The sequence below is a fragment of the Bacillus rossius genome, chromosome 16, assembly GCF_032445375.1.
Source record: "Bacillus rossius redtenbacheri isolate Brsri chromosome 16, Brsri_v3, whole genome shotgun sequence".
Lineage (NCBI taxonomy): Eukaryota > Metazoa > Arthropoda > Insecta > Phasmatodea > Bacillidae > Bacillus > Bacillus rossius.
In genome coordinates this window covers 949,265-1,021,353 of record NC_086343.1, presented here as the reverse complement: position 1 = coordinate 1,021,353, position 72,089 = coordinate 949,265, and the positions used below count along the sequence as shown (strand labels likewise).

The 72,089-nt window shown below is 39.1% G+C and overlaps 2 protein-coding genes across 2 annotated transcripts in view; both read right to left on the bottom strand.

Annotated features, from left to right (window-relative positions):
• LOC134540493 (maltase 2-like) overlaps nt 1–6,650 on the bottom strand; it is a 10,373-nt gene extending 3,723 nt beyond the window's left edge. The window contains exons 1-7 of the mRNA XM_063383304.1: nt 6,393–6,650; nt 5,283–5,462; nt 4,835–4,995; nt 4,206–4,331; nt 3,653–3,849; nt 3,151–3,349; nt 1,620–1,875 (exon numbers count right to left, since the gene is read on the bottom strand). Coding sequence (XP_063239374.1) covers nt 1,620–1,875; nt 3,151–3,349; nt 3,653–3,849; nt 4,206–4,331; nt 4,835–4,995; nt 5,283–5,462; nt 6,393–6,570 — 1,297 coding nt within the window. The 5' untranslated portion in view covers nt 6,571–6,650. The remainder of the gene's footprint in view (nt 1–1,619; nt 1,876–3,150; nt 3,350–3,652; nt 3,850–4,205; nt 4,332–4,834; nt 4,996–5,282; nt 5,463–6,392) is intronic.
• A 15,904-nt stretch (nt 6,651–22,554) lies between these two features.
• On the bottom strand, nt 22,555–47,681 carry LOC134540273 (capping protein-inhibiting regulator of actin dynamics-like). Its single transcript, XM_063382931.1, has 9 exons — nt 47,650–47,681; nt 37,384–37,499; nt 36,131–36,272; nt 33,441–33,587; nt 31,069–31,297; nt 25,624–25,821; nt 24,590–24,928; nt 23,964–24,174; nt 22,555–22,703 (listed from the first exon to the last, which is right to left on the bottom strand). Exons 1-9 carry the CDS (start codon nt 47,679–47,681, stop codon nt 22,555–22,557), a joined length of 1,563 nt encoding a protein of 520 aa, XP_063239001.1.
• Nucleotides 47,682–72,089: the final 24,408 nt, after the last annotated feature.

The following is a 72,089-nucleotide window of genomic DNA, read 5'->3' as shown; positions in this document are numbered from 1 at the left end:
AGTCACTATGTAAGACCCCACATTATTAAACCTACGTGGCTTATTCGTCTGCCGGCTAACCCTGCGTCAGGACTTGATGAGCTGCTCATTGATGGTTTGTCATCAGCTCAATGTTTGCTGGGGAATTGCAGAAAACTCTGATCCAATTCGCGGATGCATTAAAACGTAATTTTGGTGTTTAGTCTGTTGCCAGATCCTTTCGTGAAGTTTTCCTGTCTCTTGATCCTGTCAGTTTACACTATATCTATCTAGAATGTTGGACCTAAAGCCCTGTCCAGGTGTCTCTCTTGTGTACAATTGGATTTGATGATTTGATAATTTGTGACGACACATGACTCTTGACTCAATGCAATGAGAAACAGTTCTACAGGAGCGACTTGATAGAATAGTCAGCCAACGAACTGCTGTCCACTTCTCGAAGTAGTATATAAACGACTGTAAAGTCTAGCCTTCTGATAAAATATAACGCTTAATTGTAGGTTTTTTTTAAGTATCTGGAAATACAAGTAGATAAAACTGTTTTATTTTTCGTTTATTTCAAAACCAGGTATGTATAGCTACGAATTATGTTGTGCAGAAAATTTAAAATGTGCATAAGAATTAATCTAAATATTAATTTGATATATTTAGCTCCCTCAGCTGCTTCATAGTTCGGTTTATAGTTTCAAACATCTTTTTAAAAATCCGTCTCGTGATCTAGGAATCAACATACCTGATTACTAACCCCGGTGTCCTGTATTAATGTCCTATGGCATGAATGTGTTTGTAGAATTAATTAATTATTTTTTTATCTGTCTTGGCTTAAGGAACGAAAGTTAATTCATTAAAAAAATTAATAAACTGTGTATTTAAAATTGGTCGGCCGGGAAGTAGCATCAAGCCAGGTACATAACTGCGTGACATGGGGCTTTAACGAGGCTGCAGTGATCCTTCAGAGTAGCAGGACACCTATAGCAAGGTAAAAAAATTCAGTTTAAAAATGATAAAACCAAAAAACCAGTTTTTGTTTAAACCCATTATTCTTTAGGTTTAAACCACAAGAAACATTACTGAACAAACTTTATTGTTATTAGAGTGGAATTAAGCCTTTGATTAAAAATTTATATATTATATTTTAAATTGGTTTAAACCATGGTTCAAACTGTGAGGCGGTGTATTTTAAATTTCCTGGAACACAGGATTGTGGATGTGGATTCAGATATTCGGGGACCATCTTGGATTCCGCCATCTTGGATAATGTCATAGCCATCATCTTTTGTAATCCGTAATTTTGTTTTTCTTGAAATTTCTGTCATCTTGAATGATATCACCGTTGCAATTTTCTTTACGGTCGCCATAATGAACGTGTGTGACATCATTATTGCAGTTTTCGTTACGGTCGCCATTTTGGATGTGTGTGGTGTCACACAATCCAAGATGGCTGTCGTAACTAAAAGTGCAATGGCGACATCATCAAATATGGTGTATAATTCTAGAAAAAAATATGGTGCTTATGATGTCATCCAAGAGGCTGTAATTGAAGATGGCCGCTGAATACCTGAATCTCATCTGTAATCCGGTGTCCGGGGACATACAAAATAACCTACTGCGATGGTTTGGAATCGGCCGAGCCTGCCTACCGGCATTAGTGGAGTTGTCCCACTGCAGCGGGGACCGCTCCGGATCCTGGGACTTGGCGCGGTATCCCTCGGGACCGGCCAGGCAGCCGGCCGCGTCCAGGCCGTTGGAGTAGTTCATGTCCGGGTTGTTGGTCATGCCGATCTCCTCGCCCATGTAGCTGACGGCTGTGCCCGGCAGGAGCAGCACCATCATGTTCATGGCGTCGACCCGACCGGGCGCGCGCGACGCTATGCGCGGGGAGTCGTGGTTGCCCGACTGGAACACACCGCCTTTCCTCGGTGCACATCCTCCATGTCGCCATGCTTGCGCGAGAGCCTGAGCTCAGTTAATGCAACGTTTACCACACCTTTAGGTGCGGCAGAGGAGACCAGACTTGAGTAATTGATTTGGGACTAATGTTGTTACATACAACACCAGCTACCACTACAGCATAACTAGTTAATTAAAATTTCAGATCCAATGAGGTGGTAGAGAAGTCAGAAAGCAATGAAAATGGCATATGATTGTGTATACACTATGTAGCAAGTTTCAAAATCCAACCTAAACTTCGTGCTGTAATTATAACTATAAAGTTAGTCCAAAAATATCATACCAAAACCTATATTTATGATGGACGAGTCCAAAACATTCTTTTTGGCACAAGACTACAACTCCTTAATGCAATTTTTTCTATAATCAAACACGAAAACTAATAGGGATGGTAAGACAGGCTAAAATGAATGGTGGCTAATGATATATAACTATGTTAAAGTACATTGAATTTATTAAAGTTGAATAATCATGTTCATGAGGCTAGAAGTAGAAGCCAAATATATATATTTTTAATAAAGAATGTCTCTACTATTCAGTATGTTACAAAAATCAGTTCTGGAACCTGTAGGTGTTAAACTGTCACAATATATTTTGTCTCTTTCACTCTTTTTACTACGTTGCAAGTTATATTCTTACCTTCACTTCATTTAGGCTCACTGTACTGCCGTGGTAAAACTCTTTGAATCTTCTGCCAGGTACATCAGATATTGGTTCGAGAAATTTGTGATATCATTGTTGTGTCAGGTAAGCACATCATCAACATCATGTGGAGTGTAAATGAGTCGTGTATTTCCAAAACCGGTCATCTCCACAAAAAGGAAAATGGTTTTGTTCTAGAAAATCACATTCCATGGTAACCCACAGTGAATAAGGAACAGTTAATTACAAAAGCGGCCATATTCATTTAATAAACCGTCTTGAATGCCACATCATGGAATTGAGTAAACAGTTTTCCTCGATTTCTCGCAAAACTGTTCTGAGGGAGATGGCCAGTTTTGGAAATACACGACTCAAATTCAAGTTGTGGTGTAATCTATAAAGTGGCAGAAATTTTGATCTGATGTCATGTATGCATCCACCATCCCTAAACGATGATGTAGAATGGGACCCTACAATGGAGCAGAGACAGTACATCACGTAAGTTGAGTAGCAGGTCATGGGTACACCTGCATGACATCTGATTCCCGGAGGTGCAGGGGAAGATGACTCATGACTCACCAGCCAGTTGTACCACATGCCCTCGGGCACGGCTTCCATCTCCGTGTTGACGATCCAGTTGAGGACGGAGGCGTTGGCGTTGTGTCCGGCGTTCTGCTTCAGCAGCCAGTTGAAGGGGAAGTGACCGCCTGGCTTTTCCTTGGTGCCGTAGAACTTGACTATGTCCTTCAGGTGGCCCATTGTCTCCAATATCAACACCCTGCAACCCAAGACAACTGCAGTTGGTTTCTTTTTCCTTTTTATTTGAGCAGCTGACTTGAAGGAAAATGTCGGGCTGTCTTCTTCTTGGTGGGGTAGAACTTCATGGTGGCGGGCAGATGGCAAGTAAGATAATTGATCAGTAAAGTCAATTTTACTCTTCCTTGGATGAAGTGTGGTGGTGCATGTGCAAGACAGATACAGCTTGGTCGGTAAGCGAGTGGTGTTACAGACATTTCTGTATTTTAAAGATAATTCCAGACAGCGGGTAATATCTGTAAGCAGAATATTGCAATGCGCACACCTGGTGTGATTGTCCTTGGTCTTGTACTGGTCCAGGAAAGCCCTGTACTCGGCGACCAGCTCGTAGGTCTCGGGTTGGTTGTGTATGGGGTCGAAGGTCGAGGTGATGTTCCTGAACTGCGCGTCTTCCACCAGGCGACTGGCGGAGTCCACCCTGAAGCCGTCCACTCCCTGGTCCAGCCAGAAGCGCAGCACGTCCTTCGACAGACATGGCACTTCGAGTCGGGGAAGGTCCAAGTCAGAATAACGTGAAATTTAAATGGAGAGAATCTGACCCTATATGGCTCTATCACTAAATCTTTTACGAAGGCCCGTTACAACAAGGTGGACCGCCGTGGTCAGGAAGACCAAGACGTATCCCGAAACAACACCACATCGGAGTTCAAGCTGCGGAGACCCACACATCTACTACTCGTAACGGATGATTACATAACAACTTTTTGACACATGTAGAGGCTATTGTTTTAAGGAGGCAGTTACGAATGAGTATTGGGGCACGGTTGTGGAAAGGGAAATGGCGACAGGGAGTCGTGGTGGTGGATGTCGTCGCCTACCATCATCTCGGCCTTGAGCCGCTCGCTGCGCCAGTTGAGTGCCGGCACGGACTCGATGGTCGTGCGCCAGGAGTACATCTGCCGCTTCTCCGACCAGAACCACGACTGGTTGCCGTACAGCGGCGGCTGCAACAGTCCACCAGCTCAGCCTGCTTCGTACACTGCACTGCAGACAAGACCCTCTGGGGTAAAACCATCTCTCTATTGCTTCGCCAAGAATCCACCCACATCAAACAGTAGATAAAAACCGGTTAGTTGTGTAAAAAAATGCTTGGGAGTTAAATGTTGTACCGAATGTTGATACTTCCATAACCAATCCCTCAGTCAAAGGATTTATGGGATTTAGGTGTTAGAAAGGGTAGAATAATTATGCAGTCGTGTAGGTTTTCTTAACCCAAATATATGTATAAAATTAAAATGACGTATAACCAACATGAAAATTAATGTTATGTTATGAAATGTTTTTCTACTTGGAGAAGGAATAGAATACATTCGGGTACAAAACAATATATAATGGGTAAATGAGTTTTCTTTGAAGAGCAGATAGAAACTTTAAGCAGATAAACTACTATCATTGATAATGTGTTATCGGTTGCAGAGAGACACCGCCACGCCTATGCACCACTCACCCAGTTGTTGGGGATGTATCTGATGCCGGTCTCGTTGTCGTAGTGGCCCGGGTGCCATATGAAGTAGTCGGTGTACGGTTCGATGCCCGACTCAGACTTGTTGAACCATTCTATTTCGATACTTGAATGGTCGCCCACGTAGTCCATGATGAATTTCAGGTCTGAAAAATAGTAAGAAAAAAAGTAAAGTAAGAAAGTAAATAGTAAGAATTATTGACAGGTTGGCAGACCTGACATGTGACTTCTCATAAAAGTTAATAGTATCGTGGCATGACTGATTGTGGAAAAAAGCGGTGAGGTGCTACAAAGGAGAAATGTCGAAATGCTTAAACTGGAGAAAAGGGAGTAACTCAAAAATTATACTCGTCACCGCAACATCTTATTTGAAAAATGTCACGAAATGGTCAGGTTTGTTATTATGATGCATTTATGACGATAAAATACCAACCGAGCTCCTTCATTCTTTTCAGAAGTATCTTGAAATCTTCAAAAGTTCCGAAGATCGGGTCGATGGCGGTGTAGTTGGAGACGTCGTAGCCAAAGTTTTTCATCGGAGTCTTGTTGATGGGGTTGAACCATATCGCAGTGGCTCCGAGCTCTTTTATGTAGTCTAGCTTCTCGAGAACACCTGTGACACGAGCACACCTGCGATACTATATGTTGATATCTTTCAGTCACTGAATAGTATATACGTAGCTAAATTTACAAAAAGGTTTAGAGCCGAAACCAAACGTTAAAATTAAAATACTAACTACGTTTTTGAAATATATGTTACCAACTGAGAGAGTTATGCAAGATTATGGGAAAATATGGTTTAGTTAACCCGGATTTACTATTTGTAGTATGGCCATGTACTCGTCGGTGCTGATAACATGATTATTGTTGGGTGTTCGGATCCAAACCCTTGACCCTTTCCACATGTTGTAACATCTTAACGATAAATATTACCGAGGCCTAAATACAAGCTAAACTAGTTGACTTAGTTGTAGACGGACGAGTCGAAGTCAGTAGTTCTTGTTAAAAAAATAAAAACAAAAAAATATTTTGAATAAAAAAATTGTCAACCTTTTGCTGAAAATTTTAGCTGATTAAGAGGTTTATTTAATATTTAAGTAATGTTTTGTATACTGGTGTAACTTCTGTAGGTATATATATACGTTTTTCTTTGAATATTAATTTTAGAATTTTTAACATATATATTTATTTCTATAGCAATGTTATAGTTTATCTAGTTTTTAAATTAATTAATATTTTTAACTTAATTTTTTTTATAAAACCTAATATAATTTTGCTATGTTATTGTTTATTAACTTGTTTGTAAGTTTTCACAATTTTTGAAAGTTTAAATTGGTAATACCGCACGTATATTAATGCGACTAGATGCACTCACACACAAGCGCTAAATTTATCTGTTTAATTTAGCGAATCGTTGACAAAGTTGTAAAAAAACAGTAAGTAAATAAAATTAAAAATGTTATAGACTGAAAGCGACATGCTGGTCGCGAGACACGAGATGCGTGGTGGTGGGTTGAGGGGGGAGGTGAGGGGAGAGCCTGACCTCTGAGGTCGCCGTAGCCGTCGCCGTCGCTGTCCTTGAAGGACAAGGGGTAGAGCTGGTAGACGAGCGCGGTCTGCCACCAGTCGAGCGGCGTGGAGGCGGCCAGGGGCAGGCGGGGGGTCGCCGATGTCGTCCCTGCAGTCGCGCACAGCGCCGCCAGCAGCAGTAGCCCCGCCATGGCTCGACGAGTCCTGAGCCTCGCTGTCACTCTGCCACCGCAGCGGCCGCTCCGCCAGATACGCTATCTCCGCCGCAAGTACCCGCGTCACCCACTTCACCTGCCTCGCTGTTGCCACGCCGCGTGGGAGGCATGGTTCCGTGACGCTTCCACTCGGATCCCACAGAGGGGGCCGGCTCTGCAGGTGGTCTGGGGGTCCACGGAGCTGGGGCCGGAGTTGGGATGGGTCTCTTCAACCTCTCGACCTAGCCGTGCGCCCGCCAGTAACACGCCACGAATGGAAAGGGCGAATCCATTTCCCGGTTCTCGGAACCCATGTTGAGCACTGGCAACAGTGTCTGGCATGTAAAAGACCCATCTTTCTCCTAACCATTACCACACCCTAACGGGATCGTGCCTGGGGGAGTATTGATGAATTTATGAGGTGTGAACCTAACTTACATGTTGCCACGCCAGCTCCAGCTCGCGCCATTCAGCTCTCATGCTGTCATGTTTGATGTGGAAACGTCTGAGCTCTCGGTATGTGGCATTCGGGTGGTATTAACTTCGTGAGAACGGAACGGAAGTCTATGAACGGAAATGTTTAAACAAGATGGCGGACCCACGTGTAGCAACATAAACACTTTAGTAAATATTAGAGGGAATGTCAAACTCACTGGTGTGCCAAAAGTAACTTTATGATAGTGAAACTACTCAGGAATACAGTTGAGTACTAAAATACTCACATTGAAAATTAATTTCAAGTTTTAAAATACGTAAGGAAAACTGGCGTTAACAATGATTGTATTACATATTCTTCTTGCAGTATGTCTGCGCGCTCTATAGCATAGTGGTAGAGCATGCGCTTGTTGACTTCGAGTTACGTGGTTTATATTTCGTCTGTGGAAATTTTTTTTAAATAACAATGTAATGATGTTATGTAATAATAATGTTGAATCAGCTTGGTTAAGGTATGTTTGTAGGAAGTATGCATAAGCAGACCTGGATAGACATGAGCGATGTCGGGTAGCTCAGTGGCGAGGGGACCCAGAAGGCAGGGGATCAGCACACCTCGCAGAGGTGCTAGCCTCGGCAGCTGTAGAGTGTCCAAGTGTGTTAAGAGCCGTGTCTCGCCGAGTGGCGCTAGTTCCCAGAGCGGCCGTGAGGCGCGCTGCTTGTGTGCGCGACTGGTTGGGGGGAGGGTAGGGGTTGATATTGGCGGTTGCCATCTGCTGCTCTCCAGATAGCTCCCGATATTGCCCCCCCCCCCCCACCTCCTCCAGGACACCTGCAGCGTGGTCTCCCTCCTCCCCCCTGCCAGGCCCTGCACCTGTCAGCCGGCATGCAGGGGAGACATCCCCTTTTGGATGTTGGGAATTTTAAACTTTCATGAAAGGTTGGTGGATAGGATATTTTATAAAGGCCCAGAACAAATATAAAAAAGGGGGGTTGTCTGTACAGTCGGTTTACGGACGATAATTTTACGTGATAACGTCATAAGAAAACATTGATGAAAAAATTGCATACTTTGTAATTTTCAAATATTATTTACAGTTTTTGCAAATTTAATTTAAATAATTTGTTTAAATATAATCACGAGCAATTGGTTAAAAAATCCCGCCTTAACCTGTTTGATATTATAGAGGATTTTCTCGCACGGTGGTTGGCCGGTTCTTGCACGCTCGGCCCAGGCGGAACGTGACAATTTTTCGTGCGTGCAGCCGGCGTTCATCGATTTACAAGACGTTATCACGTCAATATTTTATGAGATTGACAGAACAATAATGTCGTTAACATAACTACAGATCTAATCAACCTTTATCGCCATCAACTTAAACATTCACTTTTCATTTGTTTCCATTATTTAAAATACTACACTATGTTTTATACCAAAGATAACACTCACATAACATAGCTTGTGTGTGTTACTCGTAGTCTTTGTGCCAAAATGTGGTAATTTTTACCGTATATAAGTTAATATTATATATAAAACCACAATTTGTTTAGAATTTTTTTTAAACAGTAGATGAGTAAAAATGCAATCAATTGTTATGTAAGTTAAAGTAATATTTATATTCTAAATTTATATAAAAACTAGCTGAAGTACCCGGCGTTGCCCGGGCTAAACACATCATTATATAAGGAACATCACTGCCGAGTTTCAAATCTGTAGGACATACACTTGAAAATCGGGAATTTTTGTTTTTTAAAGTCCCGTTGATTGCACAATCTCGGTGCATCAAGGCTACGAATCAGCAAAACAGGGACGCCAATCTTCATCTTCATTTTGTGTGAAGGCAGGTAACCCCTAGGCAAGACGTGACGGACGCACCAAACGATAGCGCGTTACATATATCGACAAAGTTCTGAACTGAACTGTTATCAGCGCCTTCAGTTCGCTAGCAGCCGCGAGAAGTTCACGAAGCGGATGTGTTTTGCCAAGGAGGAGGATAGTAAGTTGTCAGACCTTACTATATGACCGTGTGGCGGACACAGAGAAATGTGTGTGTGTGTGTCTGTGTGTGTCTGTGACCTACCCAACATGCCTGTGAGCACGACCACCGGCATCGCCGGCCAGATCCATGTTTGCTTGCTAATTGCTCAGCTCTCCAATCAACATCTCCGAGTTGAAGTATTTGCGTGCAATTCCCAGGTATTAACACACAGACAATTAAACTAAACTTGTAAGGTGATGTTACCATTTTATAAAAATTCAGTTACAACCAAAATCTGAACATTATCAACATTCTGCCGATAACCTTTAGCAAATCAATATATCGGAACATACTTTGAGTCAAAACATAAATGTAGGGAAAAATCGTTAGGAAACGCCAAAAAATCAAAATAATGACACAGTAATGAACTAAATGAAAATGGCTGGTGTGAGAGAGAAGTGAGTGTTATTGTTAGAAACCTTATTATTTAACAACACATTTGTGATTGGAGCGCAGTTTGTAAGACCCCGAACAAAAATCAGAACCTCTCTCGCTACAACAGGGCCGAAAATATGCGACCACTTAAACTTCCCATAACAGTGTGGGCTATTCTACCTCATCCAGTTGTAGCTCACTACATTTAGATTTTTTACCTTCTTTCTGCCTTGTATTTGATCATTTTATTATTACATTACATACTATGCACAGCCATTATTTCATATCGTGTAACATTTGAAGATTATCGTACAGTAAACCTATCAGTGGGTTATAATATCTTTCAGGCTGCAGGCCAAATAGTTAGGAACTTCAGATAACTGTGTACATGTATGAGCAACCACTTGGACGTAATGAACTTCATTCCATTATATTCGGCACGGAACCCGTCCCGTAATGTCTTGTTAGGTACTGTGTTTACTGATATTATTTATTCACCTGATATACCTATATAAAATGTAAAGAAGAAATTCCGATCAACATTACGGACTTCTCTATAGTGAAACAGATTCCGCTCGTGGCAAAGTCTAATTAAAAACTTTGAGAATACGATCAACATGGCGAAGGTCTTGCAGAGCTACGCTGCATGATAATGTTGGAACAAGATACGTCCTTGCTTCAGTCTGTCTTTTTTTAAGTGTTACGATGTTGTTTTTGGCGCCTCGCTCTGACGCGATGGTAACACGATACTGTTTCAGGTTGTAATGAAAGGACACTCAAACGAACAGAATATATTTTTGAAAACTTGTGATCTAAATATATTTTGTAGTACTTCGAGGTAATGCAAAGTCTGCTGTCAGTTTAAACACGTATATTTGTTTATTAATGTTGTGTTAAGAATGTGTGAGGTTTCCAGCAAACATTTTAGAAAAAAATAAATATTAAATTTTCAGTTTTACATAACATTACATAACATTTGATAGAACAATAAAATCCCGGAAAACACCTATATGAGTGCTGAATATTTAAGCAACTAAGTGAAAAAGTTATAATTCATAGCAAAAAAAACCACTGCAATTAACCAATAGAGAATAATAATTTTTCAATATCATTAGCTCGTTTCATCGACAAATATCGTTTTGAGTTTGTTCCTCAATCAATTCCTCAAGCGTTTGTATGATGATACATATGAATATATACGCACCAATTTATCATTTGTTCTAAATTTTTGTAGTAATTGTGATTAATGCAAAATTACGTTGATATTCTAGCTGTATGCCGAATACGAATTATTTTCACACTTCTCGTTCGGATTCACTATAGTATAATGTATTTAAGGTAATGTGCATGTATTGTATGAATTTTCTTGGCTTAGAGTTGTAGCCGCGTCGCAGGCGAAGATTTCATCGACCTCGCAGTCGTCACTATCATAGTTCCAGTCACCTACTGAGGTTCTTGGAAATTATTCTGTCTATAATCGCTCTCGCTTGAGAGGGGAGTGTTATGCTGCCTGATTGGCTGCAGCTGCGGACCAATCAGAGCCCCGCTTCTCTTCTGGTTTGGCTGTTTGATTTGTCCAATCGGAGCTGAGACTCTCTGAAAGGTCAGGGGTGATGGCCAATCAGTGACACCAGTACAACCAGAAGAGAAGAGACCGCTGATTCGCCTGGCTTGAAGTCTTGGTGAGACCTGTGCCCTCGACAGCCACGACCCAGCTCTAGCTCGACATGACACAAAATTATCTATTTTTTTTTAACGTAAGTTAAATATTTGCAATTTAATAATAATATTCACGCTATAGTATGGTTTTTATTTGTTTCCAAATATTTATCGACTTGATGAGAAAGTCAACTGATGTATTATTTTTTTTCAGTAAGTGAAATATTTGCAATATAATAATGATACGTTTTTCTTATAATCTGCTACAGTTAAACACCATCAAACGTATGCAAACAATTATCTTGTAAACGGGAAGTCAGAGTTTGAACTGGAAAGTTCGCCGAAGTCACACGACGCTGGGAAAAGCTATCCGGAGCTGACGTGGTATATATTTTTTTTTTAGTCGAGTCCCCGGAGCTGCGAGCTGCGGCACTCGAGATGTTCGTCGCCATCTTCTCTCCTGTTCTTCCGGGGGGAGGGGGGTAGGGTCGTCTCGGCTGCTGCGAGGCTGCGAGGGGCTGAATGCCGCGAGAGGCGACAGCCATTTCACCTCAGATGGAGGCCTCGCCGATAAGATAAGGCGGGTTGTTTAGGGGCTCGCGGTGAGGGGAGGGGGAGAAGGGCTGAATGGGCGCTCCTATCGCGGCGACCTGCGCGTCTCCGCGGCGCTCCTTTGTGCGACGCCTCTTCACCTGCGTCGCGACGCCCGGCGCTATCGCCCCCCCCCCCCGGACCCCGCCATTAGCAGGTCGTCAGCTCGGCTCCCAGGCCCGGCACTCCGGAGCAGACCGGGTCGACCACAACAACCGTCCACACGCATCGCGCATCCGTCGACAGCTCATTGCAACTCGTTTCAAATATTTTTTTTTTTACTTTGATATCGACGTTCGATATTTCGGCACGGAAACTGGCGGATTAAATAGATTTTAATGTATTTTGTAACTAAAACATAAAACCTATATTTATCTTAGTTGCGGATTAAATTTGTGTTCAATAACAAAGATAACGAGCTCGTCAGGGGCGTATCTGTGTCGCTGCATCGCCTCTGGACTGGCGCGCAGTCTTCTCGTCGTGCATAGGGCGACTGTCACACCTGAGTAGTAAACATAACGTCATATTACGGATAAATGAAGATAAAGTTGTGATGCAAGTACCCTGAGTCCTTTTAGAAATCTATACCAGGCGTTTCATGCCTAACCGTTTTTCTGAAAACACACGTTTGAGCAATTACCACTCTTCTAAAAAATACAGTTTAAAAACAAAACGCAGAAACAGAACTACTCATACGCCCTCGGCGCAATCTTAAGTGCTTTTAGTTAATTCTTGCAAATAATAATCTGCTCCCTACTTCCGGGAAGTTTGGTACAAATACAATGTCGTTTGAAATGTTTGCAGTTATTTTTTAAACGGTGTATATTTCGAAACATTGCTCTTTTATCTTATTTTATCGCTTATTTTATCTTTTATTTTATCTTCAAAGTATTAGCCGTTGGTAAATGCCGCGCCACATTCTTTATGAAAAACAATCCCGCACGCCAGTCAGCATTGCGTGACTTCCCTGCCTAGAAGTGTCGTGCACTGGAGTACATTTAGTAAAGCAATATTTTTTACAAATCTAGAAGCGTTTTTTTAAATTAAAAAGTGCAAGATAATTTTACTTTTAAATTTTGAAAACAAATATGAAGTTATATTGGTTTAAAACTTACATTTCCTCATTTTATATATACGAAACATACAAAACAAGGCTTTTATATAGACAAAAAATGTCCTCAACATTGTACAATTCATAAGAAACAGTATAATACCCCTTTGAAACAAAGTTTGAGCGGCAAAATTCTTGTTGTTGTTTATAAGTATAATTCTAGTTCACACTGTAAAGGCCTTAAATTGGAAATCATTATTTAATTTTATAAATGAGGTATTCAATTTAAAGGTCACCACGTGAAAATGTTTAATTTTGATATTTTCAATTAAAACTTTATTTTAAAAGTATATTTGGACCAAATTAATTTAATTTACGAAGCAAGGAAATCATCTGTTGTGATATAATTTTAAATTGACAGTAAGTAGATAATACTATCAATAAATATTAAATTTTTTATAGAATGTTTTTAAGACATTTATTGTAGTAGCGGTTCTGCCTCTGGCCTCATAGGGGCCAGCAGGCAGCCCGCATCGCGTCACCGCTGTGCGGGTGGTATGACGTGGCCCTGACAGGCGCTAGCCTCAGGTCGGCCACTGCACACTTGGAGACAGGTCCTTCCAGCTAAGTGTGCTGTGACGCAGCAACAGTCGGCATACGTGCACAATAAGTGTCACCAGGCAATTCAACTGCACATAGCCAAGCGATTGCGTGTTGCTGCACCACTCGAAACCAACACCCACATGAGTGCGAGAATTGCAACACAAGCAGTGTCGAAACGTGCTTGGTTGAAATTTGGTTGTCTTATAATTTTTTTTTCACCTGCGAATGATTATTGAAAACTGGCAAAACATATATATTGTGTGATGAAGAATAATATTTTGCAATAATAATGCCTGAATAGAATCGGAGAGTTTGTTAGAAATATACTGAATAAATATAAATATAGTTTCCATATAATTACTACCGAGAGTTGGTTGGTTTAGAAAATACTTTTAAGTTGACTAAGCAGTAACTTTAATTGGCGATTCCCGGGAGGGGTTATTCTGAAGTTCGGCATGGCTCATTAATTTATGAGTACCGAGTTGACAACTTTAGGTGTGAAATCTTACCTGACCTAAACCTTTCAAAATAACTACCTGATGTATATATAAAAACCATAATTACGAACAATACCCGCTACCCGCTTCGACATGACGCCACGTGTCCGCCCCCCCCCCCCCAAATTTTTTTATATCTCCCTTCCTTTCTTCTTCTCCTTCTTCGTGTTCTTCTTGTTCCCTATTCGACAGGCGCGTGGGGGAGAGGACAAAAAAGCTCTGTGCCAGATTTCCATTCCTCGTCATAATATATCGCGGGAGCTCATATCTCCGGGATATGATTCACGGCCCCCCCCCCCCCCCCGTTTCCTTATGTCTTTATTCCCCCCCCCCCCTCTCTCTCCCGCCCGTTGTGAGCTACCTGCCGAGCAAATGGCGGCTCGGGCAGAGATGAGATTCTTCCCCCCCCCCCCAACCCAGCCTTGCCCTGCCCTGCCGTGCCCTAACGGCGGGCGGGCTTCAGGGGACGAGGAACTCATAGTCGTCTGTCACCCAGCATCCGCGCTGGACCTCGCCTTTTGCTGTCCCGCTGACATGAGCCGTCCTCCCATGGACACTCATAGACACTCATGATGACACGTGTATTCTCCAGGTGGCCAATGTTCAAGCCAGAAACATTTGGTGTTACCTCTTACAGCAAGAACCCCCTTTGGAACACTCCAACGACAAATACTTAGGTGTAGTGAGATTAAAAAAATAATTTTACGATTTTTTTCTGTTTCATTAAATTAATGTTTTTGCTATTGAAATTTCTGTAGCATGATCTCAACGTGAGTAGTAGTGGTTTACCCTTATATAGTTGTGCATTCTTGTGCGAATTTATTGAGTTTTTTTAATACTCCATGCATTAATGAACTGTATCACAAAAAAATATTATATATGCCTTAAATTCTCGAACAAATTATATCCATGCAACTTTTGAGGACTATTATTAATGTTTGGTGATAAAAAAAAGGAGGGGGTGTGGTATGGGAGACACACATAACTATAATTATATTTTGTATACAATGCGACGATGCAGTGATTTTATGCGACATATTTTTTCTTCCGTCAGTTATTTTTTTGCAAGTAACTACACATGAAAAATATATTACTTGTAGTTTATATATTTAGAACTACCTAACAATCTGTGACCTTGTTTTGTTCAAATATTGCGTATAACCAAAGATAAATTTTATAAATATATATTTCATCGCAAAGTGGCGTATCTGGCGTATAATTTCTGAGATCTTAAAAAAGCTGTAGAATACTAATTGCACCATTCAACGGTATTCTATTGTTTGAAATAAAAATTTGTTATATTAATTAATTGCAACTGCTTCTTACTTCATAAATGTACATTGAATAATAATTTATCAAATTCGTCAAACGCATACTTTCAAGATTATATTCGTTGATATTTTAATAGTTCTGGAATGGAAATTTTTGAAGTACCAGTGTAACCAGCACATTAAAAAAATTGTATTTGTAACTGAAGTATTTTTTTTGTAACAGTACAGATGTTTGTAAATTTTCAGAATTTATTTCTGTAAATCTGTGTATTCTGCACAGTTACAAGAATAGTAACAATAGTATTACAATTTTTTTTTGTATTCATATAGAACTTCTTCAAGCGCTCATACCATGGTCAGTGCTGCCGATAGATGACACTTAATTAATGTAAATAAGACCCAGACAATGTATTATAATTTATTGTGCTTGTCGACAGCCAAAACTAGCGTGTGACGATATTACCTGTTTCTGGACTTAGTGCGTGTTGTTACCAAGTGATGATATATTCTCCGGATTATGTAATTACAGTTATATTTATGTGTATGTACCTAACGACCAAATATATAAAGTGCTGTGGGGTATTCTTCTACGGTTAAATGTCAGCATGATAAGGTATTTAGGCTTTAAGGCTGAGACACGCCTAGGTTCTCACTTAGCCTGCAGTCTTCCCGCACACTTTTATATTAACCTAGGACAGGAAAAAAATATGATTAATAAATTCCTTGAGAGAGTGTACACTCTTCCTCCTAGAAGCGACCTCACTGTGACGTCGCAAGCTGTATCTTGTGCCACTAGAAGTCATCTTTTGCAAAATTACAAAACATTACTTGCAGATGTTACAAACTAGCGGTGGGATGAACAGTTAATTCAAATAACTTGTTTCGCCGTTCCGGTTTCACGGTTACGACAGGTTTCTGAAGTGTAGCATTTTCTTTGTATTTTCCCCATAAATATGCTAAAAAAAATTTGCGGAATTTTTATTGTGCTTTCGCAAATATGACAATTTATTTTATTACTATTTGTGCTTGGTTTTTGTGTCCTGAGCACATTGCCGCTGGTGTCCGCTGGTGTCTGCTGGTGTGTGCTGGTGTCTGCTGGTGTGTGTCTGCTAGTGCGTGCTGGTGTCTGCTGGTGTGTGTCTGCTAGTGCGTGCTGGTGTCTGCTAGTGTGTGTCTGCTAGTGTCCGCTGGTGTCTGTTAGTGTGTGTCTGCTAGTGTGTGCTGGTGTCTGCTGGTGTGTGTCTGCTAGTGCGTGCTGGTGTCTGCTGGTGTGTGTCTGCTAGTGCGTGCTGGTGTCTGCTAGTGTGTGTCTGCTAGTGTCCGATGGTGTCTGTTAGTGTGTGTCTGCTAGTGTGTGCTGGTGTCTGCTAGTGTGTGTCTGCTAGTGCGTGCTGGTGTCTGCTGGTGTGTGTATGCTAGTGCGTGCTGGTGTCTGCTGGTGTGTGTCTGCTAGTGCGTGCTAGTGTGTCTGCTAGTGTGTGTCTGCTAGTGTCCGCTGGTGTCTGTTAGTGTGTGTCTGCTAGTGTGTGCTGGTGTCTGCTGGTGTGTGTCTGCTAGTGTGTGCTGGTGTCTGCTGGTGTGTGTCTGCTAGTGCGTGCTGGTGTCTGCGGTGAAGCTCGCCCCGCGGGTGTCGCGTGTGGCCGTGGAGCAAGTGCGCGCAGAGTGATGGCCGCTAATAAAGCTCCCCCCTCCCCCCTCCCCCCTTGCACTCGGGAGGCCGGGCCGCGGCCGGAAGTGCAGGCGGTGGTCGTTGTTGCGAAACGCGCCTCGTCATGAGCTGGCGCGCACAATGGCGGTGATGAGTCCCATTGTGACGGCGCCGTCCGGCGTGGACGCGCGGAGAGCGGGGTTACTGGCCCGCGCTCGTGCGAGCACACTCACTGCCCGCCGAGAACATTACCCAGTGAAGGAACAAACATCGTCGACAGGAGCACACGAGTTCCGGGCCTAACACTCAGTCATTAGTTGACTCTATTCGTAAACTGTGAAGTGCCTGGAGATGAGGATGGAACCACGAACCTCCTCAGGGGCAACAGCGTGGCTTATGATGACATATGGGTACTCATTAGTAACCAATAGTTTTAATAATTTAAAAAAAATGTTCATCCGATTGGCACAACGGTCAGCAGGTCTGACTGTTTAGTAAAAAAAAGTCCCGAGTTAAAATCAAGCCGGGTGGAAAATTTCCTGTCTGTGCTAAGGTCTGGATTTGGTGTCAACACTTCACCACAGGTGGCAATGGCAAACCACTGCGGGATCGCCTAGCCTTTGCCTGCCCTGCGCACCCATTTGTTTTTAGTCAGCACAAGCTGTTTCGAAGTTTGTATCGACAAAACATATTTTGCGGCGGCCAAGACACAAAACAAGTGTGTGTGTTTTTTTCCCCCGCGTGTCTTTGATTGTGAGCACTGGTGGTCTGGGCTGAATGAGCTGGGCGGAGCTCCGCGCCACGGAGTGGGGGGGGGGGGGAGCAGTGCTCCAGGGACGTCTGGAGGAGGGGCGGGGCGGACCAGACCCGGGAGGGCTCAGATGTCATCTCATTACTGGCGGCGAGGCGCTGCGCTGCGCCATTGTTTCCCTGCCGCTGATTAATAGCCGCGCCGCGCCTGCCGCTGAAGGCAGTTAGGCCCCGCCGCGTTGCTTGTCACTTCTGTCTTTGCGCGCGCCGCCCCTCGCACTCTTGCACTCTCGCACTCTCGCACTCTCGCACTCTTGCACTCTCGCGCACTCGCCTGAAGTCGCGAACAACGCGCGGCACTCCAAATTCTCTCTAAACCCACGTGGATAAGATTTTTTTTTTATCAGAATACGAAATGTAACAATTCCGCAGATGGAACTCAGCCGGCAAGCTCAATATCGAGACAGAAAACCAATAAACAAGTAATCAAAGGAAAGAACTAGAGAGAGAGTGCAGACGACACGAAGACTACATCATGCACACGCGACGAAGCATTTGTGAGTTGCATGGAAGAGCTCTACTCCTGTCTTCGAGCAGACTGGCTCCAGTACAGCTCCGTGCTGGCGTTCGTCCAAGTACTCTTTCGTTCAATAAAGCCGTCTCCCGACTGCAGAACTCCATTGCTGTTTCATGTGTTCCGCTGCAAGCCACGAGGCGAGGAAACAAGTCACGTGTCGGCGCTGCAAGCACCAGAGACTTACTTGCCCGCCTCCCCTCGTACAGTCCCCAGGCGTCTCACTGGCGGGATTTATTGTGGCATATTGTGGCATAAATGTAATGAAACACAGAACATTAAAACGTTCTTTCTCCTATAATCTTTATAGTTCTTGAAGCATCTCGAATATTAGCGACCTTCGGCATGCCTCTGACGGCCAATATTGATATGCACAAACTTAACTCAATTAGTAAGGCAAACAACTATGAAAGGCTAAAACAAATTAAATAAGTGAGTTAACTAAATTATCTCTAAAAAAAATTATAAATAAATCTATGGGCGTATAGACGATATAAAAATAAGAGCAATAACAAACACGACTAAAGAAAAACTGAAAAAAGTGGCACATGCCACAACATGAAAATAAACCAGAGACTCTGCTACAAGCTTGTTCCTCGGACAGTGATGACGAAAAACACGGCAACATACAAATAAACTTATAGTTTAAATACTAAATAAAAAAACAGCTTTATCGTTTAATTAACTAAAAATTAAAAAAATATATATAAAATTTTAATTCAAATTTTTGTCCAACAGCCAAAGTAACACTCCACAACTCTGTATAACTAAAAGCGTGGGATGCTCTCTTCTTTCATTTTCGTAATAACTCTATCCTAAAATTAGTGATTGAAATTTTAAGACAAATGATATCAAGCACCCCATTACTAATTTTAAGTTTATTATTGTTATTAAGTTCATTTTATCATTTTCGTAATGATTATATCCTAAAATTAGGGATAGAAAATAATATTTTTTTTACTAATATAAATTTTAAGACAAATGATAATTCTTAAGGGTGTTATATCATTACTAACTATCCCATTTAGTATTCTAAAACCTGACGATTAAAATAATAAAACAGCATTGACTTACTCCAGCGTATTTCCTGGAGGGAACTACCAACTGCAAGCAGGACACGTGACTCGCATTCCACAGTGGCCGGCTCCAGATGCAACCAGTCCTTTCCTCAGCATTGTCCGTCTGAACCTTCTGTGTGCCTTTTCCAGTGAACTCGTCGGCGAGACGGAAAACTCACTTGAAACAATCCTTCACTTAACTGCAACACATCCTCACGGCCTGAGGATGAAAACATGCCCCGGGAACACACGATAGCAGTGTCACACCCCCCCTGGACATTCCACGGCTCTCGGGATGGGCGGTTAAGTGTGGAATGTGATCACAGCAGTCACGCGCGTACAGTTGGGGGGGGGGGGGAGGGGGGCCGCTGGCACGTGCGTAGCTGTGAAGGCATTCCACACAAACACTGCCCAGCCAGTAATGAGCGGGTCACCTTCCAGCCCACAGCCTGCGAGCTGTGACGTCACGCCTGGGAGGCTCGTGTCTGGCTCATCAGCGAGCAACCACTGATACTGTCCCGGGGCTGTAGGGGTGGAGGGGGAGGGTGGTGGTGGTTTGTGACAAGTTTATCGTCACCCCTCCACTCGCTCGCGCGAGCACATGTGTATATTTACACAGCGCTCCACGCCTCTGCAATATTAATCGTGATAAGAGGCGCCAGCTCCCCTACAGCTAGGGTTGGGGGGAAGGGTGGCACCTCCCTCTGTGAACACACGAGCAAGCCGGGACGAGGGAAGGGTTGGTCGCGGCGGAAGGGTTGAAGGCAACCCCTCTGCGAGCTCCAATCACGTCCGCCGGCAAAAGATGCGGCGGGAATCTCGGCGCAAAAAAAGGAATGATAATTAAAAATGTAGCGCGGTGCGCCGCGAGGCCATGAATAAGAGAGGAGGCGCTATTAGCGGCGGGCAGTCTAGTGTGCGTGCTCCCCTGGTCTTCACGCGTCACCGGCCTCTCGACTGCAGTTACCACTCACTCGCACTGTGTTTCTGCAGCTCGGTCTTTTTTATGTGTGATTACCTCAGTTCTCGTTTTACGGCATTTCGTAGGAGTAATTTCGTGAATGAAACGGAAGTCAAATGAACGGAAATGTGTATCCACGGTGCTGCCATCTGTGGAAGTCTCAGAAATCTCAAAAATTTGGCGGACTTTCTTTACACCTCGCATAGATATTAAACAATAATAAATTTTAATAGAACAACTATTCTTAGATACTTGATGTAATAATTAATAGTCATAAAAAGAAGTAGTGACAACTTAAATAATACACATTAAAATTTTGAAAATCCTTAGATAACATTGAAATGTGGATACAGCGCAGCATTCGTCGTATTATAGAGACACAATAAATTGTTAACCTATATTTAAGCTGTGTTTCAGTGCGAGTTGAGCATTCCTTGGGATTTAATGTACGAGGTGTGATAAAAAATACGGTGAACAATTTTATTGCGACCAAAGTAACAAGCTTACATCAAATTAGGCTTATCTCATACAATATACTCTCTCTGGCTAGCGACGCACACTCATCCCTGTGTTGATGCCATGACTGGAAGCGCTTCAGCTGCTCTGTCGTGGCCCTCCTATGTCGGAAAAGGTGGCAAAACGTTTTTGAAACGCGAAAATAAAAATACATGCTGTTGATTAAAAAAATTGATTGTCTGTAAAGTCTGTATACGGACGATAGTTTAACGTTACAACGTCATAACAAAACATTGATGAAATGATTGCATACTTTTATGAATAAAATTGAATAATAATTTTTATTGAATTATCACTATCTTGTATGGATACAAAGAAGGAGTGAAATGAAATCTACATTTTAATTGATAAATTTACTTTTATTTGCACTCATTAATTCAAATATGTTTATTACTTTAACGAACAGATTATTTTAACTATAACTTTTATACATGTTTGCTATTTAACTTCTTCCAATATGTGTTATTCTGTTAAGGATAGGACGATGATAGGAAAAGTAGGAAACGAATGGGAGTGTTTCAAGTTTAATGTGCCTCGAAAAAGTCAAATCGATGGTTGTTCCAATCGCGTGGAAGAGAGATAGATGCGGCGCAAGCGTACAATGAGCGTAACGGAACAATGAGTCATCCTTTTTCGTGCGTGCAGCCGGCGTTCATCGATTTATTAAAATATTTTGTGCGAAATATTCTATTGACACAAACAATTTGTTTATCTCAAAATTATATATTTTTTTAGGAATACAAAATCCATTTTGGCGACACATTAAATCTGGCTAAGCTAACTAGCACTGTTAGCACTATAACGCAGCGCGGAACTGCCTGCAACACAGAGTGGTATGACTAGAGCCGATGTTATATTTAATGAACACAAACATAGCACATTAAATAAACAGAAAATAAAAGAACTCCGTGGCGTCGGCTTCCTGGGTTCCTCAGTAACTGGCCATGTCAATCCCTGCATGGCATAGTTACATAATCCAAGCAATAGAAATACAATAAATATTATGACTAACAATTGTTCTTTGCGTAACTGTCTAATGAGATGTTTTTCTGTTGAACGTAAACGGCTAGACCCACTGCGGTAAATTATTGTAGCATTATCGCCGTGACAAATGAGTAGAGTCGGAATTTCTTAAATTGCTAGAATTCTGAAGACACCATGTTCGTGAATATAATATTGTATCAAATAATTTTTACTTTGTCATTGCGTGTTTCACATAGAAAAGATAAATGTTTTTATACGCTGCAACTTCCACCATTTGCATAATGCCGACGTATGAACGTTCGCAATTATTTGAAACTATTTGTGCGCCTACATATCCTACCAGCTTACGTTTAGAAATTAATATTATTACATTTCTCTTCAATCAAAGTTTGCAAACCACAGAATATTATCATTAATCATGTGATTTTACTCGTAGTTTCTTTACTTACAACGCTCAGTTTTCAATATTGTTTGTCTTGACCAACTTCGCTCGAGACTCGAGACAGTAGGTGAGTGAGAGAGAACTAAATATTGTCGCTGTGCCCTGCATACAGTTAAGAAAGGTACACTCACAACTAAAACACGTTTGTTAATTAAAAACAAGAAGTAAACTTTAGAGAAATTCATATTTATGTTTGTACAAGACAAACTAAGATTTGCAGAAAAAGTGAACTGCGCTTGGCTTGAGTCTTGTATAGCAGAACTTGCTTGTTAGACAAACAAGCCGCATTGCCTCTCGGGCTGCATCAAACTTGTTTAAAGTTACCAGAAATGAAAGTTACATAGTTTCCCCCCCCCCCCCCCCTTGAAATAGTGATTTTTGTAGCTTGGGGCGCCACGCACAAGTTTCAATTACTGCAGTTCTCCGAAACTACGGAGAAATAAAGGTTTCCTTTAGCCCACCAATACACCAGCTCGGGTCGTGTAGCGGCCCGGGCTGTGTGTGTGTTAGAGGAGTGAGGGGGGCGGGGGTTACATGACGAACATAACCCTGGACATGTGCCAGCGCGATATTTCTCCCCTCTTGACCGATATTCCCAGCACGTGCGCTGGCCGTCTGTCTGACCCCGTGTGGCCGGGAACCACGATGCTACTGAGCCCCGCTCTCCTGAGCCACTCTCCTGAGCATTAACCCCCTGAGCCTCGCTCTCCTGAGTCTCGCTCTCCTGAGCCTCTCTCTCCTGAGCCTCGATCTACTGAGCCTCTCTCTCCTGAGCCTCTCTCCTGAGCATTAACCCCCTGAGCCTCGCTCTCCTGAGCCTCTCTCTCCTGAGCCTCGATCTACTGAGCCTCTCTCTCCTGAGCCTCTCTCTCCTGAGCCTCGATCTACTGAGCCTCTCTCTCCTGAGCCTCTCTCCTGAGCATTAACCCCCTGAGCCTCGCTCTCCTGAGCCTCTCTCTCCTGAGCCTCGATCTACTGAGCCTCTCTCTCCTGAGCCTCTCTCTCCTGAGCCTCGATCTACTGAGCCTCTCTCTCCTGAGCCTCTCTCCTGAGCATTAACCCCCTGAGCCTCGCTCTCCTGAGCCTCTCTCTCCTGAGCCTCGATCTACTGAGCCTCGCTCTCCTGAGCCTCTCTCTCCTGAGCCTCGATCTACTGAGCCTCTCTCTCCTGAGCCTCTCTCCTGAGCATTAACCCCCTGAGCCTCGCTCTCCTGAGTCTCGCTCTCCTGAGCCTCTCTCTCCTGAGCCTCGATCTACTGAGCCTCTCTCTCCTGAGCCTCTCTCCTGAGCATTAACCCCCTGAGCCTCGCTCTCCTGAGCCTCTCTCTCCTGAGCCTCGATCTACTGAGCCTCTCTCTTGAGCCTCTCTCCTGAGCATTAACCCCCTGAGCCTCGCTCTCCTGAGCCTCGCTCTCCTGAGCCACTCTCTCCTGAGCCTCGCTCTACTGAGCCTCTCTCTCCTCAGCCTCTTTCTCCTGAGCCTCTCTCCTGAGACTCTCTCCTGAGCCTCTCTCCTGAGCATTAACCCCATGAGCCTCGCTCTCCTGAGTCTCGCTCTCCTGAGCCTCTCTCTTGAGCCTCTCTCCTGAGCCTCTCTCTCCTGAGCCTCTCTCCTGAGCCTTTCTCCTGAGCCTCTCTCCTGAGCCTCTCTCTCCTGAGCCTCTCTCCTGAGCCTCTCTCTCCTGAGCCTCTCTCCTGAGCCTTTCTCCTGAGCCTCTCTCCTGAGCATTAACCCCCTGAGCCTCGCTCTCCTGAGTCTCGCTCTCCTGAGCCTCGCTCTCCTGAGCCACTCTCTCCTGAGCCTCGCTCTACTGAGCCTCTCTCCTGAGCCTCTCTCTCCTGAGCCTCTCTCCTGAGCCTCTCTCCTGAGCCTCTCTCCTGAGCATTAACCCCCTGAGCCTCGCTCTCCTGAGCCTCTCTCTCCTGAGCCTCGCTCTACTGAGCCTCGCTCTTCTGAGCCTCTCTTCTGAGCCTCTCTCCTGAGCCTCTCTTCTGAGCCTCTCTCCGGAGCCTCTCTCCTGAGCATTAACCCCCTGAGCGTCGCTCTCCTGAGTCTCGCTCTCCTGAGCCTCGCTCTCCTGAGCCTCTCTCTCCTGAGCCTCTCTCTCCTGAGCCTCACTTTCCTGAGCCTCGCTCTCCTGAGCCTCGCTCTACTGAGCCTCGCTCTCCTGAGCCGCTCTCCTGAGTCTCGCTCTCCTGAGCTTCTCTCCTGAGCCTCGGTCTCCTGAGCCGCTAACTAAGCCTATCTCCTGAGCCTCGCTCTACTGAGCCTCGCTTTCCTGAGCCTCTCTCCTGAGCCTCGCTTTACTGAGCCTCACTCTCCTGAGCCTCACTTTCCTGAGCCTCGCTCTCCTGAGCCTCGCTCTACAGAGCCTCTCTCCTGAACTTCGCTCTCCTGAGCCTCTCCCTCCTGAGCCTCTCTCCTGAGCCTCTCTCCTGAGCCTCGCTCTACTGAGCCTCGCTTTGCTTAAGCCTCGCTCTCCTGAGCCTCACTTTTCTGAGCTTCGCTCTCCTGAGCCTCTCTCTCCTTAGCCTCTCTCCTGAGCCTCTCTCCTGAGCATTAACCCCCTGAGCCTCGCTCTCCTGAGCCTCTCTCTCCTGAGCCTCTCTCTCCTGAGCCTCTCTCCTGAGCCTTTCTCCTGAGCCTCTCTCCTGAGCCTCTCTCTCCTGAGCCTCTCTTGAGCCTTTCTCCTGAGCCTCTCTCCTGAGCATTAACCCCCTGAGCCTCGCTCTCCTGAGTCTCGCTCTCCTGAGCCTCGCTCTCCTGAGCCACTCTCTCCTGAGCCTCTCTCCTGAGCCTCTCTCCTGAGCCTCGCTCTCCTGAGCATTAACCCCCTGAGCCTCGCTCTCCTGAGCCACGCTCTCCTGAGCCTCTCTCCTGAGCCTCTCTCCTGAGCCTCTCTCCTGAGCATTAACCCCCTGAGCCTCGCTCTCCTGAGTCTCGCTCTCCTGAGCCTCGCTCTCCTGAGCCACTCTCTCCTGAGCCTCGCTCTACTGAGCCTCTCTCCTGAGCCTCTCTCTCCTGAGCCTCTCTCCTGAGCCTCTCTCCTGAGCCTCTCTCCTGAGCCTCTCTCCTGAGCCTTTCTCCTGAGCCTCTCTCCTGAGCCTCTCTCTCCTGAGCCTCTCTTGAGCCTTTCTCCTGAGCCACTCTCCTGAGCATTAACCCCCTGAGCCTCGCTCTCCTGAGCCTCTCTCTCCTGAGCCTCGCTCTACTGAGCCTCGCTCTTCTGAGCCTCTCTCCTGAGCCTCTCTCCTGAGCCTCTCTCCTGAGCCTCTCTCCTGAGCCTTTCTCCTGAGCCTCTCTCCTGAGCCTCTCTCTCCTGAGCCTCTCTTGAGCCTTTCTCCTGAGCCACTCTCCTGAGCATTAACCCCCTGAGCCTCGCTCTCCTGAGCCTCTCTCTCCTGAGCCTCGCTCTACTGAGCCTCTCTCTCCTGAGCCTTTCTCCTGAGCCTCTCTCCTGAGCCTCTCTCCTGAGCCTTTCTCCTGAGCCTCTCTCCTGAGCCTCTCTCCTGAGCCTCTCTCTCCTGAGCCTCTCTCCTGAGCATTAACCCCCTGAGCCTCGCTCTCCTGAGCCTCTCTCTCCTGAGCCTCGCTCTACTGAGCCTCGCTCTTCTGAGCCTCTCTCCTGAGCCTCTCTTCTGAGCCTCTCTCCGGAGCCTCTCTCCTGAGCATTAACCCCCTGAGCCTCGCTCTCCTGAGTCTCGCTCTCCTGAGCCTCGCTCTCCTGAGCCTCTCTCTCCTGAGCCTCTCTCTCCTGAGCCTCACTTTCCTGAGCCTCGCTCTCCTGAGCCTCGCTCTACTGAGCCTCGCTCTCCTGAGCCGCTCTCCTGAGCCGCTCTCCTGAGCCGCTCTCCTGAGTCTCGCTCTCCTGAGCTTCTCTCCTGAGCCTCGCTCTCCTGAGCCGCTCTCCTAAGCCTCTCTCCTGAGCCTCGCTCTACTGAGCCTCGCTTTCCTGAGCCTCTCTCCTGAGCCTCGCTTTACTGAGCCTCGCTTTCCTGAGCCTCACTCTCCTGAGCCTCACTTTCCTGAGCCTCGCTCTCCTGAGCCTCGCTCTACAGAGCCTCTCTCCTGAACTTCGCTCTCCTGAGCCTCTCCCTCCTGAGCCTCTCTCCTGAGCCTCTCTCCTGAGCCTCGCTCTACTGAGCCTCGCTTTGCTTAAGCCTCGCTCTCCTGAGCCTCGCTTTTCTGAGCCTCGCTCTCCTGAGCCTCGCTCTCCTGAGCCTCTCCTCTATATACATATATCTATATATATCTACACCTCTATACGTGTCACTCTATAGCAATGGAAATATTAAAAATCTATGTTTTTACCTATCTATAATTTTATCTTTCTTTTTACCTGTCACAGGTATGGCATAGGTATTTAAAAAGTGAGAGCGTAATCGAATGCAACGTTGTGTCAAAATTGCAAAGCAATCGGTGAATAACTTTACAGATTTAAGATTTTCAACGTACGAACATTTATTGCCTAATGTCGTTGGAGCAGTTTGGCCAAAAACATTTGAAGCCAAATACATTTGAAAGCACTGTAGCCTACTGCAAATTGGCGATCGTAGCCTACCGAGTTGAATTTTCGTGTAAATATACACCTTTTTTTAATGCACATAGTCAAGTTTGTAATATCGTATCCCTCTAATGAGATTGTATCCCTCTGATAAGTTCGTATCCTCCTGATGAGATCATATCTCTCTGATGAGATTGTATTTCTGTGTTCAGATCATAAACCCCTGATGGTATCATATCCTACCAAGTTGATTTTTCGTCCAAATGTTTGTCTTTTTGTCAAATACCCTTCCTTTTTTAATGTGCTTCCCTTTTTTAAAATATGCTTTCAACTGTGCTTCCATTTTCAATGTGCCTCCAAGTATGCTTTCTGTTTTGATTGTATATCCAAATGTACTTCTTTTTTTTTTTTATTGTGGCACGTTAAGTGTGTACTCAGGTCTGATGACTTAATGGTTCAGAGATGCCTGGTCTAAACTCCTGAAATTGGACGTAACCTGTTTAAAATGGGCGCCGAATATCGAAAAATTAGACTTCTTGGATACTGACTGTATGCGCCTAACCCCCAAACGGACATGCCTGACCAATCTACTATTTGTGTCTGGTCAACCGACGATTTTTGGAATTTTTCCCGAATTTATAGCTAAAAAATAATAGATTTTCAAGATGGCGACCAAGACGGACGTCAAGATGGCGGATGCTATGGCATTAATTACTAATGCACTCTAGCGGGCAGAAATTAAATTTATATTGCGGCAGCGCCCTCCAGCAGACTAAAATAAAATGGTGAATCCAAAATGGCAACCGTGACTTCACACTGGCTGATTTAGTGACTGCCTTGGCATTAGTGGTGGGGGTCAGTCTGCAGGTGGCTTCCATGGAGGAAGTATTCGTCGCTATTTTTGTACCTTAACAGATTCAAACTGTGAACTCTAACGTAAGTGCGTTTTTTATTACAATTTTATTAAAATCGTATTTAAATAATTTTTTATAATTAAAAAAAAATTCCCGGATTACTATCATAAAAAATACGGATTATCAAGATGGCGGCCTTAACGAAATATGCAACGTTCTAGGGCGACCATAACGAAAAATGCATCGTTTCAGAATCCGATATGACGACCGTAACGAATAGTTCAACGGGGACGTCATAATTCAATATGGCGGTTATGACCTCCTGACGCTCGAGGCGATGACCTTGTCGATGGGGATTTAAGTCGCTTTTGGGACATTTCAAACAGTTTACATTTTCTGGGAATAAAACGGAAATTTTCCTTTGAAAAATGATTTTTTTCTTTTGAGATTTTTGGGTGGATAATTTCCCCAAAAACTGGAAATTTGGGCGATTTTTTGGCAGTTTAAAGTAATTATTGGGAATTTTTGAAGGTCAAGGTCATCAAAGCCGGCTGTTATGATGTCACAATCCAAGATGGCGGTCGGATCACCGCTCCACAGCCTTAAGCCTGTGCCAGGAAATACTTTACTATTATACTATACTATTTTTTAAATGGTGCAATGTTAGCAATACCCTGGAAATTGCGCGAGCAAAGCCGTGGGTTGTTAAGTAACACACACCCACAAAAACACACATATATAATATTAATATATATAATATTTCCCCCAGTTATGATGCGCAATAAGGGTAATGGCTAGACGTTACAAATTTTTAAACGAACACAGGCACATGAATTATTGTAACTTGTCCAAGTTCAATAAATTTAACTCATAATTTAAATTAAATCATAACATATCGCTAAGCTCTTTTTCTCCCCTCATTTTTCCAGCACGCAACTCGGTAAAAAGCTAATGGATATTACACGAACTAAATAAACAAAACTAAAATTAACTAATTAAGCTGCAACATTTGAAATAACACGTCGTTTGTTAATGACTGTAAGTAATTTCCGAAATGCAAACAATAACTTAATTTGTAAACGCTGCGTCACTCAGGTTTATCGCGAAATTTCGAGCATGTCGCATCACGTTGATTATCCAAATTGTGCTTTATTTACATTACAAAGTCGATTGTTCATTAACAGTATTAAACATGTTTTAGCGATTTTTTTTTAAATATTCTATCAAACCAAGTGATTTTCCACACCGACCTTGCTTCCATACGGTATAACAAAAATCTAGAGGAATCAGCATGCTCATGGAGTTTTGTACAATGGTTTGAAGAAAGAAAACTAACATTTTTTGAAAAGACATAATATTAAATATAATTAATTTTTCCTCACCTTCCAGTGAAATTAACAACCGCTGTACTGAATATATTTACAATGTTGCAAATAACTGATTGATAGTTATGTAGCGCAGCTTAAGAAAAAAATAAGAGATTAAAAATACTTAGATCGCTTGCTAAATATTCCACTGAAAAATCTTAAATGAATGTGTTAAAAAAAAAATTAAAATATCCAGAACGGTGTGAATAGACGCGAAAACTTCGTTGTCGAGTGTCTTGTGTTATTCATAGACTGCACGTCCAGTTTCATTACTTGAACGTATGTTGCTTGTCACCTTCTTTGCTATCGCGTGGAGATTTCAAATTTCGTCCGTACTTTATTTTGCACCTATTCCTGTGCTGCAAGGGACAGAGCTTGCCCCGCTATTGGGCAGTGTAAGAAATGGCCTTGAACAGGCAAGGCGGTACTGTCTCAGCCTGTCCTGTTTCAGTCCATGAATAACGTGGCAGGGCGAAATCAACACACTCCGCCCGTATATCAGCCTTTAGGCGGTCCCCTGAGCCATCTCCAGATTGGGCGATGGCTCGGACATTCCAGCCAGATCCATCAGTTATTCTTTCCCGTCGCAATCTAGGGAAGCGTGCAAATGGTGACATCTCTCGCTGACAGTTCTCCACTTTAATTTGTCACGCGGTTATCCATCCAGCCACTTCCCCCTCCACTCGGTGTCAGCGCGCGCCCGGAAGCCATCCGCTCCTGTCAGCTGCACTTGCGCCCCTCCACTGCCCCCGCTCTGCCCCCGCTCTGCCCCCGCTCTGCCCCCGCTCTGCCCCCGATCTGCCCCTAGACAGGCCCTGGCAGTTACAAATAGCCGTCTCCACCCCCCCCCCCCCCACGCATGCCGTCATGATCGCGACCGCGACTCGTCACTAATAAAAATGTTCATATTGCCGGGAAAAATATATGGCCCCGGATCCCGCTTTCATGTCGCTCTATTTCACTCAGAACTATTCTAACGCACCACACAACCTTTTTTTTTTCCATAAGAAATAAAGAGGAAGTTAAAAATGCAACACATGTTCAACCTATTTAATTTATTTATTAGAGGAGTTATTTGAGTTTTAGCATCACAGACAAATTTCCACATCAAGATGGCACTGTGTACATACTCGTACAACACACAGTGAAGTGAAACCAAACGACAAGTTATAAATAAATATCCGTGGGATATTCGTAAAGTATGCCCCGTTTGGTCATTAAAAAAAATAAACTCGTGAGAAGAAGTTTTTATTGACAGTTTTAGTTTACTGCATACCTACTTCACATTTTCACATAATCGCAATTAAGATCCAAATAAATCCGCAACGCTGCACCGGTGTCTTTAACCCTTTGCGTAGAAGCGGATGGAACAGACGCCTCTGCCATAGGCATCACGGACTGCGAATGCGCTATGCGTATGGCCTAAGTATAGGCGCTTTTTATACATCTCCGGGAAACGTATAAGCAATATCCGTACTCGAGTGGGAAAAGGACTTTTTTTTCGGACGGAAAAGGTATAATTTTGGTTGATTTAATGAAACGTGGGCCAACAGTTACAATAAAAAAATTACAATTGTCAGGCCCAAATACTGTCTTATACAAAAATCACGTCGATCCGTTGCTCCGTTGCTGGGTGAAAGAAGGACATAGAGACAAACACACTTTCGCATTTATAATATTAGTAGGGGGAGGGGTAGTGGTATTCATGGTAAAAAAATAACGAACTTTATTAAATTCAGTGGATCTGATACCTGAAATAAAAGTTTTGTATTCTAGCCAGGACGTACATATGACCAATAGTCACGCATTCGCTACACACCCATGCCGATGAATTTTCGGGTTGAATAAACAGCCTTCGCAGGGTGTCTCTACGCTTTAATGCAGTGGAAGGCATTGGGGAACGACTTTGGCACCAGCCGTGCCTTATCAATCACCGAGAAACAGGATTTATTTTTATGTAGTATTTTTGTGGTGATAATGCAATAGTTATTGAAGTGTATGCTGAAGGAAATCTTTAGAAATATTGCCCTAGTCTCTATACAACGTTTAAGAATTACCTAGTCATAACAACGTGTATTTAGAATTAATAAATATCTTATGTAGTCCCTGTTTCCAGCGTATTGACAGCAGATAAGGGCAAACCTCCCTGTATTGACACGTTTTTTTTTGTGTCAGTGATCAGTGCTTACAAGACCTGTGGATCACGTGCTATTCCTAAAGATAATAATTTATTAATTGGTTGACTCTACTCTGACGAATGTATTCACTTGTTAAGTACCGTCATTGGGTTGATTGCAACAGGCCTCCGACAACCATACCATCGCGATGACTTGCGAGTCACAGGGGATAGGATACACATACACAGCAGCGCCCCCTGTAGCAGTGATGGCAGAGGCGTGGCTCATGTCCATGCGCCCCCAGGCGTGGCTCATGTCCATGCGCCCCGAGGCGTCGCTCATGTCCATGCGCCCCGAGGCGTGGCTCATGTCCATGCGCCCCGAGGCGAGATTCCCGCCGCAGACAGAGTCCTCCACGGGGTTAGCCCCGCTGGGGAATGCAGAAGCGGCCGCGGAGAGATTTCACTCGGGCGCCTCGCCGCCGGACGTGGCGGAATGGCAATATCTTGTTATTGGCCCTAGTTTCCGCGCAAGAATCTGGCGCTCGTGTGGCGCAAGGAAAAGAAAAGAGGCCCCAGAAGCAATTCCCTCCCCAGCGCCGACGACAGCAATAAAGCTGCCAAATTACACGGCTTCCCCCGGCGTCGGTCCAGCGGCAGTTTCAAGTGGGGGGGGGGGGGACCTCCACCTCTGGGGGGGAGGGGGGGGCGGGGCAAGACGAATGGCGGTCAGCAGTCGGACTGTCTATATCGCGCGCGCCATTTGTTCGACCGGCCAGAGGGGCTTCATTGGATTCCACCGGCGCGGTCCTCCTGGGACACGGGTGGGGGGGGGGGGGTGGCGCCCCCTGACCGCCCCTTATGGCGCGCGTGGTGCTGAATACATACGCCCGCCCGCCTGCTTCCTGTTCCTCCCCCTCCCTCAGCCCCGCGCGTCGTCAGCCAGTCACGCATGCTCCAGTCGAGAATCAAGAACATTACCTAACCGCAACGGCTGAAAGAACTCCCTACACATTAAATAACATATCTTCAAAAGGCAGTACTGAGATTACTATTTTCTGTGAGATTAATAGCAGCAGCTTCCGACTGCAGATAAACTCGAGCTGCGAACAATTTACATAGTATTTCTAATATTTTTACCTTGAAAATCTCATTCCGATATTCATTCACTCGTTTCCGTGGAAAAAGTAAGGTAAAGGGTTCGAAGCTACAATAAGACTCTATTATGACTAGAACACGAAAATTCATAACATAATAAATATAATGTATAATAAAAATTTTAGAGAAAATTTACGTTAGCTGTGAGGCTTGACCTCGCGTTTTAGCCTCGTGAGAAAATATACAGATCTCAAACAAAACTTTAGGGCTCATTTAAAATGATTACTTTACACCTAATAAACCATATAAAATACAGGCACTTTCTGATTCTCTGACTATAGAAGACTTTTTTTAGCTTAGTTCTGTGGTTTAATACTTGCTGTTACGAGTGGGGAAAACGGGTTCGTAGGGATAGCCAAATTAATTTTATACAGTTTTGTTTCCAAATTTTTTTTACATTTCTTATTAAATTACTACACTTAATGTTTATTCACAAGTCACTCAATGTCTGCCCACTCCCGCAGTCCGCACTCCTCACTGGAGCTGGGCTCGACAGTGGTTCGCCCCTCACCTCGCGCCTGTCCACACACAGTCTCGCGCCACTCAGTCGCACTCTCACGGTCCCGTCGCTCCGTCAACTCGCCTACTGGAACTCCCGAGAAGGCCGGCTTCGACGCTATAGAACCCTCGGCCGTCCTTCTGGAACTCACTGGAGTGGTTGTGACGTGTCGCTTCATCCCGGACCGACCCGACGCTCGAAGCATCCAGAACAGCGGCAATTATTCACGCCACTCCACGCGGCGGCCTCTGCAAGCCCGCGAGATTCCCAGGCCGCTAAGGGAGGGATGACAGCGCCGTGGAAGGAGGTCGTGGGGGCCGCCCTAATCCCTGAAGGTATGCGCGCATGACGTCAGTGGCCGTGCGGGGGCGCCACGTCAGACCACCGCTGGAAGGCCCTCCCAGGCACCTGGCGCGCGTCGCGGCTCTGCTTCCCACGTTTGTAACGATACGCAAAAGAGTGATTCTCCCATTAGGAAATCAAACTTTTTTTTTTTTTTTTTTTTTTAGAATTTGGTATTATTTTCATTAAAGAATTTTGCAAAAAAATTTTTGCTTTGAAATTATTGCCTTAAATTATTTTAAGGGAAAAAAATACTCTACAAAAACAATGTGTTCAAGGCAGGACTTGTCAAGGGACGGATTCAACGCACAGTAGCTACTTTTTACAGTGGCGCGGCCCGGACCATTAACTTTTTTTTTTGCGAAAGAAAACTCGCAGGCGGACGACGCTTTGGGGAGCGTGACAAATGGTGCGGCGAGACGCAATTCGCGCTCCCCCGCCGGACCCTGCGGTCGAGACACACTCCGGCCCGGGGAGTGGGGGGGGATGGGTGGGGGTGGTCTCTCCAGGGAAGACCGCGTGCGGCGCGGCGCGCTGAGATCTGGGGATAAGATCCCATGTTCATTCCCCTGGACCAGGGCTTCTTCATCCGCCCCTCCGACACTCCTGCCTCCTGCCTCCTGATGCCGGCGCTTCGCATGCGACGAGCGAGCAGTCGGATGTCCCCTCCCCCCCCTCGCAGCGGCGCGATTAGTTCCTTCTCGCCCCGCACCCCCGCGACCCTTCGGCGAAATAAACCCGTCACTTTCATTCCGAGCGACGACCCCACTTGCCCGCCCCCCGGGCTTTACTGCCGGCCTGGTGGTGCTCGTGGCGCTATCGTCAGCCGTCCTGGATCTAGTCCCCTCCCCCTGTCCTCCTCGCCAACCGTCGACACCTCAACACCATACACCAATAATAACAACACTAACCTTTATTTACCAGGGTGGACTGATTACAACCACAACGGCATATAATCACGGTTTGAACAATGTGGCTTTCATAAATAAACCAATTTTTTAAAAATAATATTGTTTTAAATAGGATATCTTAATTTTTTTTAATGAAAGGTATAATTCCACTCTAATAACAACAAAAGTTTGTTCAATAATGTTTCTTGTGATTTAAAGGAACAAATAAAATTATATACTAATCAAGATCTTATTTAAATTATCGCAATAATTTTAAGTTACACCCAGCTAAATACCCCTCTAAAATTAAATTAATTAGTAAATGGTAGCCAAAATGAAAAAAAAAGACACAAATAAATTTATTATTTAAAAAAAATTCCTATTCTGTGGGAAATCCCAGACAGTATCTATACTATAAATACCTAGTCTGTGGAAAACTACCATTTATAAGGAGAATCCTCTTTCTGTGTGGAAATACCATTTGTGGTCAAGTCCCAGTTAGATGTGCATATTTTCTTGACTTCAGTTCTTTGATGTTATAACTTTTCTGGTTGAACATGAGTGGCAGTCAAAAAAAACAGTTATATGTGGTTTTAAAAAAAACTGTTTTTACTTTCCCTGACATATCCATATATAATATATTATATATACACACACACTTATAAATATATATATGATCAAGTCTTGCAGTAAGTACTTGCCAGTGATATGTAAACATCTAGCTTCGGTAATGAGCAGAGTAATGTGTTCTCATGTTGTCCACGTTGCAAATAAAATTATAAATTGCATTACTTCCATTATTGCGTTTTTTTTGCGTAGTTTATAAACCCGGCCTTAAAAAAATACACATGGCAATGCGTACCGCTGTTCAATGCCGAGCGTGATAAATATTTGCTTTCCAAGTACGTACTTTCTTCACCCACAGCTTGAATTCTGCCTGAATCGTGAACGTTGATTGCCACCACCACACGCAGATAGCAGCATGAAATACAGCTCGGAACAGCGATAAAGCGAAAAAGACTTGAAAGAAAACAAATAACCGGCATTGGACCTGATTTTCGACAAGGAATTTAATTAAAATAGTGCTCATTTTATTAAAATTCACTAAATATTTAATACTATAAAGCTTCTGCACCGTTAGATGACTATAGATTATAAGAAAGTATTAAATGAGAGCTTTACTATTGTAAAGATTTATTTTGAATGCTTATTCAAATTCATGGACATTCATTTGTTAATAAACTAAATATTTTAATTTTAAGAAATAATAAAGGATATTGGCCTATCTAGTAAGAAATATTCAATACAATGGACTGAGCTATGTATTTAATAATATTATAGGAATAATGCAACCAAATAAAATTATGTATACATAAATGCTTAAAGTACAATTAGTATAATCCAGTATTCTGTTACTAAAAAAAAAAGAGTTTTTTTCCCCCTTTTCAGTAAAGATGTTTGAACCTCGTAAACAATTACCCCCACTCTGCCACTGAGCTGCCGGGAGGGAGACTGTTACCAACAGAGCAGTGCCAGTTTTCGTACGTGTTTTAAAAATTAGGATTACCTAGGACTATTTCACTTTATCAAATATATTCCAGAGTAGTTTCTCTATCATAAGGTTTCATTTGGCACACCATTATTTTTGGTATGTACCCTAATGTTTTAGAATGTGACTATTTGCGGGTTTATGTTGCTAAACGTGGGTCTGACGTCTGCCATATTTCTGACACATTTCCGTTCATCCACTTCCGTTCTATCACGAAATTAACCCTACCAAATGCTGTACACCGATAGCTAAGATGATTTACACATTTAAATAAACAAAGAATAAAAATATTGCTTTATATACTACTCTATCGTGCGAAAGTCGCATATGTTATTCGTTATGACTTACATGGTATATATTTTTGTGTTATCTGATACAGCTAACATGCTTGAAAAAACTTGCGAGCAAATTAAAACCTTTTTGATGCCGGGTTTATTTTATATTTCGTATTAAATTATTCAAGTGTAATAGAATATTACGTTTGGAAAAATTGAAATGAATTTAGAATTGTCAACTTTTTATCTTTGCAATGTAAACGGTATGTTTTGTTTTGACTACAACATTAATAAAAAGTAGAATGGGGTTGCAAGCCATGTAGAAATGTACTAATGTGGCAAATGCGCAAGGAAGAAGCTCATCACACACACGCGCGCGCGAGAGTTAAAATGCGAAACAGCAGCGGAGTGTGAAATCCCCGCGCAGCGCCCCAGAAGGATCTAGAGACCGAGTTAAAGCTCGCTCTTCCAGGTCAGGGCTTGCAGCGCTCCGTCTCATCAGCGGCGAGACGCCCGGAGACGGGATTATCCCGCTGCCTTGTTGTCCTGACACTTCCCCCTCCCCCTCTCCCGCAGGACCTAGAGCCGGAGCACCGGCCGAGGTCGACATGTCCTTGGAGCGCGACCTTACTCCTAGTAGTTCCGGCGGCAGCTTCAAGCAAACAGCAACTGCATTCGTCGGAACAGTTAGAGCTGCAACAAAAAAAGAAATAGTTCATTAACCCTGTTGGAAATGTTCACCCCAAACTAACGAAGGAGCCTGGTTACAGACTACCCGAGGGTAGGGACCTGAAAAATTCGCGGGTTTCGATGACCTCCAGGATAGTCTACACAGTCCTCTGTACACTCGGGCAAATAACGCCAGTTCATTGGCTGCTGACTTGTGAGTCGTCTCAACTGGTTTGCCCGTGATTCGTTACTTCTTTGGTTTGAGGGTTTCTCATTGGCCAAGCGTCGCCCAGACGAACAGTGAGCCAATAGCGAGAGAAGCTTAAAGGTATACGTATATGAATTTCAGACTATCGCGAAATGAATCTGCGAATTTTTCCGGTCTCTACCCGGGGGTCCTGGTGTTTTTAACATAAGTTCCTGAATTAACAGGTTCAAGGTTAACCTGCATTCAAAGTGAACTCACAAGAATCAACGAAACCCGCAAAAAAAAAACGTGTAAATGTTCACAGCAAAAACAATTTTTTTTCCACCTGCATATACACGTTATTTGCAACAGAAGACAAGTGTTCATAAGTTTGGATGTACATATGTTTCTATAAATATGCTTTTATATGAGACTACAAATAACTCTTCCATTATTTCAGTCGCGTTCTTCTTTGAAACGTCTGGTACCCAATTGTAATTTATACCACTGTAGTTTTAACATTCTGTGACAGTTAAGTTTCGCTTTTTTTTTTTTTACTGCAGCTACCAGACTAATAATGCAGAGTTCTGATGAGAGTTTCGACCTGACGTAAACGTACCAGACGATCCTGGACCTGTGACGTCACCTCGCAGTGGCCTGAGCCGTTCACGCGACGCTGCTCAGAGAGCCAGTGTGCCCAGCAGTAGCCGTGTGCAAGGCGCGGAGTCCCTCGGGACTGCGGGCGGGGCATCCTCTTGAAGACTGGCTCAGCCGGCCTCCCCCCCCCTCCGCGCTGCGACCCTTGTTAATTCCTCCCTCCTCCTGCAACACTCCCTTCTCCATTACAAACCTCCAGGGAGAAAATTAAGGCCGGCTGCCCTCCTCCCTCCCCTCACAACCCGCCAGGTCCACAGCGTCGCCCTGGCGCAATCCCGGCCCGTGCCTCACACACGTGTAGACTGTTCACAGCGCTGTCCGCCCCCTCAACACCACGTGGCAACAGGCGCGCCCCTGCCCGCTGCCAGCTGGCGTCGTCCGCCACGTTCCCCGCTCGCCCGGCGCGCCTGCGCAGTCCCCAGCCCAGACTGACGGTGGTACTAGCTGGTGCTTCTAGCGCGGTCTTCCAGTCGTGCACTGGGACACCACGAGACCTGAGCGGCAGCCATGAAACGATGTGGCGGAGAAACTAAGATAAAGGTGTAACGCACAACATTTTAACATTTTTTTCTGAAAACACGCGTTTCAGCCATTTTCACTCTTCTATAGATACAGTTTAAAAAAAAAAAAAAGAGCTCGTTTAACTCAGTTACATGTGATAGAGGTTAATTGCTTTGGCGATTCAAGCTTCGACTAGTAAATGCTCTCTTCATATCTCTTCGGCGTCAGAAAAGTTTCAAAACAATGTTTCACGAAAACGTTGCATCAAAATTCGGCCTTGAAACTTTTCTCCCGCCGCGCCCGAAGAAGTTGCACTTCAAAAATGAAATGCGAAAGCTGAACTGCTCATCTTACCAAAGCATATTCTTACATGCTCATCGCATCCAGACAACACCCTTAATACCTTGAGCAGTTCTCAAATGGCGTGGTTTGTTCCGGAGCTCTGACCCACGTGTGACCCAGGTCGGCCGGGCCTGGGTACGTCAGTTTGTTTAATTGCAAAATTTTTTGACAAACAAAAATTTTACAGATGCAAACAGACCCTGGAGAACACACTATGATAGCTAATAATAGAAAACATTTTTGAAGTGAAAACTTATTTAGCCGCGTTGAGCGATTTTTGGTAGCGACAAAACTTATGGGTTCGCGTCACCGACATGCTAGTGACGTGTTGCGCCAGACTGGCGAATCGCAGCGGCCTGTGTACATGTACACGCATATATACACTAATACATTGTATATACTCGACTGTATCATGTGCGTGTTGGACTCTTTTTTGGATGGGTAAAAATCTTGTGAGTTCGCATCACATCACATTTGACCACGTGAATACATGACCTAGGTCTGACATCACTGGTAAGTCATAGCTAGGTAATGAATTTTTACGTAATTTTTACATACCACTGACATCTGTTGTGACTAAAAAATGATGTAAGAATAAATTACATCGTACTGATATAATACCAAAATCATTTTCTTACGTACATTTGACGTAGAAATGATTTCATATTAAACATTTAAAAACAAAGATTTAAGTTTTCACTTATGTTGACAGTCCCTATGATTGGCTATTTTTTTTTTGTTTTTGCTCTTGACGAAGTGTTATAAAGCCTCCACAAAACATTTTGCTGCCAATTTCAATACGAAGTTTTATTTCAACGAATAAATTAACCTTTTTTTTTTTTGGCTAGTTAAACGAAAGTTTTTCCTTGGACAACAAATTGTCCATAAGTTTACTTATAGAAATTGGTTCTTATCAGATTTCGGAGAGCGTAGGGCAAGCAAGGGTGCTGTGTTCCCTGGCTGCACTTGAAGTTTGTGGAAACTGTTCTTTGGCGGAGCGAACAACAAAAACAAAGAATGGTTATGTACACTTTTTCGGAATTAGCACGTGGCAACAGCCATTAAGCGGTGCGAAGCATTGAGACTTGGAGCTTTTCGCTGGTGCTACCAAGGGAACTACAAGCGAACAGTCCAACTATTACAACTTGCAAGAATATTTTATAATACTTAGCAACACACAAGTATCTTTAGCTTTAGAAAACCTCTGCTAAAGAATTTGTAAATGCTGGTAACAAATTTGAAAAATAACAATCAAGTTTGAACAAACCTATGCTTGAACAACATGTTTTTTGATAAATGTGTGGTTTTTTACTAATATCACATTTATTAGTTTTTAGCCACGTATTGTTTAGTCGATGAAAATCAGCATATAGGTACGTCAAATACTAGCATGCTTTAAAAACTTTAAACGGATATTTGTTTTTAACAATTTATGCTTTTCACTTTTTTTTACTATATAGAAAAAATATATTTTCTAGGTTTAAAGATTGCTATTTGTCATTTTCCGCAGTAAAATAATATTTGTTGATTCTATTCGCTTAAGTAAAATTTATTTGAATTTGGAATTGATTTGCACAAATTATAATGAAAGAAATCAATTTTAAAAGGTCAATGTAGTAATTTGAAAATGAAAATATTTTACTCTCTCTTTTGAACCAGTTGAACTACTAGGTTAACTATTCGTAGGAAGTATGTGTTCATTTGTTACAAAGATTAGTTTTTTTTAATTAGAGTAGTAATAAAGAAAAACACATATTTTAACTTTTTGTATTGCTTCAATTCTATTTGGTTTTAAAATTTTTATTTTTAACGGTTCATTCTGCAATTTAATATTTCTTTCACTCCATTTAATTGTGAATAGCTTTAGCAAAACAAACGTGCTTCAGCCGCACTAACTGGCGGGTGGAAATTGAATGCGATAGAATTTATACGAGAAAGAACGTTTTGTGGAAATGCATCCATTCTGTTTCTTGATCACTGAAGTTGCAGTTCCCGTCGAGCGTGATTCAGGGGGTTCAGCTCGGGAAGAACCGCATTAGGCTCGGAAGGGCCTTAAGGCTGGATCGCAGCAGTAGAAGTGGAAGTTCCTTGCGAAGAAGCAAGGAGGATGTGTTCCTCCCGCACCGGAGCTAAGTGTTGTGGTTATCTGCCCTCGTGAGGAGGCTCCGGTCTCCCCAGCCGGAGAGATAAGCGGAATTGGATTCAGAATCTCCGTCATCCCCCCCCCCCCTTCCTGAGGGTCGCGCTCAGCCAGAGCACGAGACTGCCAGGCTGTGTCTCATGTCGGGGTGGGGGTGTCTCAGCGCTGATACCCCACCCCCTGTCTCCAGGCGCGCTGCAGTGTCTCCAGGCTAACCTCCGTCCTTGCAACACGCGTATCTGTCCGCAAAATACCTAGCAAAAACTCAGCATTCTTCATAAACATGTCAGCTATAGAAAATAAAGTAGTTTTTTTTTCTCCTCAAATAATTTGGTAGAGTCGATTGCAGTTTTTACCTCGCTCGTCCTTGCCAGAAGTCCTTGAAGAGGATTAATCTCTGCCGTGCCGAATGTTTCAAATATTCATCCGCCGGATCACAGGTAGTAACATTTTGGTTTTAAGACAGAGTAGGCTTAAAATATTGTGTTGACAGTCAGTCTTGCGCCATTTGTCTGATTGCAGCTTCTACACTTGCCTGTTCGTCCAAGTGCCTTCGAGACGTGTCGACCAACTCGTTATTCAACTATAGACATACACATGTATAGTTCAAACCAGCTATAGGAAAAAAATATGTAAACCATTTTTGCGCACATACGTCATTGCTGGTTTACACTGCATGCTATATAGAAAACCTCAAGAACGAATAAAAAGAGATGAGTACACAAACAGAAACAAGCCAAAATCGTCTGATATCAAATGCTAAACGCATGGACAGCACCGTTGTTTTTTATATGTGTTTATTCAATTTTTTTTGTCCATTCTTGAGGTATTTCTCTACGAAATACACTGTCCGGTAATGGCGTACGTCCAGAAAAATATTTTGAAACAATATGTTTCGTTGTATCAACAACACATATGTCAAGCGCATTACTTTGTCGTAGTATTCAATCAAGATTCGTAGTCTAGTTTCAATCAAACACAGTGGAAGATAACCAAAGTATTTAATCATTTGATTAATTCATTTACGGTTAGCTTTAAACCCAGACACGGAGTTCGCGTGTTTGCGAAGCTAATGGAAAGGTAGGCCACCCGCACGACGACATGCCTTCTCTGCTCAATAATTACTTACCAGCTCATCGGATATCGATACTCGCGCTGGTCGCGACCACGCCGCGGCTCAAAGGGCGTCCCCGCAGTCTGCATGCAGTTTTCCGCATCGGTTTCCAATACCCCTCCCCCCACCACCCTCTGGTCGCGGGCGGTTACTCTCCGAGGGGAATTAGTGCGCGGGGGCTTTAGAAGTCACCCGTTACGAAGCCATGGTCGAATTTGACGAATGAATGTCAAATCAGAAAAAAAATGACGGTACACAATGTGGATAGCTACTTTGAGAAAAGTTCATTCGATTTGCAAGTAATTGAGCTTTCAAGGTTGCTAGTAATGAACATGAAGTAAAATTTCAATAAAATGTATATTTAAATATGATGGTTATAACAAATTAAAAGAAACATTTAATGATTGCTTACAATATGAATGTCGAGGAGAGAATAATTGGAATAGGGTAAAACAAACTCTTGCAATATTAATATTAACCATCATCACGATCTTTTATCATTCTTGTAACTTCCTGAATGACCTCCTGAAGCTAAGAGACGGATGGGTGTAAGGTGGGCGAGTGAATTGTCGCTGTGTTAGTCTGGAACCTTCCCTGTCCTCCATCATGAGCGATCATGAGCGACCACTCATATCGCCCAGTTTGAAGGACGCTCCCGGTGGTCCCGCGACTGCTGCGTGTACTGCGGGTTGCCAGCCTGGTCCACAGCCAGGCGTGCCCACTGCTGTGATCAGGACAAGCTTGCTTCTGCTCCGAGCTCCAGGAACATCAGGCACGGGGGGTGGAGGGAGGGAGGTGCAGCATGAGACAAATAACTACAGTGGGTACTGGCTGGGCGTTCGAGTAGAAGAGTAGTTCGCATGGGTGTGTAGTTCACAGACGAGTCGAACATAGACTGAAGGAGGAAAGTCACCTACTTGCAGACTTAGATTTATTAGCTTTTTTTTTTACGTACTTAAGCATGCAACTATCAGCTGCAGGATGTGAGGAGATTCAGATGTAGATCTGCTTTAGGGACTTGCGATTAGATGAGCTCCGCCGCCTCAGCCATAAACAATCCAGTGGCGGGAATCTGTGTTACAATTCCAATGCGTGACTTCTTAATACTGAACTGTCGTTGGAAGTTGGGTTGATGTCCTCATGCCGGGGGCAACTGTGTTAACGGTCTGGATCATCTCTGGCGAATCATCGAACAGGAACGATAGTCGCGAAAATTCTGTTCCGACCGAGAAAGTACTGGAATTCTTACTGGAACGTCTTGTTTGTACCCCCAAATTTATTTGCAAACAAACTTATAAATTTCGTTATTTCCCCCCAAGTTATTCTCATATGTACCACCGTAACTCCATATTAACTTGATGCGTGTTTATTTAAATGATTATTTTGGAAATACGTCATTGCTATTTTGCACTGAATATCACAGAGAAATGCCGAAGAAGTGATGACTAGAGATCAATAGACAAAAACACAGAAAACAACCCAAAATCGGCCGATGTCAAATGTGCAACAAGTCAAGAGAGCGCGGGAATATCACAGCACAGAGGAACACAGTAGGCTGAAGACGCAGCGGCACGCACGCGCGCCAGTGTCGACGCCTCTGTGACGGGGCAGGGGCAGTCGTCGTCGCGACGCAGCGTCGTCTGTGCTCGCTCGAGGACGGCACAGGCGGGGAAGATAATCACGTCTTGTTCGCAGCAAGTCTGCCGTGGAAGCCACGCCGGGGGGATGTGATATGATAATATCGCTGGGCCGGAGGAGGGTGGGGGTTGTCAGCCGCCCCTCTGGTGCATGAGTCACCCCCCCCCTCCTCCCCTCCGCTCCCTCACCAACCCTGCCGAAGCAATTACTCGCCGGCATTACGTCACTGCGGATCATCCTCCACCGCCCGGCGCGGCATTTACATTCTGCGGAGTCGCCGGGAGGGGTGGCAACTCGGAATAACAGCACAGGCCGCGCGGCAACTGTGGCACGGACTGTCCACGCCGTCTCGATACACGTGTTCACAAGGACTTTCGGCCCTGTGCTCAAGATGATGTTCACTGGTTCCATTCTGTTCTAATTCAGGCTGAAGATCTTCTTTACCGGGCTTAAAGATGCAATTTGTTAATTGCCCTTGCGCCTGCGCGCCTGCGAAAGGCAGCCGCCAACCACTGCGCATTGAGACCACTGACGTCACCAGCTGTTTTCTGCAACGTAGACTCCATATCACTGTATTTCACGAATGCAAGTTTATAATGGTTCCCTTGAAGAATTTGTGATATGCCTAGTTAATGCTTCTAATGTGGAGTGACTTAAATAGTAGTTATAAGATGACCTGATGTTTCAAATGGCTTCATTAATCAACGACAAAGAATTTAACCCATTTTCTTTGCCGCTTAAGCACATCCATGCTGATTAATGGCGATGCATCTCAACATACTTCTTACAAGATTTTATAATAATGACGGTTTTTTTGCAATAGGTTTAGATTTGTTGTTATTTGCAATATTTTCAGACTATCCCATACCGTGGAACCAAGGATATAATTAAGTGATGGACACTAGAATTCACGAACATATTCCATAACTACGGTACACCTAGCAACAAGGGATGTGGTGCTACGAGACCGGAATATCTCTTCCTTCCCCTGCCCTGTACCCGCCACTTCGCTCCACGGAACATGTCACGTCACAGTTCCTCTGTGTCGGATCGCGCCGGGAGTGATGTCAGCGTTATTAATACAACCAGCGCGAGGGTCGGCAGATTCCAGCTCGTCCAATGGCACCGCGGGGATTTCATAAACACCCCTCCTCCCCCCAGCTTTTCGCAACACTGCGACAGCTTCTTCAGCCCCTCTGCATAGCAGTTCGCCGCCTGGAAATGAAACAGACGCCTCTGCCATACGCACTGCATGTAGCCTAAGTACAGGCGCTCGGGTAACATCTCCCGAAAAAATTTAATCTCCATACTCGAGTGGGAAAATGATGACTACCGTTTTTTTTGGGACAAAAGAGGCGTCATTTTGCTGGATTTCATGAAACATGGGTTAACAACTACAGCAAAAATTACAAAATTACGATTGTCAACTGGTTTAATTCCCAGGCGGCGAACGTCTATGCAGATGGGTTGAATAAAATTGTGCAGCTCTGCGAAATTTGCTTGGAACTGAATGGAATAATATGTTTTAGTGAAGTAGATTTTTAGTGGGTGAACTAAAACTGACAATAAAACATTTTTTGGGTCGATTTATTTTTTAAATGACCAAACGGTTGTTAGTTTCTGCATTGCCCTCGTATAGAGCAAAATTCCACTCACTGACTCATCATCACCAGCTCCCTGAAACAATAAAACCTACAAACTTGAAATTCGGTAGTTTAGTTCCTTGTTAAATAAGCACCCATTTGGAATGGATGTTGAGGAAATGAACTTCCAAGGAGTTTAGCGGGGGGTGGGTTAGAGAATTGGGTGGATAGCACTACATATATCTACAAACTTAAAAAAAATGTACCTTATGCTCTAAATCCCAAGAGAGGGAATATTCAAAGTTAATTTTAGGCACATGAGGTAGTTATAGCATATATTTTCCGAGCGAATTTGTTGAGTATGATACATTTTTGTCACAATAAGAAATTTTTTTCTTGCTTTTTATAACGCCTGAATCGTATGTATTTGAAAACACGTGGCTATTTTCGGGTTGAGTGCATGTTAAGGTGCGTCTTTAACATCAGAGTATTCGTGTGCTAAGAACAGGCAGCACTTTGTGCGATTGTGACTCCCTGCCATGCCTGTGCCTGCCATGGTTACTTACAGTGTATACTGTGTCGTCACTTCAGATATTGTTACAGAGTGACGTGGTGTTATTGGCCGTCTGATCAAATGCTCGCAGTTCTCGGTCAATAGAAACCGACCTGAGAAACGAAGAGTCAAAATTAATTATGTTGTTTATTTTCTTGATAATGTCAAAAGCGTTGCACTTAGACATTCAAAATTGAAATACACCTTAAATGTAGGTAGGAAAAAAAATTGTACATTAATTAGAATTAGAAATTATTTTAAGTTCGCGTATCATATTCATTGGGACAAAATAGTTTACAGATTTATAATGTACTAGCCGTGTGCTCGATGAAAAGTATTTGATCCTCATTTTTGATCCAACAAAAACGCTGATACAACTGTCTTTTATTTATAAAAAAGCCTAAACACCAAATATGACAAACTTCCATAAAAACTTTCATCCCCTATTTGACACCCATAGATGAATTTTCGAAAATCATTTCTTAGTGCTAACCTACGTTATGTAAGAAACAAGAAACTACTATTGCAAAATTTCACGCTTTTAGACCCACCGTTTTAAGCTGTGTGTTGTCTGTCATTCAGTGTTAGAGTTTTATTACGTAGATGGATTCTCGTGATTACAAGAAGGAAAAAAATATTTAAGTATATTTTTACATTTTTAGAGGATCTTTTCTTTAGTGCTGCATTTCTCGTGAACATGGCGGCGGCCTGTAAGCATACCCACGGTACTGCCATCTGAAGGCAGTGAGCAGTACACACGTCAGAGACCTAGCCTTGTCCTCAGGGTCACTCCGTGGTGCTCGAAGGCAGCTCTGAGACCATCACGTGTTTGCAGTAATGTTCCACATGTTTCAGCTTTATACGTCGTTTGCGCATTTTGCACGCAACTGAGTTTCATCCAGACCGACTGTGTTTGTCGTTGATGATCCTGGCGTGGAATGTGCGCCTGAGTGAATGCCATGAATACCAATGAGGTTGGCGTTGTGTTTAGATGATGTACTTGGCTAATATCCGCGGCTTGACGTAGGAACAACGCGCGTGCGTTAATGTGCTCGCGACATTAATTACATGAAGACGGTCTTTGTATGACGTGCCATACATTTTCGTCAGTATTGCCAACTCTCACTGCATGTTCCTGCAGAGTGCCAACCATCTGCCGAGAAACACAGTGCGTACACACATACTTTCTGATTTTGTCTTTTTGACGTTTATAATTATGATTAAAGCGTCTGAACATCCATAAACAAAAAAAAAATAATGATGTGCCAACTTTGTCTCATCGCTGTTGAATGAATCTAATATTAGTTTTGTATTACAAATATGTGTTTTTAGTTACAAGTTGTATTAAATGTATATTCATTTCTACTTACAATATCAAATAGATTCATTACTTAATTTTTAAATTCAGTTATAATGCATAATTATTTATATGTAGATTATTTTAATATTTTCTATCTATTAGCAAATAAGAATTGGGAAGTTAGTAAAACTTCTGTTTAGGTGTCTGTATTGCATATGATGTCAGCGATATAATGCAGTGTTAGCTATAACTTTATATACTTTATTTGGACATTTTGTATGTATTTTTAGTTTAGTTCAGCGTAAAATTAGAATTTTGATCGTGTTGTGTAAAACTACTGGGAAGTTTTCAATACGTTTTACAACCAATTTTTAATGCGCTTTCGTTTTATAGTAGTGAGAACTTTGATATAGAATAATGAAAATTGTAACGAAAGTGCTGCCACCTGTGACGGATTGCGCGAACCTAAATGCACAAATGCAAAGGGAAACTTTATATTATAAACTGTTTAATAAATCGTTGACAAGTTGTTCAGTATTTTAATAATGTTTCTTGTCGGAAATCATGTCCATAGTCGGGCTTTAGTATTAATTTTTTTTTAGTTTTTTTTATCGGATATGTTTTATTATGTATTTAGTTCAACCTATCGCTCTGCAAATATAATAATTCAGTAGTCGGCGTAGCTACTCCAGCTGCGCATTCTATCGGCTCGTGCGGAAACTACGTGTGATTCAGGCCAATAAATGTAGTTGGAAACACAGTTTTGCGTATATTTATCACGCTTGGCAGTATTATTATTATTATTCTTTTCGCATGCGTGGACACAACCTAGAAGCTCTGACGTAATGACGCTCATCACGAAAGCCTACGATTGTTATTATTTTTTAATTTTCTTTCTTTTTTGTCTCACAAAATACATAGTGCAAGACTCGACAGTGGTTCAACAGCGGAATGTGCGTGTATCGTACCGGCAAGCCTCACGTCACACGTCTCGAGGGTGAGGGAGGGGAGGGGGGAGGGGGCTCTGATGGGATTCATTAGGCGGCTATTCGCGGCGCAGCCTCGGCAGTATGCCTCGAGTGGCGCCTGCGCTGGCTCCTGGCCAGGGGAGTGGGGCAGGGGGTTGCAGCATAGGCGCGCCGCCCGGGGGGTGCGGCCAGTAATTCGAAAAGGGCGTGTGTCTCCCCCCCCCCCCCCCCCCCGCGCGGAGGGCCGCAGTGAAGACTCTTCCTCCCCTGGGATGAGTCAGTGCGAGGCACTCGGGCGCGCGTGCTCATGAGCCGGCAACATGAGCCGTCGATAATCCGCGTCCCCGAACACCAATACAATATTCACTCAGGCCTGGGCCGGTCTCTCGGGATGGGGGGAAAGGACTCACTTACTCACAGCCCGCTGCGCTCCTTCATAACCGCGACCATGACGGGGCGTGAAGACCGCGCATTACCATGGAGCGGGAATATTCAATCACCAGGCGCCAGGGCGTCCAGCCGTGACGGTGCGAGCGGGTGGCAGCACTGGCTGCCTGAAGAGCTATCAGCCTATCACGTGCGCGGAGGTCTTGTTTCTGGCTCGCACGACCCTCCCCCCCGCCACCACAGCAAGGTGTTCCTGCATCGTGCACCACGTTCAGGCGAGTAGACTCAAGTCGGGCTTACAAACTACACAACGACCGCAAGCAGCTCAAGCATTCAACACGCAAAAATACACCAGCCATAAAACTTAGAATTTTAAAACAGTCGAAAATAAATTTCTATCGCGAGCTTCTTTTACATATTTGTGGTTAAAACAACAACAAAAAAAGTCAATAATTTTATTTAAATGAGTCATTTTACTTCACTGTGCGAAAGTTTAACAAGTGAAAACGTGATGCATGTATATTAAAAAAAAGAACATCATGCTTTTACATCCACATAACATGTGCGTTTTTTAAAGTTTTCGGAACACTTATTTTTAAACATGACCGTCGAAAACGCAAGAAAGTTGGAAGTTGAACAATTCTTGCGACGCGCTATTGCACCTTGCGTAGTTTATACACCGGTACTCCAAAATGTGGATTCTGAACATTTTTTATTTTGCGTTCTTGCGTAGCTTTTAAACCAGATATTACTATACAATTTCTCTCCCAGGGTAGCCAAGCAAGCGTGGTTGTGCTCGACAATTGCTGAAAATGCATAATAATTGTGTGCTTGATTCGTGTTGGTTATGATGTTAGCTTTTTAGTTATGTTGTTCCAGTTGCTTCTCTTCTTAAGTCAAGAAGCTTTATTAGTTTTTTATGACTTGATACTGTGGTTGTAAATAATTGGTATATGATAATAGTAAATATTTCATAGTCATTTAATTTAAGTTGCTACGAAGATGGTAAATTTACTGTTTAAATACTTTGAATTTATTTTTAGACGGTAAAGATGTGTTTTTGTGGGTTATCAATGTAACAAGATATTCAGTTTATTAAATTTATTATATGTTCGTTATTATGTATGTATAATTTTTACCTTAAATTATTTTACAATTACTTATAATATTTATCTGTTAATAATAATTAATTTTTGATCTATGTTTGTTTCCATCTATATATATTATGCACGGGGCACGCAGCCACCCATAACACAGGTAGCTACTCTGTCGGTTCTCTGTGAAGTGTTGATCAAGTTTTCTTGCCTCACTCTTTGGCCTTTCTTGGTTAGTTGACAAACCTTAGGTCGAGACTGAGTTGGTCGTCTGTATTTTACTTGACCATAATAAATACAGTTTTGTCGAAGTTTTATTTCATGATAAGGTTTTTTAGTAAAATAAAATGGGATAGAGAGAATTCATTTATTAATTTATTAAAAATATATATTTATATTGGTTTGGGAAGTAACTTGTCCTTCGAATTTTAATCAACATATAACGATAACATCCGATCAATGTTTTTAATACTACCCTAAGGTTGCTATATTGCAAATTATACTAGGTAATAACATTTATACATTTGTTGACTTGACAACGAAACTATGCTAGGCAGAATGTATGCTGTACCGACATTGAAGGTACCTCAGTGCTGTCGCAGCCACTCACGGAACCTGGAACTGAGCGGTAACAGTGCAGGATGCTGTCATAAGGTCGAGTTTACCTGGAATTTGACATGCAATACGACCTCATAACTTGGCTTGACATCGCGAGTGTACAAAAAAATCCATTCCTTTTTTTTTTTTTGAATTTAAGAATAAATTATCACAGGTTTAACGAATTGGGTGTGTCTCTCTTATACAAATTTCCCTGCAGTGTTTGGATACGTGTGTGTACGGTAATCAGACATATGGAATTGAATCACCCTGACTTTAATGTGAAGTAAAATATTCGTTTGGTTGTCTCCATACGTGGTTTCTAACTTTAATTCCTAGACTATAGCTAGGGACAGGAAAAATTCGCGTGTTCAATGACCTCTAGGATGAACTCCACAGTTCTACGTACACTCGGTCAAATGCCACCCACTCATTGGCTGCTGTCTTGTGAGACGTCCCAACGTAGCAGCCTGTGATTCGATAAAGCTTTGGTTGGGCGTTTCTCATTGGCCCAGAGTCATCCAGGTGAGTTGTGAGCCAATAGCAGAGACAGCACTGAGGTATAACTATTTGTATTTTAGCCTATCGCGAAATGAACTCGCGAAATTTTTCCGGTCTCTAACCATAGCTAGGGACTTGAAAAATTCGCGGTTTCGATGACCTGCAGGATAGTCTACACAGTCCTCTGTACACTCGGGCAAATAACGCCAGTTCGCTGGCTGCCGACTTGTGAGTCGTCTCAACTGGTGTTTTCCCGTGATTCGTTACTTCTTTGGTCGAGGGTTTCTCATTGGCCCAGAGTCGCCCAGACGAACAGCGAGCCAATAGCGAGAGAAGCTTAAAGGTATACGTGTATGAATTTCAGACTATCGCGAAATGAAGCTGCGAATTTTCCCGGTCTCTAAAGTCTATAGCTGCGTGCTGGTATTCCCTCGCCTCGGACACGAGCTCGCGGATCCGGCGACTGGAGAGGCTGCGAGCCAGTCCGGCGGAAGAGCTGATAGGGCGCGCACAATGGGGCGGGTCTGCCGGGGAAACAAAGAGGAGGGCGCGCCGGCCACTATCGGCCACTTCCCGGCCCAGCTAGCGGTCAGGCGCCCACACACGTCTCTGCTTCTACTTCTTCACGCCAATTATAACAGCGCAGTTTTACGATGCGTGCAACAACAATTTAACAGGATTAAAAAAAAAAAGGTTACGTTCAAATAAAAATTATACACGTGCTTTTAAATAACTTACTTTAGTGATTTATACTGAATTAAGTGTCCATACAATTAAATTTATTTATTTATTTAGAATATTAGTGATAATATTATATTATGTATATGAACTTTTTCACGTGTATGTCTATAAGTGAGGTTATGTTCTCGTATTCATAATTTATTTGCATTATAAATTGTTACATTATTTAATAAACATTTAAAATTATTAAATTATAATAAACATACAACATGTCCATGGATTTTTATAGTTAGTTAAAATTTATTTCGTTTATTTTGATAAATTATGTATTTAATTCTATTCACGTGTTTATATCAATATTGAATTTTGAGTATTTATTTAAATTGGTTATCTGATTTGATTTATTTTTACCAACCGTATTTATAACATCATTCCCGTATTTTTATTTATTTAATTTATATTAATTATTTGCATTACAAAATTAAGTTAGTTTTTAATTACGCTGCCGGATGGCTCTTACAGCCGGTCATGGCCAGCTTCTTGACCTGTGTCCTGTCTGTCCGTCTCTGATGACCTCGCTGGACGAGACGTTAAAGCAAACACTGATAAGTAGGGGGCAGGTATTTTTCGCGAAAAGATTTCGAGATTAGCTAAAAGTTTAAAACACAGTAGCGGCATCTGTGTCTCGTGATTGGGTGAGTTTCTTTCAGGTACCTACAGTTTTACTGCTGGTACACGAATCACAGCCATCTATGCAGAGTGGAAGCAAACACATCCCGAATGACCTGGTCAAATGGGGCAATTTTTTCTTTTGCAAACGATCACCAATTGCAAGGAAGAAACCGCCAGCGTTGGTGAACCGTTTAGCAGTCTAATTAACATCCAGATTATTTCGCGATAAGTAGAGACCGGAAAAATACGCAGATTCATTTCGCGATAGTCTGAAATTCATATAAATATACCTTTAAGCTGCTTTTGCTATTGGCTCACTGTTCGTCTGGGCGACTCTGGGCCAATGAGAAACCCTCAACCAAAAAAGTGACGAATCTCGGGCAAACACCAGTTGAGACGACTCACAATTCAGCAGTCAGCGAACTGGCGTTATTTGCCCGAGTGTACAGAGGACTGTGTAGACTATCCTGGAGGTCATTGAACCCGCGAATTTTTCCGGTCTCTAGTGATAATAAATAAATAAATGAAATGTAATGGTAGTTGCTACCCAAGCCGCAGCAACTAGGCACTGTGAGCGCTGTGGGATGAGCAAGCAACAGCAGCGAGGCGCTACGGTAACCTCCTGTCCTCCCCCCCCCCTCCCTTACCCCCGAGGGCAGGGCCGCACAGACGTGTGGCGTTTCATTTGTTTAATGGGGCCGGTTAATTAGGTGGCGCGGGCGGGTCGCGTGTCTGACGAGTCGGGCGTTATTAGCCCGCCGCTCCTCCAATTACCTGCGGGCTGCCCCCTCCCCTCGCTATTCCCGGGCAGTAACTCGCTCCGGCACAGCCGCGAGTTGCGTCTTCGGCTGGAGTCGTCAACGATGGCGGACACACGTGTAGCAACATGGACATACCAGACGTATTGGTGTGCCAAATGAATCTTTATGATAGTGAAACAACCCTGGAATATATCTGGTAAACTTAAATATACATATTAAAAATGAATTACAATTTTTAAAATAGGTTACGTTTTTATGGTTAAGTAAGAAATAGTTGAAAATTTTGGAATTTAATCTAGTAAAAAATAATTTTGAACCTTAGAGCTACAAACAAACTAGAAAAAAATTATTGTCACCTGGACTGAAGTAATTAAACACGGATCCTTTTTATAGAGCCTTTTTATACGAATATACAGCGAAAGTATGACACTATTCTTGAAATTATTGTTAGCTGTACAATGTGCTGCACTGAGCCACTCAGTTGGATGGTGTAGATGTTGGTAGCACTTTGGCAGGTAATGTTGGTAACGTATGTTCCCAGGTAATATTCGCCAGGTATTAACAAGGCTACTCGTACATCATTGAACGCAGGTGCGTTGTGTATAATATTCTTCTATAAGTGCCTGTGAAGAAATTTTGAACAAAATACTTTCAACCTGTGCATATATAATAAGTATGCATAGTCATACATAAATACGCATGGAAATGCATACAACTTACTTGTAAGTGCAAAATACTGTACACAAGTAAAACAATGACCCATAAAACCTTAGTAACTTCGCTTTTGTGTTTCATCAGAACACAAATTTAAATCAAAATTACGGCCCATAAAAACGTTAAACTTAAAATATAATAAGACGTGGAAATGAAAAGTCGTAAAAACAGCTTTTAATACCGTTTTAAGATCAATTTTTATTATTACGTAAAATTAATAGTAATATTTGTTTCTTTTTTGTTTGATCAATATATTTTTTTGTAACCCTTATACGCATCTCTTCAGTTGGAAAGTTTCAGGGAGTGAGAAACAAGAGAAAACATAATTGTGGTTGTGGGCCAGGTCCCTGAATTATTGCAGATAATTTTAATAATGTTGTCTATTATAGTTGAATTTTTGCTCTATCATATAGGAACTTCCAGCGCATTTACTTATGTCTATTACCGTGTGAAGCAAATTACCACCGATAACTGTACGTAAATCACTACCATTAACTTTCCTGATAATGTGGAGGAGGAAAGTGCATGTGACGTTACTCATAGTAGTATATTTTTTTTAGCAGTTACCAATAATAAACGTGTGTGCTACGTATGAGTCACTAAGTGCGATTGGTGGCATAGGTATTCTTCACCCAAGTCTTAGCGCTCTTAATTCGTGTATTTATTTCAGTTGTAATTTGCCCGTGTAAATGCCTAATTTGCTGAGCAATTCCGTGTTCAGGGCCATTATCCTTCTCCATTACCTCGCCCGCGACCACTCAGTGTAAGCGAGGCTTAACAAAGCTGGAGTGCCGCGGAGGCGTGGAAAGACACCACAAGTAATTCCACGCGACGAACAGTTCTAAGCTGCAATATGCGATTCCACGCCCGTTGCTGGGCCGGTATTCGACTGCGCTATGCCTTCTCCCTCGTAACCTTTAATTAAGAATCAGGAATATTTCCCCCTCCCCCGCGATAAGAGCGGGGTTCGTCTGGTAATGAGGCGGGCTTGGAGCTCGCTGTTAACGAGGGGCGTGTTCTGTCTTTTTAATAGGTTATTTGCATTTATGCCTTCGCCCTCCCCCCTGGCCGCGCGCCACTTATAAATGTAATTATTCCGCGAGGAATAACGATACGTGAAATAAAATCGATGCGCGAGACGAGAAGCGCTGGCGGGGAGGGGGGGGGGGGGTCCCCCTGCAAATTGTTTCGCCCTTGGAATTTGAAATGTCTTCTCTGGCGCGCAAGCCCGGCCCCGTTAGGATGGTTTAATTAAATTGGTCTCCTGGGGAGAATAATTTACATATCACCCCCTTTTTACCCGCCCTACATGGCTTCTCCGCACAACTTTATTTTTTCCCTGCCGCCACCCTTATTTTTTTTTTTTTTCATTGTTTCGGGAGTCCAATACTTGATGCAAATACGTTTCTGCGCGACCTTAAACACGAGTCTTGCGATATTGATTTTCCTCGCGCCGCGGTCTCCAGGAGTGGGGGTGGCGCGAGGCTGTTTGGGGTTGATAAATAGCGACGCTCCTTCGCGGTGACAATAAAATCCTCCCGCCGCCGCCATTTTCGCTCTCTTTTTTTTTTCCCCCGCGCTCCGTCGCTGCGCGGTATAAATGGCCTCGACACGCTGTAATAGATTCACGCTCGGTAATTCCACCCCTCCCCCGCCCCTCGGGTGGAGTGGGATCACGTGGCTCGTATCACTGCTAATTTGCACTCTGCCGGCTCGCCGCGGGGGCGGAGGGCGGCTATCGCGTGTCCCGCCCCCCGCCCCCGGGTGGGCTCGAGTGTCGCCGCCCCCCGCCCCCTGCGTGGCATCGTCCCTCGGCCCGACATGGCGACTGCCGGGCGACCGCCTGCCCAGAGACGCCCGTCTCGAGGGCGTATCACGAGCCAACCGCGGAGTAGCAATGAAGTATCCCTTTAGGTACAGTCTACTGGCGTAGGTAGATTTAGAACTACCTACCTATTCTAGAAACTTATACAAACTTCTAGAAAATTTCTAAAAATTAATTTACACAACATTTTACATGTTCTCACATATCCATTATTCAAAAATGATCGATGAAACATTTTCTCATATTCAATGCAGCGAAAATATTTGAATGTTTTTTAACTCAATGCATCCAGCATTGAATGGCTTAGAACGATTTTTCATATAATGTTTACTAAGGTAGTACTGAATATAATTTTTGAACTTCAAACATTTTTTTTATCCTTTTCTCTAATACGTGAGTGTATAAATATTTGCTTTGGACCAAGGCTTAGGATAATATTAAGATGGTAGAACACATTCGAACAAATTTCATAGTAGGGAAGTATAAAGTTTTAAATATTACGACCAACCCCCCTCCCCCCCCCCAATACCGCTTTTCGCCCTGTTTTCACTGTAATAGTTCGTACTATCAACAATTATTTTAGCCAAAGTTTTTAGATAAATTTTTGGTTTTTAAAATAATATATAACAGATTTGATAGTCAGAGGGCTTTACTGGCGATCAGTGAGTAGCGCACATATTGCAAAATTAGTGTAAACGACCGAAAAATGGATATAAACTGCAACAAAATTAGGTATTTTTAGTAAAATAAATTTGAAGTATTTTTTTGTTATTCATGCGGAGGAGTTTGTTTTTGATGCGAAGCCGTTCCCACTACGTCGTTGAGCTCGGCCATCAAACGAAGGCCATGCGTGACGGAGTTCTCGCCCAAGTCCCGTGATCGGGTCCTACGTCGTGGTCTGAAGCCCGCAAAGCTACATGAACTCGATGATCGTCACCCTTGTCCACAACAGACTAGAACTCCAGGACCTCAACTACTGGACTGCCTGTAGGCTGAAGCCTTGGAAAGACATCCACTCCATTCAAGATCTGTTACCCCCTAACGACAAAGCTGATTGATTTAAGTAGTACTATTAAATGTTTTTGTTTAACGGTGTGCGGGGCACATGCAGCATTTTGCAAGGGCTCTAGCAAAGATGATACGAACTACGAAGGGTCTGGCGGAGATCACTGGCATGCATGCATGCTGGCCACGTTCAGAGCAAGTGCCATCACAGAATCACTGTGTTGTTGACGAGTGGAGAGTGCCTTTGCAGTTGTTTTTGTAAGTGCACATGTGTGCTGCAATATAATTGGACGTGGCTACTACCTGTCACGTAAGTACTGTTTTCTTGCTTCCTCATTAGTTGTGGGAGCTGTTCTTGGCCACTTGAAGGACAATATTTCTTAATCAGTCGTACATAACTCTTTAGAACTCAGAAAGGCGCCACTAGGCATGTATGAGACGACGCCTAGGACTGTTTGTCTTGGGTGGAGAGATAAAAAATATATTATCTTGATTGTAATTAATTTTATATATAATAATGTTCGAAGGCTTTCACGGCCATTGTCTGAAGTAGCGTGGCTTCTGGGTTTTAGCCGTGTCCTTGGCGAATAATTCACCGACGTTTCGGTCGACATTGCAGTCGCCATCATCAGGGAGCAGTTAGGTACCTACTTACGTGAGACCGTAACTTTCCGAACTGAAAATAAACTATTCATTAACCTTGTGGTTATTTACATATTCAGCAATTATATTTATGCGTAATATTTCCTTACCTCCGACTTGGGGCATTAGTAAGAACCTCAGTAGGTAACTGCTCCCTGATGATGGTGACTGCAATGTCGACCGAAACGTCGGTGAATTATTCGCCAAGGACACGGCTACAACCCAGAAGCCAAGCTACTTCAGTTGGAAATGTGAACTGGAAACCAGGCTAGGGAAGTGATGCCATGTCGATGGGACCCCGCGGGAAACACCACCGGAAGTGCATGTCGCGTGTCGCTCTGCTCTGAGGCGAACACGAGCCGCTTCCTCGACGCAACGGCTCGACTGACGGCGGCCGGATCACAGAGTCTGTCCGTCACCAGGCATGGCCGCAGCTGCCAGCTCCCGGAAGAGCTGTCCGCGCGGGACAAGCAACGAGACGTCACGATTCATTTTTAAAACGAACAAGAAGGGCGGCTTCCTCTGTTCAATTGTGGTACTGTCGACTTTTCTCCTAAGAATGAAGGTAGTTTTATCAGATATATCAAATAAAATCGTGCAGACGACTGGAGATTACCTGTATTCTTATTTTCGCTGGGCGCAGCAGCTCTGGTAGCGCGGGGCCGCGAAGGGCAACACTGGCTCTGGAAGTGCATTTAGTTCATCTTATTCCTTCTATTATTTTAGGTATTCAGACATGGAAAGGTGAAATACCTCATTTTATTATTAATGCTCTTATTGTTATTATATTAGGTATTTATTTTATAACAATATTTATAAATTTTTTATTAATTATTATTGTAATAATAGATATTATTATAATTATTGATGCAATCGGTTGGACTATCAAATATGTTAATGCTGATTCTTTTGATGTTAAGTTATTTTGTTAAATAATTAATGGTATAAATGATATTATATTAATTTTTATTCATATTCAAATGATAAATCATGAATTTGATGAAATTGAAATAAATACTCTTGTACTTAATAAAGTTAAAAATAATATATTTGTAGATTTATTAATAATTATAAAAAGGATTTAAATACATTGTTGAGGTATAAATCCATTAGATTAATTAAAGCTTATTTATCTATATTTTGTTGTATGATGCATAAAGGTTTTTTCTACTGTAGGTAATAGTTTAATTCTATTAAATACTAGCTGACCCGGCAGACTTCGTACTGCCTAATTAAATTGCAACAAAGTCCTGTCAAAATGATTTGTAATGTGACATTTTTTTGTTCCTACATATTTTATAGTCGGGGCAAAAAATTATCCTCAACAGAACCGTCGCCCTGGTGATAGGGTGTTGTGAATAAGAAATATAATTAAATAAAAAATATAAATAAAAAGATAAATAAAAAAATAAGTAATCTCTTTATTGTTAATCATGTGAAACATAATAATTTTTACTTTCATTGTAGTGCATGATTAGATCGGTAATTAGCTTGGTTTGTAGCATTTCGGGTTCTTCTACCTAAATTGATTCGTCTAATAGGAGGCATATTTATATTATAGATTATTTTGTCAGATGCAATAATTAGCGATCGTAGGTAAATAAACACTGCACAAAACACTATATAGGTAAGAATTTGTTTCGTTTATAAGTTGACAAAAGCAAACTCATTAGGGTAGGTAACATAAAATCCAAGAAAAAAAAAACACTGACATTAACAGTTTGTTGTTGTTGTTTCAACTTATTTTTTAATTTGATATGACTTGGAGTCAAATCCTTCAAGCCGTATTTGAAATAGGGAAAGGAATAATAAAAAATTAAACTTATGAAATACTTTTGGTAACGCTGGTTTTGTTTGACTGGTGTAATGACTTGAAAACTGATGCATTTTAAAGTAAAACAAATGAAATAAAATCACGAAGCCGACCAAATTGAACTATTCGATTTCGGTTTATATATATTTTTTAATCTGTGCTCCAACGCACACTGTTTTGATGGATATGATTAAACTTTGTACAGAGGTAATAAAGTGCAAATTGACTCTTTGACGTTAGGAACATACCTACATTGTTTAAACAACAATGAGTGATCGTTTTAATTAGAAAACTTATGTATGGGAAAAAGAAAAGGGCTGGTTTTAGGGTTTTTCCGGCAATTATTAGAATTTTCTCGCCGTAAAAACCATCTTTGAACTTCAACGAACATTAAAAAAAAAATTGGCCAAATTGGTCCAGGCGTTGTTGAGTTATGCGCTTACCAAACCATTTTGCGATTCATTTTTATATTATAGGTAATGGAAGTAATATTAATTACATTTTTTAATACATCAAAATAATCTTTATATCAAGCATTCCATTATTAACTAATTAGTTCAAAATATTATAATTTACCTATGAAAATAAGATATCTGTTTTAATAATATCAAGCTTTTCAATAAATGGTACAAGGGCAAGAAAATATCATTTAAAGATTTTAATTTACCTATGAAAATAAGATATCTGTTTCATTAAAATCAAACTTTAAATAAATGGTACAAGGGCTAGAAAATATCATTTAAGGATTTTAATTTACCTATGAAAATAAGATATCTGTTTCATTAAAATCAAGCTTTTCAATAAATGGTACAAGGCCTATAAAATATCATTTAAGGATTTTAATTTACCTATGAAAATAAGATATCTGTTTCATTAAAATCAAGCTTTTTCAAAAATGGTACAACGGCTAGAAAATATCATTTAAGGATTTTAATTTACCAATGAAAATAAGATATGTGTTTTATCAAAATCAAGCATTTCATTAAATGGTACAAAGCTAGAAAATTATCATTTAAAGATTATAATTTACCTATGAAAAAAAGATATCTGTATTATTAAAATAAAGTTTTTCAATAAATGGTGAGAGGGCTAGAAAATATAATTTAAGGATTTTCATTTACCTATGAAAATAAGAAATCTATTACATTAAAATCAAACTTTACAATAAATGGTACAAGGGCTAGAAAATATCATTTAAGGATTTTAATTTACCTATGAAAATAAGATATCTGTTTCATTAAAATCAAGCTTTTCAATAAATGGTACAAGGCCTAGAAAATATCATTTAAGGATTTTAATTTACCTATGAAAATAAGATATCTGTTTCATTAAAATCAAGCTTTTTCAAAAAATGGTACAACGGCTAGAAAATATCATTTAAGGATTTTAATTTACCAATGAAAATAAGATATGTGTTTTATCAAAATCAAGCATTTCATTAAATGGTACAAAGCTAGAAAATTATCATTTCAAGATTATAATTTACCTATGAAAAAAAGATATCTGTATTATTAAAATAAAGTTTTTCAATAAATGGTGAGAGGGCTAGAAAATATCATTTCAGGATTTTCATTTACGTATGAAAATAAGATATCTGTTTCATTAAAATCAAGCTTTTCAATAAATGGTACAAAGGCTAGAAAATATCATTTAACAATATTCATTTACCTATGAAAATAAGATAACTATATCATTAAAATCAAGCTTTTCAATACATGGTACAAGGGCTAGAAAATATAATTTATTGATTTTTAATTTACTTATGAAAATAAGAAATCTATTACATTAAAATCGTGCTTTTTCAAAAATGGTACAAGGGCTAGAAAATATCATTTAAGGATTTTATTTTACCTATGAAAATAAGATATCTGTTTCATTAAAATCAAGCTTCTTAATAAATGGTACGAGGGCTAGAAAATATCATTTAAGGATTTTCATTAACCTATGAAAATAAGATATCATTTCATTAAAATCGAGCTTTTCAATAAATGGTACGAGGGCTAGAAAATATCATTTCAGGATTTTCATTTACCTATGAAAATAAGATATCTGTTTCATTAAAATCAAGCTTTTCAATAAATGGTACAAAGGCTAGAAAATATCATTTAACAATATTCATTTACCTATGAAAATAAGATAACTATATCATTAAAATCAAGCTTTTCAATACATGGTACAAGGGCTAGAAAATATAATTTATTGATTTTTAATTTACTTAAGTTTCATTAAAATCAAGCATTTCAATAATTGGTACAAGGGCTAGAAAATATCATTTAAGGATTTTTATTTACCTATGAAAATAATATATATGTTTTATTAAAATCAACCTTTTAAATAAATGATACAAGTGTTATTTAATATCATTTAAATATAATTTGTTTTTTATTATTGAGGTAAAATATTATTTAAATTTATCAATAAGATATTTTTTAATATTAATAATTCTAATATTTTTATTAGATATATAAGTATTAATTATTTTTCAGATTATAAATAATAAATCCTTTAACTTGATTTACATAACTAGTAATTTACTTAAATATTTTTTTTAGTAATTAGTTTTTGTTGTTATAAAAGTAAAAAATATATTTTAGAAAAATAAATAATAATCTCTATATATATTAATTTACATAACTGTACATATAATTAAATATTAATTATACTAATTTGTCTTTTGTTGTTATAAAAGTAAAAAATATGTTTCAGATCCATAAACTATATATATATGTATATTAATTTACATAACTGTAAATAAAATTAAATATTTAATATACTAATTTGTTTTTTGTTGTTATAAAAGTAAAAATTTGTTTCAGATCCATAAATAATATATTTTATATATTAATTTACATATTTATATATTTACTCCAATATTAATTACAATATTAAGTTTTTGTTGTTATAAAAGTCGAAATAAGTTTGGGATCCATAAATATTATGCTTTATTTATTAATTACATAATAAAATTAATTTTAAATTAATTATGTTATTTGGATTTTATTATTATAAATACATAATTTTAAAATGGTTGTATAAATTATTTTTGATTTATAATAGTACTCTTAATATATAGATGTGTATGTATTATTAAATACTTCAATTAAAAATAATTGTATTTATATATTAATAAGATCATATTATAATATATATAATATTTAAATATATCATTATAAATTAGTTATGTCTTTATATTAAATTAAATTATGATTAATTACAACATATTTAATACGATCATATATTTATATAAATATTTATATATAATATTATTATAATATATCAAATAATAAATACGTATAAATGGTCTATCCTCTTTGTACTAAAATGATCTATTATAATATTTAATATTTACGAATTAAATTAAATTAATATCTATATTATATTAAATTATTAATATATAATAAATAATGATATAATATATGATTAAATATATTAATTAAATTCTTATTACATAATATCAAAACTGGATATGTATTATGAATTAAATTTTTAATATAAATAAATCTTAACCTCATTTTTAATATGTGAAAAAAAATGAAAAAGTTAGGGTATAGTTTAGGTAGCTAAAAAATTATTTTTACATATTTAATTTCATTCTAATATCTATAAACTAATAAACATTTATTATATTAGAAGTTATCATTAAGTGTGATTATTTAAAAAAAAAAAATGTGGAAGATATGTTTCATTAATATCAAGCTTTTCAATAAATGGTACAAATGCTAGAAAATATCATTTAAGGATTTTAATTTACGTATGAAAATAAGATATCTGTTTCATTAAAATCAAGCTTTTAAATTAATGATACAGGGGTTTAAATTTTATTGATATATTAATTTGTTTTGTATTATAGAGATAAAATTTATTTTTTTATGAATAAAATATTTTAATATTTATTATAATATTTTTTTATTAGTTCTAAATGTAAAAACTATTTTTCATACTATAATAATTTATCCTATATTTTGATTTACATAACCTTAAATTTACTTAAATATTAATTATACTAATTTGTTTTTGTTGTTGTTGTTAGTAAAGTAAAAAATATATTTCAGATCCATAAATAATATGCTCTATATATTGGTTTACATAACTGTAAATATACTTAAATATTAATTATACTAATTTGTTTTTTGTTGTTATGAAAGGAAAAAAATATATATTTCAGTTCCATAAATAATATGCTCTATGTATGAATTTACAAATTAATATATTTACTTAAATATTAATTATATTTTATTGTGTTATTGTTATAAAAAAAATATGTTTAGGAGCCATCAATAATATGCTTGATTTATTAATTACATATTTTTAATTGATTTTAATATTATTTATATTATTAGGGCTTTACTATTATAAATACAAAATTTTTAATTGGTTATAAATATAATTTTTGAATAAAAATATTACTATTCATATATAGATTTGTATTTATTATTAAATACTTTAATAAAAAAGTATAGTATTTATATATTAATAAGATCATATTTTAATAGATATAATTATAATATATCATTATAGATTAGATAAATTTTTATATTATATTAATACATAATTAATAATCACAACTTATTTAATAAGGAAATAAATTTAAATAAATATTTTTATTATAATAGGATCTTAATATATTAAATAATAAATATATATATTTGGTCAATTCTCTTTGTACTAATAATGATATATTATCATATTTAATATTAACGAATTTATTTAAATTAATATCTTTATTATATTAAATTCATATTATATAATAAATAATGGTATAATAAATGATTTAATATATTAAAATAAATTATTATTATATATTATCAAAACTGCATATGTATTATGAATTAAATATTTAATATAAATAAATCTTACCCTCACTTTTACATAAATGACAAAACAAATGAAAAAGTGAGGGTATAGTTATGGGTAGCTATCAAATTAATTTTACAAATTTAATTACATTCTAATATCTATAATCTAATAAACACTTATTTTATTAGAAGTTATTATTAAAGGCAATCTTTAAAAAAATTTATAGAGGAAGATATTTGGTTCATTAAAATCCAGCTTTTCAATAAATGGTACAGTAGCTAGAAAATATCATTTAAGGATTTTTATTTACCCATGAAAATAAGATATCTGTTTCATTAAAATCAAGCTTTTCAATAAATGGTACAGGAGCTTGAAAATATTAAAGGATTCTTAATTTCCTTATGTAAATAAGATATCTGTTTCTTAAAATCATTTTTTTCTATAAATGGTACAATGGCGAGAAAACATCATTTAAGGATTTTAATTTAGCTATGAAAATATTAATCTGTTTCATTAAAATCAAGCTTTTCATTAAATGATACAAGGGCTAGAAAATATCATTCAAGGATTTTAATTTACCTATGATAATATTTATCTCTTACATTAAAATCAAGATTTTCCATTAATGGTTAAAGGGATAGAAAAAGTAATTTAAGAATTTTAATTTCCCTATGAAAAATATATATCTGTTTCATTAAAATCAAGCTTTTCAATAAATGGTTTAAAGGCTAGAAAATATCATTTAAGGATTTTTAATTTACTTATTAAAAAGATAAATTTTTCATTTAAATCAAGCTTTTCAATAAATGGTTCAAGGACTAGAAAATATCATTTAAGGATTTTAATTTACCTTTGAAAATAAGATATCTGTTTCATTAAAATCAAGGTTTTTAATAAACGGTACAATGGCTAGACAATATCATTTAAGGATTTTATTTTGCCTATGAAAATAAGATATCTGTTTCATCAAAATCAAAATTTTCAATTAATGTTACAAGGGTTAGAAAATATCATTTAAGGATTATAATTTACCTATGAAAATAAGATGACTCGTTCATAGAATCAAACTTTTAAATAAATGATACAAGGGTTAGAAAATATCATGAAATATTTTTTATAGAGAAAAAATATTTTTATTTATGAATAAGATATTTTATATAAATGATACTAATTTTTTTTATTAGTATTATAAGTCAAAAATATTTTTCAGAATATAAAAAATATATTCTATGGTCTATCCTCTTTGTACTAATATGATCTATTTTAATATTTAATATTTACGAATTTAATTAAATTAATATCTATATTATATTAAATTATTAATATATAATAAATAATGAAATAATATATGATTTAATATATTAATTAAATTCTTATTACATAATATCAAAACTGGATATGTATTATGAATTAAATTTTTAATGTAAATAAATCTTACCCTCATTTTTCATATGTGAAAAAAAATGAAAAGTGAGGGTATAGTTATGGGTAGCTAAACAATTATTTTTACATATTTAATTACATTATAATATCTATAATCTAATAAACACTTATTATATTAGAAGTTATCATTAAGTGCGATTATTTTAAAAATAAAATATAGTGGAAGATATCTGTTTCATTTATATCAAGCTTTTCAATAAATGGTACAAATGCTAGAAAATATCATTTAAAGATTTTAATTTAACTATGAAAATAAGATATCTGTTTCATTAATATCAAGCTTTTCAATAAATTATACAGGGGTTAGAAATTATCATTGAAATATTAATTTGTTTTGTATTATAGAGATATAATTTATTTTTCTATGGATAAAATATTTTAATATTTATTATACTATGTTTTTATTAGTTCTAAATGTAAAAAATATTTTTCATACTATAAATAATATATCCTATATTTTGATTTACATAACCTTAAATTTACTTAAATATTAATTATACTAATTTGTTTTTGTTGTTGTTGTTATTAAAGTAAAAAATATATTTCAGATTCATAAATAATATGCTCTATATATTGATTTACATAATTGTAAATATACTAAATAATAATTTTATAATATGTATTTTGTTTTAAAAAGTATAAAAATATATATTTCATTTCCATAAATAATATGCTCTATATATGAATTTACAAATTAATATATTTACTTAAATATTAATTATATTTTATTGTGTTATTGTTATAAAAATAAATAAAAATATGTTTTGAAGCCATAAGTAATATGCTTTATTTATTAATTACATATTTTAATTGATTTTAATATTAATTATATTATTTTGGGTTTTATTATTATTATTAATACATAATTTTTAATTGGTTATATAAATAATTTTGATTTATAATAGTACTATTAATATACAGATGTGTATGTATTATTAAATACTTCAAAAAAATTAAAGTAAAGTATTTATATATTAATAAGATCATAATTTAATATATATAATTATTATATATCATTATAGATAAGATAAATATTTATATTATATTAATACATAATTAATAAATACAACTTATTTAATAAGGACATATTTTAAATACTTATTTTTATTATAAAAGGATCTTAATATATTAAATAATAAATACATAAATTTGGTCTCTTCTCTTTGTACTAATAATGATCTCTTATTATATAATTTATAATGATATAATATATGATTAAATATATTAAATTAAATTCTTATTATATATTATCAAAACTGCATATGTATTATGAATTAAATATTTAATATAAATAAATCTTACCCTCACTTTTTCATTTGTGAAAAAAATGAAAAATTGAGGCTATAGTTATGGGTTGCTATCAAATTATTTTTACATATTTTATTACATTGTAATATCTATAATTTAAAAAAAACTTATTATATTAGAAGTTATTATTAAGTGCGATTTTTTTAAAAAAAATATAGAGGAAGATATTTGGTTCATTAAAATCCATCTTTTCAATAAATGGTACAGTAGCTAGAAAATATCATTTAAGGAATTTTATTTACCCATGAAAATAAGATATCTGTTTCATTATAATCATGCTTTGCAATAAATGGTACAAAGGCTAGAAAATATCATTTAAGGATTTTAATTTACGTATGAAAATAAGATATCTGTTTCATTAAAAACCAGCTTTTAAATAAATAAAAGAGGGGTTAAAAAATATCATTGAAATATTAATTTGTTTTGTATTATAGAGATAAAATATATTTTTTATGAAAAAAAATATTTTAATATTTATTATAATATTTTTTATTAGTTATAAATGTAAAAAATATATTTTATTTCCATAAATACTATGCTCTATATATATTACAAAATTATATATTTACTTAAATATTAATTAAACTTTATTTTGTTGTTATAAAAGTAAAAAATTATATGTTATGGATCCATAAATAATATGCTTTATTTATTAATTACATATTTTAAATTATTTTAATATTAATTATATTATTTTGGTTTTATTATTATAAATAAAAAAAATTAAATTGGTTATACAAATAATTTTTGATTTATAATAGTACTATTAATATATAGATGTGTATGTATTATTAAATACTTCAATTAAAATGAAGTATTTATATATTAATAAGATCTTATTATAATATATATAATTATTATATATATCATTATAGATTAGTTTAATTTTTATATTATATTAATATATAATTAATAATAACAACATATTTAGTAAGGGAAAATATTTAAATAAATATTTTTATTATAATAAGATCTAAATATATTAAATAATAAATACACATAAATGGTCTTTTCTCTTTGTACTAATAATAATATATTATCATAGTTAATATTACCGAATTTATTTAATTTAATATCTATATTATATTAAATTCTTATTATATAATAAATAATGATATAATATATGATTAAATATATTAAATTAATTTCTTATTATATATTATCAAAACCGCATATGTATTATGAATTAAATATTTAATATAAATAAATCTTACCCACACTTTTTTCATAAATGACAAAACAAATGAAAAAGTTAGGGTATTGTTATGGGTAGCTATATTTATTATTACAAATTTAATTACATTCTAATATTTAATCTAATAAACACTTATTATATTAGAAGTTATGATTAAGGGCGATTTTTTTAAAAACAAATATAGAGGAAGATATTTGGTTCATTAAAATCCAGCTTTTCAATAAATGGTACAGTAGCTAGAAAATATCATTTAATGATTTTTATTTACCCATGAAAATAAGATATCTGTTTCATTAAAATCAAGCTTTTCAATAAATGGTACAAGGGCTAGAAAATATTTAAGGATTTTTAATTTCCTTATGCAAATAAAATATCTGTTTCTTAAAATCATGATATTCAATAAATGGTACAAGGCCTAGAAAAAATCATTTAAGGATTTTAATTTACCTATGAAAATATTTATCTGTTTCATTAAAATCAAGCTTTTTAATAATAGGTACAAGGGCTAGAAAATATCATTCAAGGATTTTAATTTACCTATGAAAATATTTATCTGTTTCATTAAAATCAAGCTTTCCAATAAATGGTACGAGGGCTATAAAAATATCATTTAAGGATTTTAATTAACTTATGAAAATAAGATATCGGTTTCATTAAAATCAAGCTTTTCAATAAATGGTACAAGGGCTAGAAAATATCATTTAAGGATTCTAATTTACCTATGAAATTAGATATATGTTTCATTAAAATCAAGCTTTTCAATAAATGGTACAAGAGCTAGAAAATATCATTTAAGAATTTACCTATGAAAATGTAATATCTGTTTCATTAAAATCAAGCTTTTGAATAAAAGGTACAAAGCTAGAAAATATAATATAAGGATTATAATTTACCTATGAAAATAAGATATCTGTTTCATTAAAATCGAGTTTATCAATAAATAGTACGAGAGCTAAAAAATATCATTTAAGGATTTTCATTTACCTATGAAAATAAGATATCTGTTTCATAAAAATCAAGCTTTTCAATAAAAGTTACAATGGCTAGATAATATCATTTAAGGATTTTAATTTACCAATGTAAATAAGATATCTGTTTCTTAAAATCAAGCTATTCAATAAATGGTACAATGGTTAGAAAATATCATTGAAGGAATTTAAATTACCTATGAAAATAAGTTATCTGTTTCATTAAAAACCAGCTTTTAAATAAATGATATAAGCGTTAGAAAATATCATTTAAATATTAATTTGTTTTGTATTATAGAGATATAATATATATTTTAAATATATGAATAAGATATTTTAATATTAAATATACTAATTTTTTTATTAGTTATGAAGTCAAAAATATTTTTCATATTATAAATAATATATCCTATATGTTGAATTACATAACTGTAAATTTACTTAAATATAAATTATACTAATTTGTGTTTGTTGTTGTTATAAAAGTAAAAAATAATATTTCAGCTCCATATATATTAATTTACATAACTTTAAATGTACTTAAATATTAATTATACTATTTTGTTTTTTGTTATAAATAGTAAAAAATATGGTTTGGATCCATAAATAATATGCTTTATTTATTAATAACTTAATCAAATATATTTTAATCTTAATTATATTATTTGGATTTTATTATTATAAATACAACATTTTTAATTGGTTGTATAAATAAATTTTATTTATAATAGTACTATTAATACATAGATGTGTATGTATTATTAAATACTTCAATTAAAAAGAATAGTATTTATTTATTAATAAGATCTTATTATATATATAATTATTTTATTATATCATTATAGATTAGTTAAATCTTTATATTATATTAAAATATCATTAATAATAACAACATATTTAATAAGAACATATATTTATATAAATAATTATATTATAATAAGATTTTAATATATGAAATAATATATACATATAAATGGCCTATCCTTTTTGTACAAAAATGATCTATTATAATATTTAATATAAACGAATCTAATTAAATTAAATTCTATATTATGTTAAATTCTTGTTATTAAATAAATAATAATATAATTATATGATTAAATATATAAAATTAAATTCTTCTTATATACTATCAAAACTGGATATGTATTATGAATTAAATATATTTTTCAATATAAATAAATATTACCCTCACTTTTTCAGTAATAAAAAAAATGAAATAGTGAGGATATATTTATGGGTTCCTATCAATTTATTTTTACATATTTTATTACATTCTAATATCTATAATCTAATTAACACTTATTATATTTGAAGTTATTGTTAAGGGCGATTTTTAAAAAAAAAAAAATATAGTGGAAGATATGTTTCATTAAAATCAAGCTTTTCAATAAATATTCAAGTAGCTAATAAATATAATTTAAGGATTTTAATTTACCTATGATAATAAGATAACTGTTTCATTAAAATCAAGCTTTTCAATAAATGGTACAAGGGCTAGAAAATATTATTTAAGGATTTTAATTTACCTATGAAAATAAGATATCTGTTTCATTAAAATCAAGCTCTTCAATAAATTATACAAGAGGTAGAATATATCATTCAAGGATTTTAATTTACATATGAAAATAAGATATCTGTTTCATTAAAATCAAGCTTTTTCAAAATTGGTACTAGGGCTAGAAAATAACATTTAAGGATTTTAATTTACCTATGAAAATAAGATATCTGTTTCATTAAAATCAAGCTTTTCAATAAATGTTACAAGGGCTAGAAAATATCATTTAAGAATTTTAATTTACCTTTGAAAATAAAATATCTGTTTCATTAAAATCAAGCTTTTTCAAAATTGGTACTAGGGCTAGAAAATAACATTTAAGGATTTTAATTTACCTATGAAAATTAGACATATGTTGCAAAGACACTAGCTCGCGTACCACAAGCCTCTTCGCCTCTACGAGTCAGGCATCGCAATTGCTTGCATTCTTCAGTTTTACGGTGGTATATCGAAGATAAAGGATCCCGGCAATATGACTATCTTACACACGAGACTGCGTACAATACTGTTCATACTTGAAAATGTTCGTGAAAATACAATTTTTTTTGACCGAAATAATATATCTACATTTTACAAACGAAATCACACGAAACTACTGTAGGAAAGTGCAGCGTCTTCTACTCATTATTCGAAGAGAGTGTTGAAATTCGCGGTTTCACTTACCTCTAGGATAGACTCCACTATCGTCTATGTACCCTGGCAAATATCACCTGCTGACTGGCTACTGACTCTGGACACCTGTCCACTGGGATGCTTGCGAGTTGATGCTTCTTCTGCTGAGTGTTTTTCACCGGCTCAGAGTCCTTCAGGTAAACTGTAGTTCAGTCACTGAAGCAGCATGAAGGTGAACGAGTTTGTATTCTAGCCTACCGCTGTATGAAATCCACGGATTTTTCCGGTCTCTAATAATTCGTAAATCAGTCAGCTGTCTGCCATCTTGAGCGATGACATCCGAAGCTCTGCTCGCCCTAGCCAGGCGCCACTGTAACTTCTCATACATACCTGTTCCAAGCATAGTTATTGGACTAGGTTGTTTAAAAATGTTCCTACGGCCAGTGTTATATTCTCTGTAGTCACTACAGAAACCAGAGTACCGACAGTTTCCTTTGAGGCGCGCTGTCTCGCTTGCGGTGCGACGGGCGGTAATGATTCTCTTCAGTTCGGCCTTGTTTACAATCGTGCTCGGAGAATAAAAGATTTGCTCGCAAACATCTCCCGCGGGCCGCGCCGCTGGTTTCTTTCAAGACGCCCGCCGTCGTTATCCGGTGCCCAAGGGGGGGGGGGGGGGACTCTCGACGTTTAACAGAAGGAAGCGCCGGCCGACAAAGGACGGGAGACGCCTGCCAGACGTAAGAACGGAGCGCGGCACAATAAATGAGTGCGGCCGTGGTGGGTTGGTGAGGGGGTGGAGAAGGGGCGAGGGGAAAGAAAGCGAGCACTCGCAGGATTCGGGCGAACAAAGGGAATGAAAAGTTGGTCGGCGCCCCGGGTAGGTAATGAAGATTTGGGGAAGCGGAGGGGGGTAGGGGGCGGGCAGGAGCCGGTTCATCTACGGCTTGGTTCTTAATGAACATACTCGACATAGTTCACTCGGCCGCTTTCAATATAGCCGCCGGCCCGCACTTTCCAGCGGGCAATCCAGTCTCTGGAGGACTTTGAAATGGCGAGAAGCTTCCCCCCCCCCCCCCTCCTCTGCACCGCGCCTCTGAATGGACCGCCCGGCGACGATGAGACGGGTCGGCGCCCCTTAACGCCTTAACTGCACCCCCCCCCCCCCTGCCCCCCTTCGCTCCAGAAGAGGACGACCCGGCGACTGTAATAAGACCGGGAGGACTGCAGAAACAACTCGTCTCAGCGCAGCCAGGGACACACAAATACATTGTGATAAGCAACCAAGCCTGTTTCAGTCTGCCAAATAAACTCATAGACTTGTGTGTGTTGTTTTATTCGGTCATTTTATTGTGCAGATATGAGAGACAATTTGAACACCTTGAATAATACCAATGCTGATGTTTCAAAACAATGGTAGTCAAGTTTATTATGCTTGAATTGAATGTTTCCACAGGAACTAGAAGTTATCATGTGAATAAGTGTTTGCAATAAGTGTTTCGAACCCAACCAAGATACTTATGACTGCGGTGTATCTTATTAAAAAATGCATTGATTTGTGGGTATAAAATAACGATCTTAAATTATAATACAAATTTCTCTTCGTATTAACAAGGTTTTAGCCTAAATTATCGCTTTTAAATCAGTGCAATTTTAACTAAAATAAAACCACTATTGGTAAACATGATAATTAAAACAAATATGTGTTGACTCAAATGCATCACGATTCTTATAACAATTTTAAAAGCAAATGATACTGGACTATTGGTTTATATGAAAAGTAGAACAATATTTTACACATTATAATTCTGATAAGATAGTCACATTACAATTTTAACAGTCACATGCAGAATTTTGACTACAACTACAACTATTCTAATTTCCTATGTGATGAGTAGATAGATGGTATAGTCTGCACAATTCGAAGTAACACACAATTTCAATTGTAGAAATGTTACAAGGCTGCAGCCATCAATCCTCTAAGAAACAGGCCTCGGTAACATTATCCTCTTGTAGGAATTGTCATCCAATTTGTCACAAGGAAAGTTCGTGTTTTGATACACAAATTATAATAAAGTTTAGATGTAAAAGTTTGTGTACCATTATCACACGAAGTCTTCTGTAATTACCAACGATTATACATCAGTCTTGAGTCATGTTCTCCCTCTCGTATAAACAATTAATGACCATATTTCAGTTATCAATTTTCTTATTACTAAAGCGTGATTAATAAATTGTCTTCAATTACTTTCATTTATAGATATATGTACAATATTTAGAGGAGAACA

Excerpts from the sequence above, each read along its gene's own strand:
- LOC134540273 (XM_063382931.1), bottom strand. The coding sequence starts at position 47,681 with ATGGTCGCGGTTATGAAGGAGCGCAGCGGGCT. Across the intron at positions 33,588-36,130 it reads GGAGAGGGGGAGGGGGAAGT|GGTCGCGGGGGTGCGGGGCG; the intron begins GTCAGGACAACA and ends ATTTCGCCGAAG. Across the intron at positions 24,929-25,623 it reads GCTCAGAAGAGCGAGGCTCA|GAGAGAGGCTCAGGAGAGAG; the intron begins GTAGAGCGAGGC and ends GTTAATGCTCAG.